This window comes from Chelonia mydas, chromosome 17 (assembly GCF_015237465.2).
Source record: "Chelonia mydas isolate rCheMyd1 chromosome 17, rCheMyd1.pri.v2, whole genome shotgun sequence".
NCBI classification, from domain to species: Eukaryota; Metazoa; Chordata; order Testudines; family Cheloniidae; genus Chelonia; species Chelonia mydas.
The window spans coordinates 21,455,931-21,524,479 of NC_051257.2; the positions used below are offsets into that span (position 1 = coordinate 21,455,931).

The 68,549-nt window shown below is 56.3% G+C and overlaps 5 protein-coding genes across 5 annotated transcripts in view; 1 reads left to right on the forward strand and 4 right to left on the reverse strand.

Annotated features, from left to right (window-relative positions):
- Positions 1–692, forward strand: part of LOC119563914 (protein FAM170B-like) — a 1,709-nt gene extending 1,017 nt beyond the window's left edge. Inside the window, exon 2 of the mRNA XM_037880833.1 lies at positions 1–692. This exon is cut by the window's left edge and continues 186 nt beyond it. Within this exon, the coding sequence (XP_037736761.1) occupies positions 1–692 (692 nt within the window).
- Positions 693–1,280: 588 nt separating this feature from the next.
- LOC119563913 (amelogenin, X isoform-like) lies at positions 1,281–4,238 on the reverse strand (the record flags this gene model as incomplete). Its single annotated transcript, XM_037880832.1, is given in 3 exon segments — positions 1,281–1,328; positions 1,668–1,787; positions 4,233–4,238. Coding segments are annotated over 3 exon segments (174 nt in total), but the record flags the coding sequence as incomplete, so codon positions are not given.
- A 12,592-nt stretch (positions 4,239–16,830) lies between these two features.
- LOC119563912 (PHD finger protein 7-like) lies at positions 16,831–28,652 on the reverse strand. The gene is made up of 10 exons (XM_043531435.1): positions 28,579–28,652; positions 26,797–26,840; positions 25,805–25,896; positions 23,703–23,804; positions 22,057–22,181; positions 20,672–20,837; positions 19,704–19,853; positions 18,191–18,258; positions 17,479–17,592; positions 16,831–17,056 (listed from the first exon to the last, which is right to left on the reverse strand). Exons 1-10 carry the CDS (start codon positions 28,650–28,652, stop codon positions 16,831–16,833), a joined length of 1,161 nt encoding a protein of 386 aa, XP_043387370.1.
- A 3,004-nt stretch (positions 28,653–31,656) lies between these two features.
- LOC119563885 (C-C motif chemokine 3-like) lies at positions 31,657–33,715 on the reverse strand. The gene is made up of 3 exons (XM_037880510.2): positions 33,567–33,715; positions 33,092–33,206; positions 31,657–32,028 (listed from the first exon to the last, which is right to left on the reverse strand). The coding sequence occupies exons 1-3, from the start codon at positions 33,637–33,639 to the stop codon at positions 31,941–31,943; spliced, it is 276 nt and encodes a 91-aa protein (XP_037736438.1). The 5' UTR covers positions 33,640–33,715; the 3' UTR covers positions 31,657–31,940.
- Positions 33,716–43,105: 9,390 nt separating this feature from the next.
- LOC119563911 (PHD finger protein 7-like) lies at positions 43,106–54,794 on the reverse strand. Its single transcript, XM_037880830.1, has 8 exons — positions 54,721–54,794; positions 52,940–52,983; positions 51,942–52,033; positions 50,022–50,123; positions 48,376–48,500; positions 46,889–47,054; positions 45,964–46,070; positions 43,106–43,223 (listed from the first exon to the last, which is right to left on the reverse strand). The coding sequence occupies exons 1-8, from the start codon at positions 54,792–54,794 to the stop codon at positions 43,106–43,108; spliced, it is 828 nt and encodes a 275-aa protein (XP_037736758.1).
- Between the last annotated feature and the right edge of the window lie 13,755 nt (positions 54,795–68,549).

Genomic DNA, 68,549 nt, shown 5'->3' on the forward strand with positions numbered 1-68,549 from the left:
GCCTGTGTGCGCAGCCCCCGCGTGAGCCACCCGGCGCAGGCGTGACGAGAAAGCGCTCGGCCCGGGCCAGGGAGGCCGAGGGGGAGGGAGAAGAACAGTCCCTTTTCTACATGAGGGTCAGGGCCGTGAACGGCGTCTCGGTGGCCTGGGAGACCGGAGCCGGCTTTGGGGCCATTAGGAAGCGCCCCCGCATCTTTAAGGCCAATTACACCGGAGGAGAAAGCTTTGCCGGGTCGGACCTGAGCAGCTCCCACACCAAGTCCGAGCTGGGGGATGCGGACCCAGAGCCAGAGGGCGGCGCTGGGGGGCCAGCAGAGGAGGCTCCGCAGCCGCCGCGGGGCACGACCCCGGAGTGGCTCCTCACCACCGAGCAGGGCCTGCGGTGCCTGGCCTGCTGCCGAGTGTTCCCCAGCCTGGAGGCCCTGACCCAGCACGTGAAGCAGGGGCTGCGGGAAGGCTTCAGCTGCCGCGTCTACTACCGGGTGCTGGGGCGGCTCCGGGCGGGAGAGACGCCCCGGAGGAGCCGGCGCCACGGGGGCCGGGGACTCCAGCCACGCGGCCGCGAGTGCAGCGCGTGCGGGGGCGAGATACGGCGCCCACGCAAGGCTGCCAGACAGGCCTGGCCAGGACGCGCCGGGGAGGAGCCCAGCAGCCGCCTGAGACCAGCGACGACTCTGCCAGCACAGCCCTGAATACACAGGGTGGGGACTGCAGCCAGGCCGGGGGGTGGGGGGGGGCACGCCTGTCACGGCCCCCGGCTTGCCAGGCAGGCCCGATCTGCACGTGAGGCTGCCAGCAGAGCCCCAAGACAGCAACGCCGGGCCCCACCCCTCCACAGGGCCGTGGCCGAACCGGACCCAGCCACCGGGGACGAGGAAAGAACTGACGGCATCGGCCAGCCCTCTCCCTGCCGGGACCCAGCCGAAGGGCACTTTGGGGGTGGAGGGTCGGTAGCAGAGCCGCGTTCTTAGAGACGCACGCGGACGCCGGCCCATCGACGGGAGGAAGGTGATGAGAAGACGTCCAGAGACGGACCCACGGCTGCAGCGCACAGCTCCTGAAGGCTGAGCCGGGGCCTCTGCCGAGCTGGAGCGGGCCCCACCTGCACAGACATCGGCTAAGTGATTTACTTCGGGGGTTCTCGTCTGTGGGGGGGACGCCCTAGGTTCCCGGAGCGTCTACGGGGCTTGTGAGCTAGGGCAGGCAGCTAAATGGTCTGGGCAGGGGGCTGGAGGGCAGGAAGGCGGATGTGGGCAAGCGGGGGTGGGGGTGCGGGGAAGGGGCTGGATAGGAGGAAGGGGGGTGGGGATGGGGGGCTGGATGGGAGGAAGGGGATGTGGGCAGGGGGCAAGGGCTGGATGGGAGGAAGCAGGTGTGGGCGGGGGGCAGAGGACTGGATGGGAAGAAGGGGGTGGTGATGGGGGGGCTGGATGGGAGGAAGGGGGGTGTGGGAAGGAGCCTGGATGGGAGGAAAGGGGGGGCAGGGGGCTGAATGGTAGGAAGGAGGTGTGGGGGGCAAGGGCTGGATAGGAGGAAGGGGGCATCTGTGGGGGCAGGGTGCTGGATGGGAGGAAATGTGGGGGGAGGGCAGGGTGCTAGATGGGAGGAAGGGGGGTGTGGGCAGGGGAAAGGGGCTGGGGTGGGAGGAAGGGGGTGTGGGCGGGGACCAGGGGGCTGAATGGGAGGAAGCAGGTGTGGGTGGGGAGCAAGAATTGGATAGGAGGAAGAGGGTGTCAGGGAGCAGGGGGCTGGATGGGAGGAAGGGGGTGGGCACCCAGGGGAAGAGGCTGGATGGGAGGAAGAGGGGTGTGGTAAGGGGCCTAGATGGGAGGAAAGGGGTGGGGGGGCAGGGGACAAGGTGGGAAGAAGGGGTGTGTGGGCAGGGGCAAGGGCTGGATGGGAGGAAGTAGGTGTGGGCGGGGGGCAGGGGACTGGGTGGGAGGAAGGGGGTGGGGGCAGGGGGCTGAATGGGAGGAAGGAGATGTGCGGGGGGCAAGGGCTGGATAGGAGGAAGGGGGGCGTCGGTAGGGGCAGAGTGCTAGATGGGAGGAAGGGGGGTGTGGGCAGGGGCAGGGGGCTGGGTGGGAGGAAGGGCGTGTGGGCAGGGGCCAGGGGGATGAATAGGAGGAAGAGGGTGGGGGGGGGCAGGAGGGTGGATGGGAGGAAGGGAGTGTAGGCGGGGGGCAGGGGCCTGGATGGGAGGAAGGGGGTGGGAACCAAGGGGAGGAGGCTAGATAGGAGGAAGGAAGTGGGGATGGGGGGCTCGATGGGAGGAAGGGGGGTGTGGATGGGAGGGAGGGGATGGAAGGAAGGTGAGATGGGAGGAAAGGGGTGGGGGGGCAGGGGACTGGGAAGGAGAAGGGGTGTGTGGACAGGGGCCAGGGCTGGATGGGAGGAAGTAGGTGTGGGCGGGGGGCAGGGGACTGGGTGGGAGGAAGGGGTGTGTGGGCAGGGGCCTGGGCTGATTGGAAGAAGAGGGAGTGGGAGGGGAGCAGGGGGATGGGACCTGGATGGGAGGGAGGAGGGTGTAGGTGGGGGAAGGGAGCTGAATGGGAGGAAGGGGGTGGGGGGTAGGGGACTGGGTGGGAGGAAGGAGGGTGTGGGCGGTGGGCAGGAGCTTGGATGGGAGGAAGGCGGGTGTGGGCGGAGGCAGGGGGCTGGATGGGAGGAAGGAGGGTGTAGGTTAGGGCAGGGGACTGGGTGGGAGGAAGGAGGGTGTGGGTGGGGGGCGAGGGCTGGATGGGAGGAAGGGGGTGTTGCTGGGTTCAGGGTGCTGGATAAGAGGAAGGGGGGTGTGGGCGGGGGCAGAGGCCTGGATGGAAGGAAGGAGTGTGTAGGTGGGGGCTTGGGGCTGGATGGGACGAAGGCGGTGTGGGTGTGGGGCAAAGGCTGGATAGGAGGAAGGGGGGCGTGGGCGGGGGGAAGGGCTGGATAGGAGGAAGGAGGGTGTAGGCGGGAGCGGGGGGCTGGATGGGAGAAAGGGAGTGTGGGCGAGGGCAAGGGCTGGAAGGGAGGAAGGGGGTGTGGGCAGGGGCAGAGGGCTGGATGGGACGAAGGCGGTGTGGGTGTGGGGCAAAGGCTGGATAGGAGGAAGGAGGGTGTAGGCGGGAGCAGGGGGCTGGATGGGAGGAAGGGGGTGTGGGCAGGGGCAAGGGCTGGATGGGAGGAAGGGGGTGGGGACCGAGGGGAGGAGGCTAGATGGGAGGAAGACAGCGGGGATGGGGGGGCTGGATGGGAGTAATGGGTTTTTGGTAAGGGGCCTGGATGGGATGAAAGCGGTGGGAGGGCAGTGGTCTAGGTGGGAGGAAGGGGATGTGGGCAGTGAGTAGGGACCTGGGTGGGTGGAAGGGGGTGTTGGCAGGGGGCTGGATGGGACGAAGGCGGTGTGGGTGTGGGGCAAGGGCTGGATAGGAGGAAGGTGGTGTGGGCGGGGGGCAAGGGCTGGATGGGAGGAAGGAGTGTGTAGGTGGGGGAAGGGGGCTGGATGGGAGAAAGGAGGGTGTGGGTGGGGGCAGGGGCCTGGATGGGAGGAAGGGGGTGCGGTTGGAGGGGAGGGGGATGGAAGAAAGAGGGTGTGAGCGGGGGCAGGGGCCTGGATGGGAGGAAGGAGGGTGTAGGTGGGGGAAGGGGGCTGGATGGGAGGAAGGGGGGTGTGGGCAGGGGGAAGGGGACAGGGGCCTGGATGGGGGGAAAGGGGGTGTGGGCGTGCAGGGGGCTGGGGATGGAGGGGAGGGGGAGGAAGGAGGTGTGGGTGGGGGGCAGGGGCATGGATGGGAAGAAATGGAGTGTGGGTGGGGACTGGATGCACCCAGCCTGTCCTCCCCCCACCCCACAAAATTCACCTCAGCCCATAACACTCCCTTCCTCCTCCTCCTCCCCACCACAAAATCAAACTCCTCGGCCTCCCTCCACGGCCAAATCCCTCCCTCCTCTAGGGCCCCATCCGGCCTCACTACTTCCCTCTCCCCCCAGCCCATCAAGCCTCCTCCCCAGTCCCCAAACCCACCTCTCCCACTTCTCTGTCCCACAGAGTCCAGCCCCCGTCCTGCTCTCACCCCAAAATGCTTCTGCCCTTCCCCCCCACCACAACGCCCTCCCCAGCCCCAAACCCAGCTCCTCCCCCCCATCCGTTCCCACCCCACCCCACGGGCTGGATTCAGCTGTCCCAGGTCTGGCCTTGGCTCCTGGCCACGCTACGACTGGACCAGCCACAATGGAGCTCAAGCTCTTACCTGCATCTTCACTCGGAGCAGGTTCAGCTGACCCAGATGAGACCCACTGACCTAAGCCCCAGCCCGTGTCTTAGTCCAGGCACGGGGCCGGTGTCCCCCTCAGCGCCGGGCCCAGCTCGCTCAGGGCTGTCTGGCCTCCGTGCTCCACTGAGCGAGGGGGACATAAAAATCTGGTAAGCAGCTTTGACACCCTTGTCTGGCACTCAGGTCCCAGCTGCGAACGCCGAAGTGCGCCAGACGCCACAGCCAAGACACCGCCTGCCCGTCCGCTGAGGGGGCAAAAGGCTTCCACCAACACTCATTAATGAAGCTTCACGCCCCTTGGCAGGAGTGGTAGCATCCAGACCGGGAAACTGAGGCACAAAGAGGCAAAATGACTCAACCGAGATCACACAGTCACTCTGGGAATTTTACAAGTGCCAGACAAAGGCAGAACCCCTTCCATGCCAAACAGCAACTAACCCGGGGAGGGGAGCGGCGTGTGTGACCATCAGAGCATCCCGTTTAGTTTCGCTACTAACGAACACAGCACCCAAGTCACCATATAACCCCCTTTTCATATGTTAAATTCCATGCAGCTATCCACTGTTATCAAGGGCACTAAGCCCTGTCAGGGGCAGTGTGACCTAGTGGATAGGGCCCTGGACTAAGCTGCAGGACAGCTGGGTTCTAATCCCATAACTAGCCAGCGGCGTGACTTTGGGCACGTCACTTCACTGCTGTGTGCCTTAGTTTCCCTGTTTGTAGAAAGGGGAGACTGGCCTCCACCGTAAAGCACCTGGCGCACTATGGATGAAAAGCGCTATATCACAGCTAGGTATTCGTATTAATTCCCTTTCTCTTCCTCCCAGTTGTGAGCCCCAAGTACTGCCATAAAGACGACTGTGTTCCAGAAATAACTTCACCAAAATGCTTCCGAAGTGACAGACTCAGGGTCCCACTTGCCCCCATCCGGCCAGGAGGTAAGTATCAGAGTGTGGCAGACATACAAGGTTGACCAGAACAATCCCTTGCCCTTTATCCACAAACTGATGATTCTCAGACCCGGTTTTTGGTCTCCACCAACCCTCCCTCTGGGTAGCAGAGTTTTACCAGCAGAGGCTGGAGTGAGGACTGGCAGGGCTAAGCTCATGCTACAAACACTGTGGAAGGTCCATATATCAGCCTAGAGGAACAGAGCGCATGGCGGGATATGGTGCTCTCGCCTGTCTTTATCATGTGTGAAACTTGCTGGGGGAGGGAGCGGGGGTTGTTTCCAAATTAGCAAGTAACCAAACAACAATAGTCACTGCCCCGAATTAACGAGGTTTGGCTAGACGGTTACTAAGGGGCAGCTGGCGCGAGGTGGCGCTGTTGGCGAATGGAGATATCTGGAGCAGCGGGACGTTACTGTACGTCCACAGCGCCGGGCTAGCAGATACTTGGCCCTGCAGGCAGCAGGCAGGTGCTTTGGTGGGAGCAGAATTGGACTGGCAGGGGATACTCCAGCCTAGGACAGCAGCGCATTGGCAGAGCGGGTGGGGGCTGTGCTGGAGTAGCTGGGAGCGCAGCTGGCCACCGTCATGGTGTATTGACCGGTCTGCGTGGGGGGGCTCAGATTGCAATAGCACAAGATGTTGCAGGTCCGACTGAGGTGTGTTGTCAAAGGTAGGGGAGGCAAGTGCTCACAGCAGCAGCCTCACAGCACCGGGCCTGGGCCCAGGCAGCTCTGTCAGCCTCCTGCGTCCAAGGGAACCGATTTCACGCCAAAGAGGAGGGCGTTTCCAGGATAAGTGCTTTCTTTCCCAGCACGCTCACCGTAACTGCCCTGGCTGCATGGCTGCCTGCCATGACCAGAGTCGGTGTGTGACTTTGCATTTCTTCAGGGAACCTGGCTCAGCGCTCTCTCTCTGTTCACAGTGTGACACTCACACAGGGGAAGGAAGTCCGCCTCGGTACGGTTTGCAATGTGCAGATGAAGGCAGGGGGTGCCCAGATTGCGGGGCAGACACAGGCCTAGCTGACCACATCCCCAGCTTAACGCTCCCCGTTCTTATAGCATCGCTGGGTCCTTGGTTCAGGTCAGACCTCAGCAGCTGAAAAGGAGCTTTACATCTTTTACCACAAGCATCTCATTCAAACAGGAAAACAGCAAAAGGCAAACTTTGAGCTCTCTTTGAATTCTTCCTGGTGGTCTGTAGCAAAGCAGTCACACTGAAGGCAACTATTCTCCGTTCTTCACTAGGGGCCCAATCCTGGGAAGTGCTGAGGGCCCTTAACGGCACTCAGGAACCTTGCAGGAACAGGCCCTATAATTCCATAAGCCAGGCTATTATTATCATGTAACATTTATACTGCATTGGTGCCTAGAGGCCAGCCAGGCCTGGGGCCAGTTGTGCTGGGGCCTCCAACAGACAGAGCTAGAGTCTTCCTGTATGCAAACCACACCTGCCCATGTGCTGAAATCAGAGCACCTGGAAGAAGCTAACGTTAGCATGGTATCAAAGCATCACGCCAACTGTTAGAGACATCGTCTACACCCAGTGGTCTCCGGTGCACATTTGTGATATGCTACATGCACAGAAGGGAAGAAGGGAGGTTGGGTCTAAGGGACTGTGAAGAACAGAGGAGATATGTGGATTTTTTTCATGAATTGGCTATCTGATTACAATCATGCCATCTGCCACATGGATGCAAATTGTTAACTCAGTCCTAGGTGGCTCTGTTCTGCAGGAACTGAAGTCAGCGGCTATAGACAGCCCCAAACCCCAATGCATAACAAACAGTACAGGGGTCAAGACCTGTGAAGTTTGGTCTCCGTCCAAATTGGACACAACACACTGTTGGCTTGTGGCAAGAAGAAGTCGGGCAGTGGGTGGATGCAGAACAAAGGACCTGGCTGGTTTTAAAGAGACACTCCCTGAAGTTCACAGAGAAGCAGGGTCTGCAGAGAAAAAGACTGTTAGAGGGTCCCCAGAAGAGCAGGTCCCAGGTCTAAGTCGGGCCAACCTAATTCTGGAGGGAAATTCTAAACTTCGATAAGACAGTGTGTGTGTTGGGAGGGGGAGGGTAAGACCTTTTGTTATTTGAACCCCTTTACTTTCTGTTTGCCATGTTCCTAGGGATAAATAAATAATACTTTGCTGTGAAGCAGCTGTTGGGTGTCGCTGTGTTTATCAACTGCTCGCAGCTTCCCAAGGGGAATCTACAGTAGGGGCCAAACCCTGCTGGACCTGCTGAGGGAAACAGCGGCGCTGTGGCCTGGAGACCCAGTGTAAAAGTGGGGTGAAAGGCGAGATTCCACTTCGACAGAAGTGCATGTGCCAGCTTATCGCTGGAAAGGGAGCCCCCGGAGAGACTGAAGTTTTGTCTACATGGTAAGTTAATGTGCAGCAAGTTAGCGTAATAAAGCTTCACACCCTGGCTTGCTGGACAAGCCCTGTGGACAAGCCCTGAGAGAGATGCAGCTCATCCCTGAACCACGACAGAAACATAAAAAGAACAGGAGGACTTGTGGCACCTTAGAGACTAACCAATTTATTTGAGCATAAGCTTTCGTGAGCTGCAGCTCACTTCATCGGATGGAGGTGCCACAAGTCCTCCTTTTCTTTTTGTGAATACAGACTAACATGGCTGTTACTCTGAAACCTGACAGGAACATAGTTTGGCTACACAAACTATCAACTTCCACCCTTTCATTTTACGAACAGCTGGTCCAAAATTTTCCATTGCAAGATTTTTCTGTTGAGAGAAAATGGCCTTTTTGTACAAAAAAATCCATTTGCACCTAAAAAATTTTTGGGGGGTTGCCAAAAACCAAATTTTGGGGTTTTCAGCAACTGATAACTCAACATTTTGCGGGTTCCAGTTTTTCAACAAAAGCCCCTGAAAACTTCAAAGAAAACAAACAAAAAGTATGTCTATATTGTTCCCATTTCCTGACCAGCTCTACAGATTAATCTTTACTCTGAATGTCCCGGGTTTCTTAACAGGAGGTTTCCTGTTTAACTTTAACGTTCCTGAAGGTAACATACCCATTGCTGCATGCCTGCAATCTAACACCACCTGTACGTACCCCACTGTCATTGGGTAATGGCCTAGTAACCCCCATTGGACACCCCAATGTCATCAGTGGGTTCTCTCAAGTGCGAATTTGGTGAATGATACACAAGACCCCAGCTCCTCTCCTCTGGCACGTGGGCTCTGCAGAGCTAACCAGAGTGAAAAGCAGAACAACACTGTTTTAGACAACTCGGCAGCTGTGGTGCGGATCCACGCAGGGCACTGAGCTGTGCAGCATTGACAGACACGTCTCAGAGCAAAACTATACTCGTATCTAATTTTCCGTGGGGGTTTCTCTGCTACTAGGGACTGCACAGACCTACAGCACTCCACAGCCATGAAATCCCTGGGGAACTGGTCTTCCGGCCATATAGCGATTTGTATCCACTCTCTGGGTTCTGGGGGAGAGCTCCTTGCTCCAGCAGGGCTGGGATGTTATGGAGATGAGCAGCGGCAGGGAAACCCCGGGGTCCACAGCTCTTCCCAGCACTGGTGCCCACTTGCTGTGAAAGAAAAAAGAGAGATTGCAGTGAATCCCACAGGGAGCATTCTCACCGAGCATTACTTCCTTTCACAGGGGATTCCATTTGCAGACAAGACTTGGGGGGTTGGTGGGAGAGTGAGAGCTAAAGGGTTGGAGAACAAAGGAATCAGGTGACCTTCTGGCCCGGGAAAGGGGAAAGCCTAGAGGAGGAGGGGCTGGAGGGAGTTTCACTTTGGGGCTGGCTGGGACATGGAGTGACGGGCAGACATGGTTGTCTGGCTCACTGCCCCCCAAAATGGACCCAGCTGAGGGGTCCTGTTCTCTGCACCTGCAAACTCTGTTTTAGAGCATGTTCCTGTCATCTAATAAACCTCTGTTTTACTGGCTGGCTGAGAGTCACATCTGACTGCAAAGTTGGGGTGCAGGAACCTCTGGCTTCCCCAGGAGCCCGCCTGGGCGGACTCGCTGTGGGAAGCGCACGGAGGGGCAGAGGATGCTGAATGCTCTGAGGTCAGACCCAGGAAGGTGGAAGCTGTGTGAGCTGTGTGTCCTGCAGACAGGCTGCTCACAGAGAGGAGACTTCCCCAGAGTCCTGCCTGGCTTCATGGGGAGCAGTTCCAGAGCATTGCCCAGGGACTCCGTGATAACTGGTGGCAGCCTGTCGTGGGATCCACTGCACCCCGAGGACGGCGCTTCCTGCAGTAAGTGACTGGGGAGCAGTAAAACGAAGGGGGATTGATGGGGACCAGGCGTGCTGAAGATTCAGAGAGAGATGGTTTCAGGGGGCTGTTAACCCCTGGGAGTGTGTGACCAGAGTGAAGGACTTTTGCAGTAACAGGGTCCCCCGGGGGATTGCAGCGAGCGCTCCCAGGGGTGGAGGAGTCTGCAGCTCGACCCTGGCAAAGAGGTGGTGACCTCGAGAAGGGCTGGCACACTAGGGGTTCTCCCTGGAAACCATGGGGAGCTGAGAGCACACAGGCCTGTGAGTCCACAACAACTTGGGAACAGCGGAGTGATGGCCTATCACCATCTCCTTAAGAAGGACATTGTAACCCTGTGCAGAAAGAGAGGGTTGAGCATTGGAAAGTTCACCAAGGCACAGTTAATCGTGCAGCTGGAGGAGGATGACCGCTCTAAGGGACAGATTCCCTACCCCAAATGGGGCTATAGCAGGATCTGGGAGCAGCTGGAGTGGTAGCCAGGCATCGCCAAGACTCCTGTCCCCTACCAGACGGGGGTCTTCATGACCGGGTTCCCCATCGGGGGGATCGGAGACGGACGGACGGGATTGGAGCTGAGTCCGAGAGAGCACGAGGACTGAGAGAGACAGCAGGAGCCCGAGAAAGAGCTGCAGAAGCAGCAGCAGCATGAACTGGTGGTGGTGGAGTGGAGAGGCCTAGGGGACCTCCCAGGGGTGAGTGGGGATAGACCCCGGGGTGCCAGTTCCGCAGGGAACCTCGAAACTAAATTGCTGCCCCTGGTTAAGTAGGGGGGGATGTGGATGCCCACCTCACTGCCTTTGAGCAGGCTGGCGATTTGAACCAGGGCGACCCTGCGGAAAAGCCCCGGTATCTAGCTCCCTTGCTGGGTCCCAAGGCCATAGACTCCGTCAGCCCGATGGGTGGGGAGGTGAACAGGCTCCCACTCCTGACCCCAACCTATATGTGTGTGTGGAGTTTCCTGGGGTCGGGCCCCTCGGCCCTCCAGTGGGAGCAGAAGGTGATGGTCAATGGGGAGACGTTCCTGGGGTGGCGAGATCCTGGGACAGAGAGAACTGTTGTCAGGCCCTGGGTGGTGCAGCCTCAGATGCTGAGGGGCTGTGTGAGCTGGGTGAGGGTCCCAGGGACGAAGCCCCTCGCCCTGCCTATGGCCCAGATCCCTGTGCAGACCCAGGAGGGGTCGGGCTGGCTGGTCGTTGGGGTGCTCCAGGACACCAGCTGCGAGACCCTGTCGTGGGGTGACTGTGTCTCTTTGGGACAGGATCCAGGCCTTGCTCCTGTAACTGCCGAGGGTTTGAATTTGAATCCAGGGAACCAATGGGTGGAGAGGGAAATGGTCACTGAAAATGCAGATGACCTGGCTGGCAGCAGGGAGAAGCTGCTAGGCTCAGGTTACCTACCTGCCTGTGACCAGACCACTGGGGCTGGGTGGGACAGAGAGATGCTCCCCGCCCCCTTGCATACCAGACAGGGGGGCTCAGGGGGCTCCCGCTGGCTCTGATGCAGTGAGGAAAGCAGTGAGCTCGCTGCCTACCCCCCCGGGACAGCAAGGGCAGCGCTGAGCACAGTGGGAGCTGAGATCCCAGCTGAGTGGGGGGAGACACAGGCAGGGCAGGGGATCTGTTGGGAGTGGCAAGGTGCTTGGTAAGGAAAGTTTGGATGAGCCTAGGCAGCCTTGTGAGCTGATGGCTTTGTCTAGTCAGCAGGGTGGGAAGGCGAGGAGAGTGGAAGATGACTGTCCCTGGACCTTACCTGTTAGCTGGGTGGAGAATTGTGACAGGGAAGGAAATGTGCCTGTGTCTGTCAGGGGTATTGACTTGCCTGTGGAGGGAGCTACCCTGATCTCCAAGCAGTTGTCTGTGACCAGCCTTGTGTGCTGGGACAAGGGGAAAGAGATCCCAAGCTGTGTGGCTGGGAAAAGAGAAAGTGTGTCCGGCTCTTCTTTGTCTGTGGAGCAGACAGAAGGGGCCTTTCAGCCTGTGATGGTTGAGGGTAGTGCAGTTGTCTCAGAGTTTGTTCTGGATTCAGCTAAAGCCCAGGAAGGGAATGGTCCTAAGTTTGTGTCTGCTCGGGAGAATGGCCCTGTAAATAGGTCACATCCAGTTAGTGTCTATGTAAAATCCCAGAGACCAGACAATTCTGGTGCTTGTATTTTGCCTGTTGCTAGTGTGTGGCTGGGAAAGGGTGAGCAACTCTGTCTAACCAGGGTGAGATCCTAGCCAGGGCACAAGGAGAGCATGAAGGTGATGTGATTGTGTTACCTACTGAGGGTGTGGAAACCTGTAGCAAGAAGGAAAAGATTCCTGAACTTGTATGTGGCAAAGGGAAGGAGAATGCTTCTGACCATTTATCCAGGAAGTCTGTAAGTTTGCCTGAAAGGGGATTGTGTAGGAATCTGCCGGATGGGCCAGAGGTGATTCTGGATGTAAGGGAGACCCAGAAAGAGTCTGTTGTTGCTCAGGAAAGTGTTCCTCTAGAGCAAGCCCTAGGTGAAGAGGGTAAGAGCAGAATTTCTGTGAGGGGTGAATTGTTGCATAGAAAAGCCCTAGGGAAAGGAATCCTCATGAAGTCTTTGCAAGCAGTTTACTGCAACTGAAGGGTGTGAAAGTGATTTAATCAAGAAAGTTTCAGGTCCAAACAGCCAGAATTTTCTCCTGTGAATGGATCCACTGACTTTCCTGTTGAAAGATCCAGTGTGGATAGCTTTGAGAAGGTCTCAGATGAAGTGAAAGCTGTTAAGAAAGTTAAACAGTCCTATAACCAAGTGGCTGTGTTTGGCCAGCTCGTTCGGGAGAAGACCCAATCCCAGTTTGATCACCTGGGGTTTTGGGGTGGCCAAAGGGCATGGACCGCATAAACCTTCCCACATGCGGCCTGCGAGTGCTATCGACCATCCCCGACCTAAGGGAGGGCGTGAAACTGGAATGGACTGGTGTAACTCCCATCAAGGAACGGGAGAGATGCTGGGGCATCCATGTGAACGCTGGTGGCTTCTAACTTCCCCAGGTCACTGGCTAAAGTGACCCCGCTCAGTTCGATCTCGAAGGGGGGAGAGATGTGACAAAGTGGGACTGTTCTTAATGTTTCCTCTGAATAGTGTGGGGGTGCCTCAGTTTCCCCTATGCAGTTCTTAAGTATCTAGGTGGTGGGGTAAGGGTGTATGATCATTGCAGAGCCCTAGAGGGCAGGTATGTACAGGGGTCTGGACACAGAGAATGGCCAACACCCTGTTTCCTGGCAACTGATGGCCTGGGCCCTTCCCCCCTGCAAGGTGAGAGCTAAAGGGTGGGAGAACAAAGGAATCAGGTGACCTCCTGGCCAGCGGGGGAGGGAGCGGGGGGAGGGTTGGGGGGGTGAGGGACAAAGCCCAGGGGAGGAGGGGCTGGAGGGAGTTTCAGTTTCGGGCTGGCTGGGACACGGAGTGAAGGGCAGATGTGGTTGTCTGGCTCACTGCCCCCCCAAAATGGACCCAGCTGAGGGGTCCTGTTCTCTGCACCTGCAAACTCTGTGTTAGACCATGTTCCTGTCGTCTAATAAACCTCTGTTTTACTGGCTGGCTGAGAGTCACGTCTGACTGCGGAGTTGGGGGGCAGGACCCTCTGACTTCCCCAGGAGCACGCCTGGGCGGACTCGCTGTGGGAAGCGCACGGAGGGGCAGAGGATGCTGAATGCTCCGAGGTCAGACCCAGGAAAGTGTAAGCTGTGTAAGCTGTGTGTCCTGAAGACAGGCTGCTCACAGAAAGGAGACTTCCTCAGAGTCCGGACTAGCATCATGGAGAGCAGTTCCCGAGCATCGCCCAGGGACTCCGTGACACAGCCCATCTACACTCAAGCTCCCCAGGCTGCTGTGACCCATGGGGCTGGCCCAGTGCTGGTGCTGGTGGGAAGTGTTTGCAAACGTTCACTGGCTCAGACAGAGTTAAGGACATTCAGAAACCAGGATCCAGACATGACCGTACATCCCGACCCGTAAACACACCCCTCACAAAAACGTACCGGTGCCTGGGGGAGTGGCAAAGCCCCTGACAGCTCGTGCCCTCGCAGCTAACGGCTGCTGCACAAGGACCACAAAGGCAGCCGGCCCGGAAAGAATTTGGACCGCCAGTGTCAGAGCTCATTGCACCTGGGAGGCAGCAGTGCCAGCAGACGGGCGCTGTATTTCCCCAGGCAGTCACTAGAGGGCACTGGCGCCATTGTGCTGTTGCCTTGAGCCTGTTGCCCAAAGCAAGTTGCACTTGGCCGGAGATTCATTTTTCCCCGTTGCGACAGGCTGGGTCCTGCACTGGGGCCCTGCGCTTCCTTGGGGCTGTGCAGGGCTGGGGTGACGGTGACTCCGGAACCAAAGCCCTCCCATACAGCCTGGCACGCAGCACGCTCCCTGCACCAGGCAGCTGCCCACTGTGCCCCTCTGCAGAGCAGCGGGTACAGCCGGGACCCTGTCCCTTCCCCACGCGAGCTGGGGGCTGCTAGGAGAACAATCTGCTGCCCTAAGCCATTGTTCCTGGCAGGCTCCTCCTCTCCCAACCCCCCAGGGGGCGGACCCCAATCCAGCCCCTGATTAGCAGCCATAAATCAGTCCCCTTTCTAGCAGACAATTCCACTGGTGCTCCCGGGGCGATCTGCGGCACGCTGAGGGGATCACCTGAGCGGGCGACACTGTTCTCACTCCTGCTGGCGTCGCTCACGCTGTGAGAGCTCACGGGGACATTTCTGTAACACACAACAGCGATCCAGGTGAGGCGAATGCGGCTAAGCCACTGGGCCACTCTTCCGCCTCAAAAGGGACGTCCCGAACCCTTGAAAACCACCACTGGGACTGTGTCGCGTCAACCAACGGCTGGCAAAAGGCCAGCGAGAGGAACCATGTGGAAGCTGTGATTACATATGAATCAGCATGTCTGGCCAGGGCATCCCGGCATGTTTCAAGATTAGCTAATGCCTTTATCAACCCACTGGCATGTGGCTTTGAAAAGCCATAGGGGAACTAAAGTCCTGGAGCTTGTCTGCAGGGGGAGAGTTACCGGCATTCTCCTACCAGTATACATATTCTGGATCAGGGTGTGAATTGAACTAAACTGAATTAAAGCCAATTTTATTCCAAATTAGAGTGTGAACATAGGGGGTTAATCCAGTTTAACTAATCCAGTTTTAATTCACACCTTTACTGGATCCAGATTAATTTTCCTGTGTAGACAAGGCCCAAGATAAAAGCAAATGAGCTGCCAGTCTTCAAATACAGTAATGAGAGAGCCTTAAAGTCCCTCCTGGAAAATCGAGGTTTGATTTCCAGTAAGATAGTGGCAGAAATCACGTGTGGAGGCCTGGAGGATGATGGGACCATGCGCAAACGGCAGCGCTGAGGGTTAGATGAGACAGGCTGCGCCCACAGCTGAGGAGGAGGAGGTCAAAATTTCCTACAGTGTCTAGCGATTTTGAGGGCCCATCTTCAGACACATGCAAGAGGCCTTCTTTTCAGTGCTGAGTCCGCACCCTCTGAAAATCAGGCCTCTTTAAACTGTGTCGCGGTGGGGCCCAGAAATCGAGGGACCCGAAATCACTGGGCACTTTTGAAAGTCTTGGCTGGGCTGTCTGAGCCAATCGTGCCCAGGAATTAAAAATGGCTCTGCGCCCTGCACTAAGAGGCGCCCCGGCAGGCCGAGGGGACTCGGAGCTGGCATCGAGGGAACCTCTGAACCGCGGGGAAGCGCCGCACTGTGACTTGCTCTCCCTCTCAGACACCAGGGGCAACACTGACCATCCCCAGCGAGTTGATAGTGTTCTGTAAGGGTGCGTATCGTACAGCGTCGGGTCCCATCTCTTTCACCTCCCCGAGTGAGGTGGAGCAGGGGGATAAAAGGCAGGACACCACAGCAGCAGCGGGGCCGCGCCGGGAGTGGTGGGTAACCCCAGGGAGGAGAGAGAGCGAGAGGAGAGCTGGAGCCATGGGCAGAGAACTGAGATCCCGCCTGAGACAGTGAGCTCTGGCCAGCAGGGAACGCAGGGCGCGTGTCTCTCGAGGGACATCCAGGCCTTGGCAGCCGTAGATGCACCTTCTGTCAAAGCAGGTGAGCCCGTGGGGGCCAGGGAGGGCCCAGACGGCAGTGGTGGGAGAGGAGAGCATTGTGGGGGGGGGATAAACAGTGGGACGACAGGCTCACTGACCTGTAGGTAGCAGAGCCAGGGACTGGGGCAGCGAAGGGTCTTCACTTGCGGGGACGGGAGAGCCTGGATCTCGAGGTGAGTGTGGTGGGTCCTGGCCTCCTGCCTCCGGCAGACGCACCGGAGCTGCCCCTGGCTCCACACGCAGCCTGACTGGTTGTTGGGCTCCCTGGAGCGGAGAGCTGGCGGGATGCTGGAATCAGAGGCAGACGGGTGACCATCACCGCCAGGCAGCCCCCTGCAGAGCCTAGCACGTGCCATCTCCACGCCCCACGCCCAAGGGGCCCGCATCTCCAATCCTGGGGGCGCCCCCTGCTGTTCTCCTCACCGATGCCCACCAAGGGAAACGGCCCCGGACGTCAGTCCTGCGTCCCCCCCGGCGGTGCTGCCGGCTGCGCTGCTGGGCGCGCTCTTCCAGCTCGGCCAGGGCTTCCACATGCCCGCCCGGCTGCCTTCCCTGCCGCGGTCCCACCCCGCGCGCCCAGGAGCCCTGCGGCCCGCCCGCACGATTTGATAGGGCCCGGGGCCATGGTCGGTGGGTATGAAAGGCAAGGGGAGGATGTGTCTCCCCAAACAGCATGGCCTGGCCACGCCCACACTCCACACCCAGGCCCGTTCCTGCTTCCCAGGCTGTGCTGTGGTGGGCTCTTCCCCCCGTGGCCGGGGTCCCAGGCTGGGGGGCTAATGGGGGCCGGCCTGTACTCCGGGGTGGGGTGGGCACGCTGCCCGCTCACCACCCTCCCTCCCGGCGTTCCGGGGCTGGCGTCACTCGGGCGGCCTGGGGGTGTGTAGGCCAGGAGGGGGCTCCAGCAGGACCTCAGGCAGAGGGGTGGTCGGGGCCAAGGGCTAGCCTCCCCGAGCCTGGGGTTCACCCGCCGCCCATGCCCAGGGCTCCCAGCTGCGGCCCCCTGGACCCTTTTAAATCGTCCGGGCCCTTGGGCAATTGCCCCCGTTGCCACCCCCCGTCGGGGAGCCGGGGCCAGTCACACACTCCCGGGGGTTGCCGAGCTCCCCACAGGTGAGGAAGCTCTGCCCAGCCCCCAGGGCCGGCCTGGGATTTAGCCCTTAGGATTGAGTGTCCAGCCGGGAACCTTGCCGGCCTCCATGCTCTTGGCCCCGATCCAAAGGCCAGTGACGGCCTCCCATCGACTGCAACAGGCGTTGGGCCAGGTCCTACCAGCCTGGATCCTTCTCCTCACCGACGCCCGCCGAGAGAAACGGCCACATCCTCAGCCCTGAGCTCCCCTCCAGACAAACTCCCCACCAGGGCCGGGCGCCTTCGTCCCAGAGGCTCCTTACCCGCCCCTGCTGGCCCCGCGCAGTCCTCACACTCCCACGTGCCCGCAGAGGCCCCCAGCGAGGCGCAGCGGCGGTGGGTCCCCTGGGAGCCACACGAGGTGCACAGCAGCAGCTGCCACGGGCTGGGAAGGCAAAGAGGTCGGTGTCGGCGCCTCCCAGCTGGAGAGCCGGGGACGGCCAGAGGGAAGGTGGGATGGAGGCCTAGATCCTTGGAGGCCCCCTAGGCTCCTAACTCCCTTGGGTTTCAGTGGATGTTAGGAGCCTAAATACATCTGTGGAGCTGGGCTAGAGCCCTGCAGCCCCGGCTCCTCTCTGCAATGAGATCATGGAGACCAGAACAAAGGCACCCGCCTGCATTCACGCCAACGGGCCGGCACACCCCATCCCCCAATAGCCAGCCATTGCCGTGTGGCACCTGCTGGGCAACAGCTGAGCTGCCAGTGGCCAGCAAGGGGCGGGACCTAGACTGAACCCAACCCCACCCCCGCCCCAGCGCAGCAGGGAGAATGCGCCTGGGGCCAAGCCCCGGGAGTTAACTGCCTACCCGTCCTCTGCGGATTGCTCTCTGCCGCCCACGTACAGGCAGGAGCCGGCGTCACACTGGCTGTGTCTGTGATACTGGTCGCCGAACGCGCCGTCTTCCTCCCAGGCGGCGTCCCTGAGGGAGCAATGAGGGGAATCAGCGTTCCTCGAACCGGAATCCACCCGGTGCTAACACTTCAAATGCTGGGGACCAGGCTGTAAGCTCCCTGGGGCAAGGACCGTTTCTTTGATCTGTGTTTGTACAGCACCTAGCGCAATGGAGTCCCAGTCCAGGGCTGGGGCTGGGACGCTGGCAGACCAGGTGCCAGCTCATGCCAGGTCCCCGTGTCCCAGCCGGGAGCTGACGGACACAGAATTGGAATCTGTCTGGCTCACTTGTGAGTTAATATTCATAAAATAGATATAAGAACATAAGAACGGCCACCCTGGGTCAGACCAAAGGTCCATCTAGCCCAGTGTCCTGTCTGCCGACAGTGGCCAGTGCCAGGTGCCCCAGAGAGAATGAACAGAACAGATCATCATCAAGCGACCCATCCCCTGTCACCCATTCCTACCTTCTGGCAAACAGAGGCTAGGGACACCTCCCTGCCCATCCTAGCTAATAGCCATTAATGGACCCACGCACCAGGAACTTATCTAGTTCGAATGATAAGAAAGTGGTTGGTGTTCGGAGTCTATCGATGCTTATGTGTTGCTGCCTGCTGGGATCTGACGTGTGAGAGCTGCGTTCCACATTGCGATGTAACATTTGAGCGGGTGTTGTGTGAACGTCTGTGAGTGTCTGAATCGCCAGACAGCCAGAGGGACACTAATTAGTGTGGAGATGTTCTTCTACAGAAATTGTTACATGTCTCCTGAAAGAGGAGACCCGTCCATACCAGATGGGCTCTGGGGGGTCTGACAACACCCCACAGCTGGGTTGAGAAACCTTCAACAAAAGGACTCTAAGGATATCCTTGAAATCTAAGCTGAGAACTCTCAGCCACTTCGGGGTTTGTGCCCTGGTGGGTTGCAGCCTGCCCTGATCTTGGGGCTCATGCCCTTACGTCACCAGTGGGAATGTCATGGGGCCCCTATTGACACCGAATAAATCATCAGCATAATAATAACAACACTAAGATCAGCGAATCCAGGCTCTTGTGGGGCACGTTCCCTTTGGCCAGTGTGAATCCCCCTCTTCCCATGGCAAACCTCATGCTGCAGATTCAGCCAGACAAAATGACGCTGACAACCATCCTGGAGTTTCCAAGGTCATCAGATGTGCTACCGAAATAGACGCAGAAATATAACACCGCCCGTCAGCTCTTCGAAAGCGCTCCCCAGCCGTAGACCTCAGCATGCTTTCCAACGGAGGTCAGTGCCGTTAGCCCCATTGTACCGTGACTTGTCTGGGATCGGCTAGTAGTTAAGCCAGGACTACAAGGCAAGTTTTGGAAGTGCCAGGCAGGGCCCCACCCGCTGGCCCGTGGCAGCCTTAGCCCCTTTCCAAGCCCTGGAGCAGCTGCACTCTTTCCCCGCGTCGCTCTCTGACGAGGCAGGAGGCTGTTGTGTCCCCATCTCTGCAGTCTAGGAGCTCTTGTCCTGTCCCAGTGCGCTGCAATTTACAAAGCTGAGGCTGGTGCAGCCTTTAAAAAACCTGTTCTGTGTTACTCAGAGGAGCCCGGCGCTGGACGGAGGAATCCCATGCACCGCCCTACAGACTAGGGACCGACTGGCTAAGCAGCCGTTCTGCAGAAAAGGACCTAGGGGTTACAGTGGACGAGAAGCTGGATATGAGTCAGCAGTGTGCCCTTGTTTCCAAGAAGGCTAACGGCATATAGGGCACATGACTTCTGAGGAGAGGCTGAGGGAACTGGGGTTATTTAGTCTGCAGAAGAGAAGAGTGAGGGGGGATTTGATAGCAGCCTTCAACTACCTGAAGGGGGGCTCCAAAGAGGATGGAGCTCAGCTGTTCTCAGTGGTGGCAGATGACAGAACAAGGAGCAATGGTCTCAAGTTGCAGTGGGGGAGGTTTAGGTTGGATATTAGGGAACACTATTTCACTCGGAGGGTGGTGAAGCACTGGAATGGGTTCCCTAGGGAGGTGGTGGAATCTCCATCCTTAGAGGTTTTTCAGGCCCGTCCTGACAAAGCCCTGGCTGGGATGATGTAGTTGGGGTTAGCCCTGCTTTGAGCAGGGGGTTGGACTTGATGACCTCCGGAGTTCTTCCAGCCCTAAACTTCTACGATTCTATGAGTTGCTCTTTGTGAAGGTAGAAAGGGAACCGACCTGTCAGGGATTTTGATGCCCATTCGAAACATCTCTCTTTGGAATGTCCCCATGTCCCGGCACCTGGGGCATCGGAAATGGTACAAGGCAGCACGGAGAGCGTGTCCCTGCGGGACAGACACAAGCAGGGGAGCAGAGATCACATTCCTGCAGGGGGAGAGAGGTAATGCCAGCTTGGGGAGGCAGGGCTGTGAATGAGCCATTGACTAGCAAAGAGCAAAAACAACACGCAACGAGCTCGCGGCGGCAAGTGCTGCTCGCGGAGGAAGTGAGACCGGGAATGAGAAAGCCCCCCGGAGGAGGAGGTGGGGGTGCGGGTGCCCAGCCCCAGGAGTCGTGCGTGAGGGCAGTAAATGGGCTGCAAGAAGGGTAGAAAATGGCCCTGGAAGTTACCTTCCAAGTAGGCGACCTGGCTCGGCCCCTCCTGTACCAGCGGTACACCCCATAGCCCACAGAGCAGTGGGGCCTGATTCACACAGCGTAGGCACTACCCAGTGCAGGGAGAGGAGCTGCCGCTCAGGGTGGATATGGGGTGACAGTAGGCTGCTGCCGGAAGGAAGGGGTCACTCTGGGTCCTAGGTGGCTTTCACCCCACCCTTGCTCTGGCCCTTTGCCAAAGTATTTCTCCAGATAGGGGTTCTAGACTCCCCTACTGCTGGACTTTGTGGGAGCCCAGGGACCCTGAATGGGGCTTGTGATCCTAGAACTGCTCCATAAATACTCGCTGAGCCCTCCCCTGCTGTGTCTGTCCCTGCAGCAGCCAGGCAGATACCTCAGGCTGCGCCCCCAGGGACTGTCCTCAAAGATTCCTATCAGTGCGGGAACATCTAACAGCTGCAGCCTGCGCGTGGGTTGGCTCGAAGGTTTTCGTGGCCAGGGGGTTCCGGCCCACCCCCAGGAACCAGCGCGGAAAGGGGATTCGCACCTGGATGCAGCCTCGGTGGAACCAGGCGTGCTTGCACGCCGGGCACACCAGGGCGCTGTAGGAGGGTTTCCCCGGCATGGACTCCAAGCAGACGACGCAGATGGTTTCCGCCTGCTGCTGCCACCGTCTCACTCGCTGCACCGGCCGGTGGGTCCAGCAGAAGGATCTGGGGGAGGGACAGCATGAGGGCAGAGCCGATAGGCACGACAGTCACTAGCTCATGCCTGGGGCTGCAGAGGCCACGGGCCATGTGGAAGCTCCAGTGCTCTGGGAGTAGGGTGCCCAACTTTCTATTGGCAGGAAACCGAACACCCCAGCCCCGCCTCCTTCCCCGCCCCTTTTCTGAGGCCCCCGCTGACTCCACCCCCCTCCCTCCATCGCTCGCTCTCCCCCACCCTCGCTCACTCGCTCATTTTCACCAGGGCGGGGCAGGAGGTTGGGGTGCGGCAGGGAGTGCCGGTGAGGACTCCAGCTGCGGGTACAGGTAGGGGCTCCGGGATGGGGCCGGAAATGAGGGGTTCAGGGTGCAGGAGAGGGATCCGGGCTGGGAAGGGGGTTGAGGTGCAGGAGGGGGTGCAGGGTGCAGGTTCCAGGCAGCGTTTACCTCAGGTGGCTCCCGGGAAGCTGCCGGCATCTCTCTCCGGCTCCCAAGCGGAGGCGCGACCATGTGGCTCTCCGCGCTGCCGTGGCTGCAGGCACCGCCCCCTCAGCTCCCATTGGCCACGGTTCCTGGCCAATGGGAGCAACTGATCTGGCGCTGGGGGCAGGGGCAGCGTGCAGAGCCCCAGTGACCATCCCTCTGCCTAGGAGCCGGAGGGAGATGCCAGCAGCTTTCCGGGAGTCGCGCGGAGCTGGGTTGGGAGCCTGCCTGCGCCGCCAACCGGATTTTTCACGGCCCAGTCAGCAGTGCTGACCGGAACTGCCAGGGTCCCTTTACGTCCGGGCGTTCTGCTTGAAAACCGGACACCTGGCAACTGGGAGGGGTTGCAGCATGCACTCCCCTCTGAGAGCTCTTATCTCCCCTGTGCCTCTGGGGCAGCGACAGGTGCCAAGAACCCACACACCCAGGGAGTTGGGCTGCAATTGTATTCTTTTGGAAAAGAGAAAAAAAAGAACCAAAGATTTTCCAACCCCTAAATTCGGAATCCGTGCCGGGCCTTTGAAGGCTGCTCCTGATATCAGAGTCTCTCAGCACTGGGGCCATCCCTTGGTTTGCCCCTGTAATGCCAGCTATGGGGCTCTGTCACCAGCATTTTCACAAGACACCCGCTACCCCAGGGGTGTTTTTGACCCGTGTATTGTGTCCCCTGCAAACGCTGACAGAGCCCTTTGCTCCAAGAGGTGCTAAGTAGGCTTCCCATCAGAGACTTTGCAGCCACGCTTACTTAAACTCCCCGAAGAACTGATAGATGCAGCCTCTCTCGGAGCCGCAGGGGAAGTGGAAGTTCTTGCTGCACTTGCTGCCCTGGCAGGCGATGGATGCCCCTTTGCAGCCGCACACACAGCAGGTCTGGAAACAACGGGACGATGAGCAGAACAGGCAGCAGCTCCCAAGGTCCCCGCCACAGCCCTTTGGAGGCGAAGGGAATCCTCCCACCAGCTTCATGTCCTACATCCGCCCCCGGTGGATCACTGTCCCTGCCGTGCTAGGGCTTCCGTGGAGATCACAACGAGTCTCGGGGTGGGAATGTCACACAGAGCTGATGGGAAGCCACTGACCCCTCCCACCGGGAATGCGGAGATTTCAAAACGGCATTTTCTCCCAGATTGGGAGGGGGGGTAGAAATCTCAGAATTGTTCGCAAAACAAAATCTCCCTTAAAGATTTCCTTGCCACTCGTAGATTATATTGTAGGCTCTCAGAAATATAGGACTGGAAGGGACCTCCCCAGCCCAGATTAGCCATTAATAAAAGTCAAACCAGGAGACTCGAAAGGGAACGTTTGGATAATTGCCCAGCCAACATCTGGGTGACATGGAGACGTTCCCACCAAACATTGTGGTTTTGTCAACTCAGCATTTTCCAACCAACAAACGTGTTGCAGGACAACGTTCGCTTGGCTCGCATCACACTAGCTCCCGTGCTGGCAGGAGGGGGGGGAGCCAGTGGCCCATGTCCTACCTCAGGCTCTCTGCACACCTGCCCCTCACAACTAGGGTTGCCAACTTTCTAATCACACAAAACCGAACACGCTAGCTCCGCCCCCTGCCCTGCCCCTTCTCCGAGGCCCCGCCCCTGCTCGCTCCGTCTCCCCTGCCTCTGGCGCTCGCTCTCCCCCACCCTCACTCACTCGCTCATTTTCACCGGGCTGAGGCAGGGGGTTGGGGCGCGGGAGGGGGTGAGGTCTCTGGGAGGCGCTCACCTCAGGCGGCTCCCAGAAGCGGCGACATGTCCCATGGCTCCTAGGCGGAGGCGTGGCCAGGCCCCCGTCCACAGGCACTGCCCCCACAGCTCCCATTGGCCGCGGTTCCCGGCCAATAGGAGATGTGGAGCCAGCAATCGGGGAAGGGGCAGCACATGGAGCCCCCCTGGCTGCCCCTGCACCTAGAGGCCGCAGGGACATGCCAGCTGCCTCCAGGAGCCATGTGGAGCCAGGTAGGGAGCCTACCAGCCCCACCAACCGGACTTTTAATGGCGCCGTCAGCGGTGCTGACTGGAGCCGCCAGAGTCCCTTTTCAACCGGGTGTTCTGGTCGAAAACCAGACACCTGGCAACCCTACTCACAACCTCCTCGTCTTCCCCTGCTCGGACCCCCCACCTCTCTCCCTTCCCTGTGTAGATAATCCCCTCCCAACTAACTCCAGCCCCCACCACATTTGCCACCATCACATTGTTCTCTCGGCTTGTGTGTGATCCCCCTTCCCCACACCCTGGGCCTGGCCTGTCTAGTTAGTCGGTACACTCCTGGGGACTGGCTACTCCCCTGGGTCTGTACAGCACCCAGACAACAGGGTCCTGCTCTTGGATGGTCTCTGGGCGCTACTGTAATCAACATATCAGATAATAATAATACAGCACGGCTCGGCCTCACCTTCTGAACTGCCCGCTTTAATTCCTGTCTGATGTCCGGATACAGGAACCCGTAAAATCCCTCCTCGTCCTGCCCCCTCTGGAGCAGCCCGCTGGCGTGGTACTGGAACACAGGAGCGTGGGCACACTGTAACCTCTCTCCCCACCAGAAATTCCATCCCGGACCTCAGAAACCTCCGTGACCAAATTTTCACCCCAAAAACTCGCCCCAAAAAGTTTCCATTTCAACAAATCAGCATTTTCTGATGAATTTTGGTTTTGGTCAGAATAAATCCCCACCAGCTCAAATTGATGATTCTAAATGAGCTGAGCTGCTTAATGGCTAGTAAGCCTGGGATTTGCAAGGGGTCTAAGGGGGTCACTCCAGCAACTTCTGTACACGTCAGAAGCTCAGCACCAACGAGCTGTGCTGGATGGGAGAACAGGGAGGAAAAGGAGCCGTGGCGAGGGGGCTTCTCCCAGGTGAGCCAGGACACCGAACAATCTGCTGCTGTTTAACTTCGTTATAATAAGGTCCAGGCTCTCTGGATCTCATTCTATATATTTTAATACAACGGTGTGTTCAACTGAAAATGCGACGTCCTTCATTTCGAGGGGTGCTGTCCCTCCTTCTGAGAATCTCTGCCCTTCGGGGCCCATTTCAGAGTCCCGGGATTGAGAGCTCTGGAGCTGCCACAGTCTGAAGCCTGGAGGAAAGCAAAGGTGGTGCTGGTTGGACTGGAAGGCTCACCTGTGAGAGACTGGGACATACCTTCTCGAGGGCTAACCTCAGGCAGACCTGCCTGAGCATGAAAGGGTCGTCCAGCGAGCACCGCTGGTGTCTCTCTGAGAAGGAAGCTCTGGCCCCAGGCTATATCTGGCGCAGGAGCCTGACATGTAGTAGCAGCCCTGCCATCTGCCATGTACAAGGGGAAAGGGTAGCCAGAGCAACCCTGACCGTTTCTCTGTGGTAAATCTCATTTAAATCCCCCATTGTCCAAGAGGGCAAATGTGAGGAAGTTGGTAAATGTCAAGAGGACAGATGCAACCACGAGCAATAAGCGGCTTTGGGTGCCCGTGAGGAATAAATCAGGAGGTTTCGTTGCTTTCAGTGTAATTCGCGAGGCAGTGAAGAGAAGGGGTTGCTGTCCTAGCTTGCATTCGACAAATCCTTTGATTCGGTGCCTCGCCATTACGGGTCTGTAATGCATGTTTCCAAGGACAGTACCAGCTGCACCTAGAAACTCACGGGACAGACACGTCTGAGCAATGCCGCTAATGAGGACAATGAAGGTTAGGAGTGACAGTGAGGTGCATGAGCTGAGCAGGAGAAGCCAGCCAGAATTACACAAAGGTCTGGGCTCACGGCACAAAGAGATGGTCGTTCCTTTCCCGACAGCCACAGTGAGATCACAACTGGAATGCAACAGCCAGGTGTGGGCAGCCCAGCATCAGGCAGAGAGAGGCAAACTGGGGGTGATGCAGAGAAAAGCAACCAACGGGCTGCATGAATTCGTGCGGAAAGGTGAACAGAGCTTGGCTGAATGATACCGACAGGGGACTTAAGATACTGGGCTCTTCAGTCTAGCAGAGAAAGGCCTGAGCCCACACAATGGCTGGTAGTTGAAGCGAGACAACTTCAGACTGGGAAAAAAAGATGCAAAATTTTAAGTGAGGGTGATTAGCCATTGGAGCAACTTCCCAGGCTCTGGGATGGACTCTCCTTTCCCGGGAATTTTAAAGCCAAGATTGGACATGTTTCTACAAGATCTGCTCTAGTTCAAAAAGGGATTCACTCCAGGACGTTCTCTGGCACACAGGAGGGCAGCCTGGAGACGATCACGAGGGTCCCGCAGAGAGGAGCAAGCATCTCTCTGTGCTGCGGGATCGAGGAAAGGGCTGAATGCACCCAAGCAGGAGCGTTGAGCGGTGGCCCAAGGAGCTGCACTATAATAATAGCAGGTGAAATCTTGGCTCATGGACTTGAGTGGGGCCAGGACTCCACCCAGGGACCCTGCAAAGGGGGTGGTGGGAGTCTCATTGAGTGGGTCACTGAGATGCAGGCGGGTCGGCCCCACCCCTCAGGAGAACCATCAGCCCCCGGGGAAAGGGAGAGTTACTCACCAGGCAGTTCTCGTGCACACACAGCTTACCCCGCTGGCATTTCTGCCCGTAGGTGTCAGGGTCAGAGTCAGCCCGGTGGCAGAGCCCGCACTCTGCAGGGGAGGGAGAGGAAACGTCACTGAATCAGACAGGCTGCTCCTGGCACAGCAGCCCTGGCACAGCCATCCTGGGGCGGGAGCAGCTACCAGGGACCAACAGCGACTCCCGCCGGCCAACGGGGGAATGACGCTGATGGGTTGCCAAGGGGAGGCCTGCCCGCTCCCCAGCTGGCTGTGACGCAGGGTCTCCGAAGGGCTGTCAGAGGGAGTCATACAGCAGCTTGGAAAGAGCGGCAGGCTGTGTTGATAGGAATGTGAAGAGGTAAACTCACCGGTAGCCAGGCGTGAGCTGTGTACAGGGTGCGATCCACGTCCCGTGCGGGATTGTTACTTATCCGTGCTAACACGGGCGCTGGGTGCAGTACATCATGGACTCACATCCAACCCAGAGCCCCCCAGATCCCGCCAATGGATCCAGAGCTCCCCCAACACCCATCCACACCAGATCTGGGTCCCCTCCTCACAGCCAACCCAGAGCCCCATGGCCACCCCCAACGGCTCTGGAGTTCCCCCAGCACCGCCACATACCAGATCTAGGTCCCCGCCTCCCACAGAGGGAATAATCTGGCCCGTTTGGGGGCTCCCGAAATCACTGTCTCTGGGCTCTGCAGCCACTGCTCTGCACTGGAACGTGCCTTCCCCTTGCTTCACCCTCTGCTCCCCCTGCCCCGTCCCTTTGTTCACTGTCACCCACGGACTGCACCCTTCCCTTCCCCTGCATGGGCTCTGTTACAACAGCGGTTCCCTCCCAGAGGGGGAGGCCGGCCCCACCCATGGACCCCTTCCTCTGGCTCCCCTGCATCGCTCGCAGCTAACAGCATTGGGACGGCCAGTGCCACTGCCCAGGGATGCGCTCGCGTTGCTACAGCCCACCGCAAGGTAGTTTATTCTCACCTTCCTCCTTCAGCTTCAGGGCCTGGCGCTTCATTTCAGGAGCGCTGCAAACAACAAGAGGGTTTCATAGAATCATGGAAGATTAGGGTTGGAAGAGACCTCAGGAGTTCATCTAGTCCAACCCCCTGCTCCAAGCAGGACCAACCCCAACTACATCATCCCAGCCAGGGCTTTGTCAAGCCGGGCCTTAAAAACCTCTAAGGATGGAGGTTCCACCACCTCCCTAGGGAACCCATTCCAGTGCTTCACCACCCTCCGAGTGAAAGAGTGTTTCCTAATATCCAACCTAGACCTTCCCCACTGCAACTGAGACCATTGCTCCTCGTTCTGCCATCTGCCACCACTGAGAACAGCCGAGCTCCAGCCTCTTTGCAACCCCCTTCAGGCAGTTGAAGGCTGCTTTCAGTCAGCTCCTGAGAAGCCATTGTGCTGTGACTACACTATTGGATTCTAGTTGGGTTCATAGCGGTAGCTTTCATGAGCCAGCTAGTCCTAGCTTAAAGAGCTAGGCTGGGAGGTGGGTTCAATTCCTGCCTCTGCAACAGACGGCCTCTGTGTCTTTGGGCAAATCCGTGAATCCCTTCTTTTCTCCCACCTGTAAAAGGGAGCTCATACTCCTTCCACCCTTTGCTTCTTCAGACTGTGCACTCTACAGGGCAGGGCCTGTCTCTCGCAGTTTGTTTGTACAGTGCCTAGCGCAATGGGACCCTGAGCTCTCAAGGTGCTGCTGCATGTGAGGAATGAACCCAGTCTGGACAATTGAAAACTCCCACCTTTCCCGTGGAGGTTCCTGCAACTCCAACTAGGCCCCGTTCTGAAATCACCCTCAAGCTGGTTATTGGAGGAAGAGGCTTCCTTGACCGGGACTGGCCACATTCCTCCACATTTACCCCAGACGTCGTTAGTCTCCACCCCACACAAAGACAGGAGGGGCCTTATCTGGTGTGATTTTGGTGATGTCTGGGGAAAGGTCTCTCCTCTGGGGCTGGAGAGCTCCTGATGGTCATTTCTGGTCCCTCCCGTACTCCGTGTGCCAGAATCCACGTGTCACTGGCAGGCCCTCCTGCGGGAGGAGTTATTGGGTGGTTTACTTGGACTGTGAGCTCCTCGGGGCAGGGACCATCCTGCAGTGCCTAGCAAAAGGCTCTACGGTAATACAAATAATAGTCCTGTTCTGGCTGGTCAATAGAGTCGAATCTTTTTCCTTTTACTAGTGTAAGCCACGTCCACCTGGCGTGAGCTCTGTCCCCATCTAGCAGTGGCTAGGCCAGCCGGAGATCAATGAGCCTGCTACAGCCGGAGCTACGAGAGCCACATCCTTTAGCTCAGGCAGTAAAGGCTCATTCAGTTCTGATCCACAGGCCCCAGGTTTGATCCCCGTGGCTGACAACCCACCCAGCTGTGCTGGTGTTACACGAGTGAGAAAAGACCCTTAGGTACAGTCCCCCTTTCCTGCTCCCTACACATTCTCCCCACTCCCTTGCCCATAGGGAGAAGGTTCGTCCTGTGGTTAGGCCCCTCACTTGGCTCTCAGGAGACAGGTTCAAGTCCCTGCTTTCCCACAGACTTCTTATCTGACCTTGGCCAAGTCACTTAGTCTTTCTGAGCTTTGGTTCCCCGTCTGCACAGTGGGGATTTTAGCACTGCCCTGCCGTGCGAGGTTGTGAGGCTAAACGAAGGCATGTGAGGTGCTCAGACAGGGTGGTGAGAGGGGCCAGATAAATACCTCAGATAGGTAGATCTGACAGGGGCTGTGGCCTTATTAAGATATCACCTACTCACTTGAGACTGGTCTGTGATCTGCTCTCCCCCGGCTCCTGGTAGCTGACCAGCGCTGTCCGGCTGTGGCGTGTCATTTCATTGGTCACTGTGACACGGTAGCTGCATAGCTGGGGCTTTGCATTCGATGGTGGGAAGGGCAGAGGCAGGAGCCCAGACCCCCGTCTTACCGAGGGAAAAAACAATATTTACTTATGATTTCTCTAAATAAATTGTTAAAACATCACACCCCAATCCAGGGACGGCAAAACAAATCTGCCCTTTTTCTTTCTTAACAGAAAGAGCCAACCTTTCAGTCCCTGGGCAGACAAGGAACAAACGTTGTGCGATAGAAACCAATTGGCTTCTAACAGGTAATGAAACAAAGCAAGGAGCTCAAAGACCAGGCAGCTGCCAGAATAATAATTCTAAGACACAGCTGACAGGAGGCCAAACGCTGCAGACCCCAAGAATCTCCAATCAGTGAAAACAGACTCACAAATAGCCCGTTGTCTCTATGACCCACCAGTGACTACAGGGGACTCCATGAGGCTGTGACGTCCAGGGCTGGAGGGCAAGCACCTGCCGAGACTCATTTGGGATTATACCCAGCAAGAGCACAACTCCCAGAGCCCACACCACACAATGGGGATGCAACACCCACTGCGTGCATCCCGGGGCTCCGCAAATCCGCCTTCCCCAGCAACGGGGCTACCGCAGGTCCCTAGCAGTGGTGTCCCCATGGAGCGCTCCACCCAGCACTCCACTAAACCTGCACCCCCGGGTTCTGAACCCTTTGTTCTCTGTCTCCTGGAGGCGCCAGGCAGGCGCTAGCTGGATCCTTACGGGCAAGGGGGGAGACACGTTGGTGTCTATAACGGAAGTGTCTATTCCTGAGTCTCACGCTAGGTCTCCTCCGGGGAAAGATTCATGTCTATGCCCAATGGATCTGGATCCAAATTCATGGCGGACACTCAGCAGGACTCCAGTCCTTTGCATGTGTAACCCAATCAGCGGGGGGCTCTGTCCCCGTCTCACAGGGGCGTTGGAACAGGTTTTATAGTGGGGGTGCTAAAAGCCACTGAACAGAACTGTAAACCCTGTGTATGATGGAAACCACTTTAAGCCAGGGGGTACGGCCACACCCCCAGCACCCCTAGTTCCAGCTTCCCTGGTGCCAGCACCCCGGCCGTCTCACCGTGGTTGGGCCCCATATAGACTTTGATGAGCCTACTACAGCCTGGACTACCAGAGGTGGGTCTTTTAGCTCAGACAATAGAAGGCCACGTGTTTGGACTCACAGGTCTCAAGTTCAATGCCTGCCACAGGGGTGTAGAATTACACATCCCTGAACACTCACCTGCTGCCCTCTGGGAGCCTGCTCTTGCAAGGGTTAAGTGTTGTCATGCACAACTCCTGTGGACTGCAATCGCCACAGCAACCAGGTAAATACACAGCCCATTGACATGTCACCAGTGACCTAGGCAGGAATCCAGGTTCAAACTGCCCCCTACTGGATGGGACCAGAGCTACTCAGCTGCATGTCACACTGCTGGCCTCATGACAGGCAGTGAAGATTTGCCTTTCACTCCAGCGGTGAGGGCCTATGCTTTTGGAGCAGGGCAATCCGGTTCCTGTCCCCGGGAAGTTACAAGCCGTGCAGCATGGGGACAGCTGCGTAGTTCCTAGGTAGCCACAGATTATATTTATACCAGGCAAATTCATCCCCAGGATAATGCCAGTAACTTCAGTGGAATTACTCTGTGACTGATCCGGCCCACTGTGTCTTAGACATGGTGGATTTCTGGATGCTGTGTGCCGGGGCCACACAGAACTTCACAGCAACAGAGGAGCGAAAACTCAGAGCCTCCTGCTGCAAAAGCACCAGCCCCTACCACTGGCGCCAAAGGAAAATATTCCAGAGCTACGAGCAGTGAGGAGTCGAGGACACACAGTCAAGCAGCTGTGATTCAGCCCTGTAGAGAGCAATGAACCGTTATAAACTAGCCAGCGTCACCCAGGGAGTCAGTGATAGACTGGCAATAAAACCCACCCCACTGCCAGGACTAGAACCAGGAGTCCGGGCTGCCAGCCCATAGGTCTAGCCGACAAGTTACAGAAGAAGGTAAGGTACAAGGTCAGTCCAGAGGGCTAAGGCCAGAAGCAGCCATCCAGGCTAGCGTCACATCACAGGAACCATTCAGAGCTGATGAACCGCACCAGGTTCGAGCCAAGTAGGTCAGCCAAGGCAGGGCAAGGTGTCAGGAGCAGAGAGGGGCCAAGAATCAGGAAGGAGGAGCAAGGCCAGGTGTCAGAAGGAGAGCTGAGGCCAGGACCCAGGACCAGGGCTGGGGCCAGGAACAAGGCAAGGTGGCAGGAGCACACAGAAGGGTCCGTTGCAGCACCAAGCCAGAGATCCCCCTAGTCGCACAGCAGCCTCCAGGTGTTTTCCCTATGCCTTAAATAGCATGCCTGGGCCAATCGGGAAACACCATGGGCACTGCCACTCAGGGCCTCTGTGGGCGGGACATCCAGTGGGGCTTGAGCCAATAGGACTCACAGGTTGCAGTTCTCCCATTTGCCAGAGGTGGCAGTATGAACTCAGCAGCTGCCGAGCAGCCACCAACCTGGCTTCCAGACCTGTGGATCCCCCCCCTGCTGGTTCTCAACTGGGGGGTCCTGAGTCTTGGGGCGGGGGGGGGGGGTCATGAACAGGAATCAGGGGTCACAACCGCCCTCTCCTTCCACGTTGCTAAGTCAGGGAGGGGCCCAGTATTGGAAAGGTTGAGCCCCAGGGTTCTAACCCCCAGGCCATACTCCCTCCCCCATCCTTGACTAGAGCGGTTCACGCGTGACTCCAAGCCCTGCCCCACTCTGCTCCACTGCCCACGCATCTCACCCTTGCTTTACAAACATAACGTGGTTTTTCAGCCTTCTCCCTTTTACTTCCAGCTGCAAAGGGCTGGGGTTGGATTATTTTCATTGGGAACTGATATCGCCAGAGGCATGCTGCTGAGACCCTCAGCCCCCAGATCAGGGATCACTCCTGCAAAAGCTTCAGAGAGACAGCCCAGAGCATTCAAAGGTGTGTAGGCCCAGACATCGTTCTTAACACGTCACATTTTATGATTTTGAATCCTAAATCCTCATTAACAGGCACAGCCGAATATTTCAATTGCATTTTGTATTTTGTTCGATCAAAAGGAATTGACATTGATTTAACTTAAGCACAAATCATTTAAATATAATAAATTGTTGTTCCAGTTCAGAAATAAACATTACAAATAATATATTAAAATAAATTCTTTGTGGGAGGAGCAATTGCCTCCCATGACCCCCGAGGACTTTCGGGACGGTCGCCAGCAGCTATTGCCGTCAGGGGCTGGTCAGTTTTGTTTCACGTGCTTGACATGCTCCTGGACCCATCGTGCGTTGGGATCAGAGCAGACTTCCCGGCCTTTTTTCGTGGTAAAGCTGCAGAGATAAAAACTCGATTCAGAATCTTCACAGGGAGAAGAAGGAAAGTGGATCCCCTGAGACACAAGCTACGGCCGAGAAGGTCGTGGAGACCAGATGGGTTCTGTGTTAGCCAAAAAGACTGAGCATTGTTAAGAATAGTCAGCCAGTGAGGACTCCGCTTTTATAAAGGTGAAACCTTCGCGGCACCTTACTGCAGAGAAGCTGAGCTGTGCCTGGCTGCACCACTGTCATTGGATCAGCGTCTCCAGCTTTGACGTTACCACCTGGGCTCACCCCAGCAGGTGACCTTACCCCGGTGCAATGTCCAGCTCTTGACATAAGGGACATCCTCCTCAATTCTGGTCCCACTGAGCCACTACCCTGGCTCCATGCATATCCCTTCTGCTGACTCATTTCTTCCTCCATGCCCATGCAATGAGTATCAGTGATCATCTAAAATAGTGCATATCCCGAATCTGAGTGACCCGGGGGATCACTGCTGCAACCCTTCTTCTTCCTCAGTCTGTCCCCTGCCCACCCTTTGTTACTCTCACTAGTGGTGTGCTTGCAGGTTAGAGCCGCAGCAGGTGTGGCTATGCCCATTTACCCCAGCTGTGTCTCTGGCCCCATCTGCCCCGACTGGAATGCTCAAGATACCCCAGCTTTCTTGCTGCCCTCTGAGGCCCTGCTTTCTGCTCAAAGAGAGCTGCAGGAGAATGCTTTCCCAAACTCCTGCTGCTGAGTTACTCGGGGAACTGAAAGCTGTGTCAGTCCCTGAGACAAGAACCCAGAGCAAGGGCTCAAGCATGAACCTTCTCCGTGGGTCTGCAGAACATCAATCCCGCCTTGCTCTCTATACATACCTATTGTAGGTATTTTGAAGGCCTCTAGAATTGTGGCATCCAAGGGTCACAGGGGAATGTGGAGAACTTTTGCATAATTGTCTTTCACCCCAGGATTAAAAATGCCTTTGACATTTGTTTCACGAGAACCCTGCAGATTCCCTCCCCCATCCGTTCATCCTATGGGGTTGTTTCTCTGCATGAACATAGAACGTCTGGCCGGAAATCATACTCACATTACAGCCGGCAAGGAGCACTTGCTGCTGGTGTGCCGGTACTTCACCACAAGGCTCCGTGGGATTGGCTTGGCAACATGGCTGAAGCAGCAGGAAGTTGGGGTGTTGACGCCATCTGGAAGGATAGAAGAGACTTGCCTGACGATTCTCTCTAACCCCTCGCTGAAGGTGTCTGAGGATCTGAAGGCTTCTCCTGCAGTCCCAATCGGGTTAACTGACCCTCAGCTCCACCCCTCGCTGTCACTGTTCCCGGGCATCTCAGAGCAGGAAGACCCCTGAGATCGTTCATCTCGACCAACTGAAGTTTATGGCTGTTTCATGGGCTCCCTCCCAACCAGGCTGGGTCACTACAAGCCGCAGTGTCAGAATGGGGGACGCACCTTCCTACACCTGAACCCACCTTGACGTAGTCTGAACCCCAGTGAAAGTGAGAGCTCCGAGCGCTGCAGAAAGGCAGAAAAGAAACAGGACTTACCAAGCTGAGAATGGACCTGGGAGCAGAGGACAGCGATGAGGAGAACCGCGAAGGCAGCCACACAGACCTTCATGCTTCTGCTGGGCGAGGAGGAGCGGCAGCAGCAGAACCAGAGCTGGGATTCTTTCCAGTTCTCCTCCTGTCTCTGATGCTGAACCACAGGCCCTTGTGCCGGCTTTATACAGCGGCATTTTAGGGAAACGCACACATCATGCCAAGTCAATGATGACACACAGAGCCAAATTTTGCTGAGTTGAGAAATCAAAGAGGAAGTTGAAATCTAGAGTAACTCTCAAATTCCATTTCAGAGTTTAGGTCATCAAAAGTCCTGGAAAAAGGACAGAGGAAGCGAGGACATGAGTCCATTGGTGATGGAAGGTCATGACCATAAGCTTCTGGGAACAGGAACCTGCTCTCTGTGTGAAGCCTTCCTCTGTGGCATGGGGCACGGGTCACTTGCTGGAGGATTCTCTGCTCCTTGAAGTCTTGAAACCACGATTTGAGGACTTCAATGGCTCAGACATAGGTGAGAGGTTTTTCGCAGGAGTGGGTGGGTGGGATTCTGTGGCCTGCGTTGTGCTGGAGGTCGGACTAGACGATCATAATGGTCCCTTCTGACCTTACTGTATATGAATCTGTGAAGCTCTTTGGGGTAGGGGGCGTCTTTTTCTTCTCCACTGATGGGGATTCCACAACCTCCCTTGGAAACCTGTTCCAGAGCTTAACTACCCTGATAGTTAGAAAATCTTTCCTGATATCGAACGTAAATCTCCCTTGCTGCAGATTAAGCCTGTTGCTTCTTGTCCTACCTCCAGCAGACCTGAAGAACAACTGGTCACTGTCCTCTTTGTAACAACCCTTCACATATTTCACGACTGTTATCGCATCCACCCTCAGATTTCTTTTCTCAAGGCTAAACGTACCCAGTTTTTAAAACCTTTCCTCATCCATCACATTTTCTAAGCCATCTTTCTTAAAGTGCAGTGCCCAACAATGGACACAGGACTCCAGCTGAGGTCTCACGAGTCCCGAGCAGAGCGGGACAATTACCTCCTCTGTCTTACATACAACACTCCTCTTAATACAGCTCAGAATGATATTAGCCTTTTTTGCAACTGCTTCACATTGCTGACTCTTATTCAATTTGTGATCTACTGTCACCCCCAGATCCTTTTCAGCAGTCCTGACACCTAAGAGTTAGTCCCTATTTTGTAGTTGTGCATTTGATTTTCCTCCCTCGGTGGCACTCCACAACTTGGCACTTATCTTTACTACATTTCACCTTGTTGATATCACACCACTTTTCCAACTTATCAGATCATTTTGAATTCTACTCCTGTCCTCCAAAGTGCTTGCAATCCTTCCCGGCTTGGTGTCATTGCAAATTTTAGAACGCATACTGTCCCTCCATTGTCCGAGTTGCGGATGACAATGTTGAACGGCAGTCCATCAGTAGAACTGAAAATATTCTGTTTTCACTGAAAATTGTCAAGTTTTCATCCAAAAACCAAAACTCGGCATTTGTTTGCAAGGGGGGAGGGAAGAAAAGCCGTTTCCCAGCCAGCTCTACCAATCACGCTTCAATATGGAACAGTGATATTCCGATGGCTGTCTGGTGACCCCTGTGTGAAATGAGTTGGGGCGGGCCCAGCCCCATCCCTGCTGGACAGGAGCCTGCATCACAGGAAATACCAAAGCCAGCCAGGGCCCCAGAGCCGAGCCCCACGCCAGGATCATCAAAGGTTGGGCGACTCTCCGACACTGAGAGCCCAAGTGCTGCGTCTCTCCCATTCAAGACCCATCCCTGCCTAGGGAGGCCCCTGGAGCAGAAAAGATGGGCCTGTGGTTCCCAGACCTGTTCCGTGGGTGGGGAGGGATAGCTCAATGGTTTGAGCATTGGCCTGCTAAACCCCGGGTTGTGAGTTCAATCCTTGAGGGGGCCATTTAGGAATGTGGGGCAAAAATTGGGGATTGGTCCTTCTTTGAGCAGGGGGTTGGACTAGATGATCTCCTGAGGTCCCTTCGAACCCGGATATTCTATGATCCTATGGATGGAGGAGGATGGTCTCATGCGAGGGCTCATTCAGCAGTGGGGGGGAATGTCAGGTGGCTGGTGAGGGGCCATTGTCCCAAGGGATCTCCTGGCTCATTGCTATTGCAGACAGCCCTGTCCTATCACCCACTCAGGGCTGGTAGCCAGTGCTCCCACTGGGACCGGGGACCTGCTGGTGCTTTTGGTGTTCCTAGAGCGCAGAAGAGCACGTGGAGCAAACGCTTGCACTTAGAGGGCAGGGAGCATCTCTTGGGAGAGGCGTGTCCCCATTTCACGTTGCGGAGGGGCAGCTGCGTTCATTGGGGTGGAAGGAGACCCTGCCTTTCTTCCACCCCATGTGTACTGGCTGGAGGCAGCTGGTTGTGAAGTTGGTCCAGGGGAAAGCGTAGAGACATGGCCACCAGGGGCCTAACCCCCTAACCACTAGGCAGCACGCCCAGCGAGCACCATCCATCACAAAGGCCTCTGCCCCTCTGGCATGGCTGCAGGAAAGTTTGTCTATATTGTTCCCATTTCCTGACCAGCTCTACAGATTAATCTTTGCTCTGAATGTCCCAGGTTTCTTAACAGGAGGTTCCCTGTTTAACTTTAACGTTCCTGAAGGTAACATACCCATTGCGGCATGCCTGCAATCTAACATCACCTGACGTACCCCACTGTCATTGGGTAATGGCCTAGTAACCCCCATTGGACACCCCACTGTCATCAGTGGGTTCTCTCAAGTGCGAATTTGGTGAATGATACACAAGACCCCAGCTCCTCTCCTCTGGCACGTGGGCTCTGCAGAGCTAACCAGAGTGAAAAGCAGAACAACACTGTTTTAGACAACTCAGCAGCTGTGGTGCGGATCCACGCAGGGCACTGAGCTGTGCAGCATTGACAGACACGTCTCAGAGCAAAACTATACTCGGATCTAATTTTCCGTGGGGGTTTCTCTGCTGCTAGGGACTGCACAGACCTACAACACTCCACAGCCATGAAATCCCTGGGAACTGGTCTTCCGGCAAAATAGCGATTTGTATCCACTCTCTGGGTTCTGGGGGACAGCACCTTGCTCCAGCAGGGCTGGGATGTTATGGAGATGAGCAGCGGCAGGGAAACCCCGGGGGTCCACAGCTCTTCCCAGCACTGGTGCCCACTTTCTGTAAAAGAAAAAAGAGAGATTGCAGTGAATCCCACAGGGAGCATTCTCACCGAGCATTACTTCCTTTCACAGGGGATTCCACTTGCAGACAAGACCTGGGGGGTTGGGGGGAGAGCAGGGCAGGCTATCTCTGCTACTGTCCTGCATATGTTTTCTCATCTGAGCTCTGGCTTCTCTTGAGAGCCTGCTGCTCTCGACAGGTGTTGCGTGAGATTGGGACGCTGGCAGACCAGGTGCCAGCTCATGCCAAGGTCCCCCTGTCTCCGCTGAACACTGCCAAACACAGAGCTGGAAACAGTCTTGCTCCCCTGGGTATTCGTGTTGTTAAAACAGGTATTAGAATGATAAGAATGTGTTTAGTGTTTACACTGTATTAAATGCATGTGAGTTGCTGCAGCTTTAATCTCATTTATCACATCTGTATCCTATATGGCAAGGTAATAGTTGAGCGGTTATATTGTAAGCCTCTCTAATTATATAGATCACCTGACTGGAGAGAGAGATTCACTAGGGTGACATACGGATCTGGAACCGAAGGTGTTACTCCCCAGGAAGATGAGTCATGCAAGTGGATTTCTCACATCAGCTGAGTTTGCAGCTCAGAGCACATGAGAGGAGGGGGATAAAACCCCTAACAAGGAGGCACTGGTTATCTTTATGCCGCTTGGAGTCTGGGGGGCAAGTTTTGTTAGGCATAAGCAAGAGATCCCCAGTTGCTTAGCCTTAAAGGACATATAGAGCTTGCTTCTTATAGAAGCTTTTGAAATATAAGATTGTAACTCATTTGTGTGTGTATGTTTACCTGCTTTAACCTTGTAAATAACGCTCTAGTTTCTTTTTCCTCATAATAAATCTGTATAAAGATTATTATAGGATTGGCCACAAATGTTGTCTTTGGTATGAGATTTAAGGTGCAATTGACCTGGGGTAAGTGACTGGTCCTTTGGGACTGGGAGTAACCTGAATATTGCTAGGTTTCAGAGTAGCAGCCTTGTTAGTCTGTATTCGCAAAATGAAAAGGAGGACTTGTGGCACCTTAGAGACTAACCAATTTATTTGAGCACAAGCTTTCCTGAGCTACAGCTCACTTCATCGGATGCAGTGAGCTGTAGCTCACAAAAGCTTATGCTCAGATAAATTGGTTAGTCTCTAAGGTGCCACAAGTCCTCCTGAATATTGCTGTGATTCTTGGTGTAAGGCACCCTCTATCACAGGGGTAGCTCACCTGGGTGGCGAGACAGATTGGAGGACCCACGGGGACTGGCTGTGACTCCATGGTTAGGCTCCTTTAGTGCCTGAGGAGGTTACACTTGATGATTGGTTGGTGAAATCTAAGTGTCGAACTCACAGGCAGTTTGGGGTTTGTGCCTGGTTCCCACCGTGTGCCCTGGGGTTGGTACGCACGCTCTTGGGTCCCGGCAGGCAGCATGACAGAGATTAGCTGTCGGGGTGACAGTTTACAGAGGTGCTGAGCATCGGTTTTCTAATCTGAACAGTAGATGGGGCTGTGACCGCAGCACTGTTAAGCCCAGGCATTTGAGAACCAATAGTCAGCTGGGCTGCAAACCCATGAGAGTTTTTTCTTGAAGTCTCCCATCCCCGTAGTGTTTGAGCACCCCCCAGTCTCTACAGAATGTACCCTCGCAGCAGCCCTGAGGCAGGGCTGCTATCCCCATTGGAGAGCCGGGGAGCTGAGGCTGAGAGAGACTAAGGCCCAGAAGCTCAAAGGTGTTTCGACTCAATGGAAATTAGGTCACACGGGGAGTCTGCAGCAGTGCAGGGGCCCGAAGGCAGTCTCTGGGCCCTAGGCTGGAGCCGCTGTGGGGTCGAGGGGTCACATTTCAAAGAAAAACAAACGCCAAGAGTCCCCTGGGATCACAGGAGTCTGGGAGCTGGGGCTTTAAGCAAAAACACCAAAACCCTGAGCTGCCCGTGCTGTGACACTTGTTTTGTAAATGAATAGACCCTCTGATGATGTCTCCAGTTGGATTCTCACCGAAGCTTTGCCCCATTACGATCCCGCCTGCCCCAGCGATGTTCTTACACTACGTCATTGCTCGGCTGCCCCAGGGATCTTCTTTAAAGGGCTAAAAAAACCATTACCACTTTGAGCTGAACGGCTGCGTTCGTTTCTAGGCTGCAGCCCGTCTACACTCAAGCTCCCCAGGCTGCTGTGACCCAGGGGGCTGGCCCAGTGCTGGTGCTGGTGGGAAGTGTTTGCAAACGTTCCCTGGCTCAGACAGAGTTAAGGACGTTCAGAAACCAGGATCCAGACATGACCGTACATCCCGACCCGTAAACACACCCCTCACAAAAACGTACCGGTGCCTGGGGGAGTGGCAAAGCCCCTGACAGCTCGTGCCCTCGCAGCTAACGGCTGCTGCACAAGGACCACAAAGGCAGTCGGCCTCGAAAGATTTTGGACCACCAGTGTCAGAGCTCATTGCACCTGGGAGGCAGCAGTGCCAGCAGACGGGCGCTGTATTTCCCCAGACAGTCACTAGAGGGCGCTGGCGCCATCGTGCTGTTGCCTTGAGCCTGTTGCCCAAAGCAAGTTGCACTTGGCCTGAGATTCATTTTTCCCCGTTGCGACAGGCTGGGTCCTGCACTGGGGCCCTGCGCTGCCTTGGGGCTGTGCAGGGCCGGGGTGACGGTGACTCCGGAACCAAAGCCCTCCCATACAGCCTGGCACGCAGCACGCTCCCTGCACCGGGCAGCTGCCCACTGTGCCCCTCTGCAGAGCAGCGGGTACAGCCGGGACCCTGTCCCTTCCCCACACGGGCTGGGGGCTGGCCACTTCGTCCATGTGCTGCTAGGGGAACAATCTGCTGCCCTAAGCCATTGTTCCTGGCAGCCTCCTCCTCTCCCAACCCCCCGGGGGGCGAACCCCAATCCAGCCCCTGATTAGCAGCCATAAACCAGTCCCCTTTCTAGCAGACAATTCCACTGGTGCTCCCGGGGCGATCTGCGGCACGCTGAGGGGATCACCTGAGCGGGCGACACTGTTCTCACTCCTGCTGGCGTCGCTCACGCTGTGAGAGCTCGCGGGGACATTTCTGTAACACACAACAGGGATTCAGGTGAGGCGAATGCGGCTAAGCCCCTGGGCCACTCTTCCGCCTCAAAAGGGACGTCCCGAACCCTTGAAAACCGCCACTGGGACTGTGTCGCGTCAACCAACGGCTGGCAAAAGGCCAGGGAGAGGAACCATGTGGAAGCTGTGATTACATATGAATCAGCATGTCTGGCCGGGGCATCCCGGCATGTTTCAAGATTAGCTAATGACTTTATGAACCCACTGGCATGTGGCTTTGAAAAGCCATAGGGGAACTAAGTCCTGGAGCTTGTCTGCAGGGGGAGAGTTACCGGCATTCTCCTACTAGTATACATATTCTGGATCAGGGTGTGAATTGAACTAAACTGAATTAAAGCCAATTTTATTCCAAATTAGAGTGTGAACATAGGGGGTTAATCCAGTTTAACTAATCCAGTTTTAATTCACACCTTTACTGGATCCAGATTAATTTTCCTGTGTAGACAAGGCCCAAGATAAAAGCAAATGAGCTGCCAGTCTTCAAATACAGTAACGAGAGATCCTTAAAGTCCCTCCTGGAAAATCGAGGTTGGATTTCCAGTAAGATAGTGGCAGAAATCACGTGTGGAGGCCTGGAGGATGATGGGACCATGAGCAAACGGCGGCACTGAGGGTTAGATGAGACAGGCTGCGCCCACAGCTGAGGAGGAGGAGGTCAAAATTTCCTACAGTGACTAGCGATTTTGAGGGCCCATCTTCAGACACATGCAAGAGGCCTTCTTTTCAGTGCTGAGCCCGCACCCTCTGAAAATCAGGCCTCTTTAAACTGTGTCGAGGTGGGGCCCAGAACTCGAGGGACCCGAATCCCTGGGCACTTTTGAAAGTCTTGGCTGGGCTGTCTGAGCCAATCGTGCCCAGGAATTAAAAATGGCTCTGCGCCCTGCACTAAGAGGGGCCACGGCAGGCCGAGGGGACTCGGAGCTGGCATCGAGGGAACCTCTGAACCGCGGGGAAGCGCCGCACTGTGACTTGCTCTCCCTCTCAGACACCAGGGGCAACACTGACCATCCCCAGCGAGTTGATAGTGTTCTGTAAGGGTGTGTATCGTACAGCGTCGGGTCCCATCTCTTTCACCTCCCCGAGTGAGGTGGAGCAGGGGGATAAAAGGCAGGACACCACAGCAGCAGCGGGGCCGTGCCGGGAGTGGTGGGTAACCCCAGGGAGGAGAGAGAGCGAGAGGAGAGCTGGAGCCATGGGCAGAAAACTGAGATCCCGCCTGAGACAGTGAGCTCTGGCCAGCAGGGAACGCAGGGCGCGTGTCTCTCGAGGGACATCCAGGCCTTGGCAGCCGTAGATGCACCTTCTGTCAAAGCAGGTGAGCCCGTGGGGGCCAGGGAGGGCCCAGACGGCAGTGGTGGGAGAGGAGAGCATTGGGGGGGGGGATAAACAGTGGGACGACAGGCTCACTGACCTGTAGGTAGCAGAGCCAGGGACTGGGGCAGCGAAGGGTCTTCACTTGCGGGGACGGGAGAGCCTGGATCTCGAGGTGAGTGTGGTGGGTCCTGGCCTCCTGCCTCCGGCAGACGCACCGGAGCTGCCCCTGGCTCCACACGCAGCCTGGCTGGTTGTTGGGCTCCCAGGGGCGGAGAGCTGGCGGGATGCTGGAATCAGAGGCAGACGGGTGACCATCACCGCCAGGCAGCCCCCTGCAGAGCCTAGCACGTGCCATCTCCACGCCCCACGCCCAAGGGGCCCGCGTCTCCAATCCTGGGGGCGCCCCGTGCCGTTCTCCTCACCGATGCCCACCAAGGGAAACGGCCCCGGACGTCAGTCCTGCGTCCCCCCCGGGGGTGCTGCCGGCTGCGCTGCTGGGCGCGCTCTTCCAGCTCGGCCAGGGCTTCCACATGCCCGCCCGGCTGCCTTCCCTGCCGCGGTCCCACCCCGCGCGCCCAGGAGCCCTGCGGCCCGCCCGCGCGATTTGATAGGGCCCGGGGCCATGGTCGGTGGGTATCAAAGGCAAGGGGAGGATGTGTCTCCCCAAACAGCATGGCCTGGCCACACTCACACTCCACACCCAGGCCCGTTCCTGCTTCCCAGGCTGTGCTGTGGTGGGCTCTTCCCCCCGTGGCCGGGGTCCCAGGCTGGTGGGCTAATGGGGGCCGGCCTGTACTCCGGGGCGGGGGGGGCACGCTGCCCGCTCACCACCCTCCCTCCCGGCGTTCCGGGGCTGGCGTCACTCGGGCAGCCTGGGGGTGTGTAGGCCAGGAGGGGGGCTCCAGCGGGACCTCAGGCAGAGGGGTGGTCGGGGCCAAGGGCTAGCCTCCCCGAGCCTGAGGTTCACCTGCCGCCCATGCCCAGGGCTCCCGGCTGCGGCCCCCCGGGCCCTTTTAAATCATCCGGGCCCTTGGGCAATTGCCCCCGTTGCCACCCCCTGTCGGGGAGCCGGGGGCAGTCACACGCTCCCGGGGGTTGCCGAGCTCCCCACAGGTGAGGAAGCTCTGCCCAGCCCCCAGGGCCGGCCAGGGATTTAGCCCTTAGGATCGAGTGTCCAGCCGGGAACCTTGCCGGCCTCCATGCTCTTGGTCCCGATCCAAAGGCCAGTGACGGCCTCCCATCGACTGCAACAGGCGCTGGGCCAGGTCCAACCAGCCTGGAGCCTTCTCCTCACCGACGCCCGCCGAGGGAAACGGCCACATCCTCAGCCCTGAGCTCCCCTCCAGACAAACTCCCCACCAGGGCCGGGCGCCTTCGTCCCAGAGGCTCCTTACCCGCCCCTGCTGGCCCCGCGCAGTCCTCACACTCCCACGTGCCCGCGGAGGCCCCCAGCGAGGAGCAGCGGCGGTGGGTCCCCTGGGAGCCACACGAGGTGCACAGCAGCAGCTGCCACGGGCTGGGAAGGCAAAGAGGTCGGTGTCGGCGCCTCCCAGCTGGAGAGCCGGGTCCGGCCAGAGGGAAGGTGGGATGGAGGCCTAGATCCTTGGAGGCCCCCTAGGCTCCTAACTCCCTTGGGTTTCAGTGGATGTTAGGAGCCTAAATACATCTGTGGAGCTGGGCTAGAGCCCTGCAGCCCCGGCTCCTCTCTGCAATGAGATCGTGGAGACCAGAACAAAGGCACCCGCCTGCATTCACGCCAACGGGCCGGCACACCCCATCCCCCAATAGCCAGCCATTGCGTGTGGCACCTGCTGGGCAACAGCTGAGCTGCCAGTGGCCAGCAAGGGGCGGGACCTAGACTGAATCCAACCCCACCCCCGCCCCAACGCAGCAGGGAGAATGCGCCTGGGGCCAAGCCCCGGGAAGTTAACTGCCTACCCGTCCTCTGCGGATTGCTCTCTGCCGCCCACGTACAGGCAGGAGCCGGCGTCACAGCGGCTGTGTCTGTGATACTGGTCGCCGAACGCGCCGTCTTCCTCCCAGGCGGCGTCCCTGAGGGAGCAATGAGGGGAATCAGCGTTCCTCGAGCCGGAATCCACCCGGTGCTAACACTTCAAATGCTGGGGACCAGGCTGTAAGCTCCCTGGGGCAAGGACCGTTTCTTTGATCTGTGTTTGTACAGCACCTAGCGCAATGGAGTCCCAGTCCAGGGCTGGGGCTGTGACGCTGGCAGACCAGGTGCCAGCTCATGCCAGGTCCCCGTATCCCAGCCGGGAGCTGACGGACACAGCATTGGAATCTGTCTGGCTCACTTGTGGGTTAATATTCCTAAAATAGGTATAAGAACATAAGAACGGCCACCCTGGGTCAGACCAAAGGTCCATCTAGCCCAGTGTCCTGTCTGCCGACAGTGGCCAAGGCCAGGTGCCCCAGAGAGAATGAACAGAACAGATCATCATCAAGCGACCCATCCCCTGTCACCCATTCCTACCTTCTGGCAATCAGAGGCTAGGGACACCTCCCTGCCCATCCTAGCTAATAGCCATTAATGGACCTACGCACCAGGAACTTATCTAGTTAGAATGATAAGAAAGTGGTTGGTGTTCGGAGTCTATCGGATGCTTGTGTGTTGCTGCCTGCTGGGATCTGACGTGTGAGAGCTGCGTTCCACATTGCGATGTAACAGTTGAGCGGGTGTTGTGTGAACGTCTGTGAGTGTCTGAATCGCCAGACAGCCAGAGGGACACTAATTAGTGTGGAGATGTTCCTCAGGATATCCTGAGAGGTATTTAAGGCCCGGCTTGACAAAGCCCTGGCTGGGATGATTTAGTTGGGATTGGTCCTGCTATGAGCAGGGGTTGGACTAGATGACCTCCTGAGGTCTCTTCCAACCCTAATCTTCTATGATTCTGTGACTGAAGACTCTTATTTGTTCTGCTCTCCTCCCCATACAGGTGAGCCATGGAGGTGGACTCCTATCAGCTGACTTTGCAGCTCAGAGCACATGGCAGGAGGGGGACAAAACCCCAAACCAAAGGAAGTAGGATCTCTGTGTTGTTGGGACTCTGGGGGGTGGGGTCAGGGACTTCTAAGCAGTAGCAAGAGATCCCAGATGCTTGGCCTGGGCTAGCCCTAAAGGACAAATAGAGCTTGCTCATTGTAAAAGCCTATGTTACCTTTTAAAACCTAGGACTGTAACTCGTTAGTGTGTCTATATTCACTTGCTTTAATCTTGTAAATGGCTCTCTAATTTCCTTTTCCTATTTAATACATCTCTGTATAGTTTGTTATAGGATTGCTTGCAAGTGTTGTCTTTGGTGTGAGATCTAAGGTGCAACTGACCTGGGGTAAGTGACTGGTTCTTTGGGACTCCAAATAACCTGAATGTTGCTGTGATCTTTGGTGCAAGGGGCCATCTATCACGGAGATATGCTCACCCGGGGGCAAGGCAGGCTGGAGTGCCCAGGGGGACTGGGTGGGACTCTGTGACTGAGGGGTTGGCACTTGGCTGGTGACATCTAAGCTGAGAACTCACAACCACTTCGGGCTGTGTGCCCTGGTGGGTTGCAGCCTGCCCTGATGTTGGGGCTCATGCTCTTACGTCACCAGTGGGAATGTCATGGGGCCCCTAATTACACTGAATAAATCATAATAATAACAACACTAAGATCAGCGAATCCAGGCTCTTGTGGGGCACGTTCCCTTTGGCCAGTGTGAATCCCCCTCTTCCCATGGCAAACCTCATGCTGCGGATTCAGCCAGACAAAATGACTCTGACAACCATCCTGGAGTTTCCAAGATGAAATATAACACCGCCCGTCAGCTCTTCGAAAGCGCTCCCCAGCCGTAGACCTCAGCATGCTTTCCAACGGAGGTCAGTGCCGTTAGCCCCATTGTACAGTGACTTGTCTGGGATCGGCTAATAGTAAAGCCAGGACTACAAGGCAAGTTTTGGAAGTGCCAGGCAGGGCCCCACCCGCTGGCCCATGGCAGCCTTAGCCCCTTTCCAAGCCCTGGAGCAGTTGCACTCTTTCCCACGTCGCTCTCTGACGAGGCAGGAGGCTGTTGTGTCCCCATCTCTGCAGTCTAGGAGCTCTTGACCTGTCCCAGTGCGCTGCAATTTACAAAGCTGAGGCTGGTGCAGCCTTTAAAAAGCCTGTTCTGTGTTACTCATAGGAGCCCGGCGCTGGACGGAGGAATCCCATGCACCGCACTACAGACTAGGGACCGACTGGCTAAGCAGCCGTTCTGCAGAAAAGGACCTAGGGGTTACAGTGGACGAGAAGCTGGATATGAGTCAGCAGTGTGCCCTTGTTTCCAAGAAGGCTAACGGCATATAGGGCACATGACTTCTGAGGAGAGGCTAAGGGAACTGGGGTTATTTAGTCTGCAGAAGAGAAGAGTGAGGGGGGATTTGATAGCAGCCTTCAACTACCTGAAGGGGGGCTCCAAAGAGGATGGAGCTCAGCTGTTCTCAGTGGTGGCAGATGACAGAACAAGGAGCAATGGTCTCAAGTTGCAGTGGGGGAGGTTTAGGTTGGATATTAGGAAACACTATTTCACTCGGAGGGTGGTGAAGCACTGGGGGAATGGGTTCCCTAGGGAGGTGGTGGAATCTCCATCCTTAGAGGTTTTTCAGGCCCGTCCTGACAAAGCCCTGGCTGGGATGATTTAGTTGGGGTTGGTCCTGCTTTGAGCAGGGGGTTGGACTTGATGACCTCCTGAGTTCTTCCAACCCTAAACTTCTATGATTCTATGAGTTGCTCTTTGTGAAGGTAGAAAGGGAACCGACCTGTCAGGGATTTTGATGCCCATTCGAAACATCTCTCTTTGGAATGTCCCCATGTCCCGGCACCTGGGGCATCGGAAATGGTACAAGGCAGCACGGAGAGTGTGTCCCTGCGGGATAGACACAAGCAGGGGAGCAGAGATCACATTCCTGCAGGGGGAGAGAGGTAATGCCAGCTTGGGGAGGCAGGGCTGTGAATGAGCCATTGACTAGCAAAGAGCAAAAACAACACGCAACGAGCTCGCGGCGGCAAGTGCTGCTCGCGGAGGAAGTGAGACCGGGAATGAGAAAGCCCCCCGGAGGAGGAGGTGGGGGTGCGGGTGCCCAGCCCCAGGAGTCGTGCGCGAGGGCAGTAAATGGGCTGCGAGAAGGGTAGAAAATGGCCCTGGAAGTTACCTTCCAAGTAGGGGACCTGGCTCTGCCCCTCCTGTACCAGCGATTCACCCCATAGCCCGCAGAGCAGTGGGGCCTGATTCACACAGCGTAGGCACCACCCAGCGCAGGGAGAGGAGCTGCCGCTCAGGGTGGATATGGGGTGACAGTAGGCTGCTGCCGGAAGGAAGGGGTCACTCTGGGTCCTAGGTGGCTTTCACCCGACCCTTGCTCTGGCTGTTTGCCAAAGTGTTTCTCCAGATAGGGGTTCTAGACTCCCCTACTGCTGGACTTTGTGGGGGCCCAGGGACCCTGAATGGGGCTTGTGATCCTAGAACTGCTCCATAAATACTCGCTGAGCCCTTCCCTGCTGTGTCTGTCCCCGCAGCAGCCAGGCAGATACCTCAGGCTGCGCCCCCAGGGACTGTCCTCAAACATTCATATCAGTGCGGGAACATCTAACAGCTGCAGCCTGCGCGTGGGTTGGCTCGAAGGTTTTCGTGGCCAGGGGGTTCCGGCCCACCCCCAGGAACCAGCGCGGAAAGGGGATTCGCACCTGGATGCAGCCTCGGTGGAACCAGGCGTGCTTGCACGCCGGGCACACCAGGGCGCTGTAGGAGGGTTTCCCCGGCATGGACTCCAAGCAGACGACGCAGATGGTTTCGGCCTGCTGCTGCCACCGTCTCACTCGCTGCACAGGCCGGTGGGTCCAGCAGAAGGATCTGGGGGAGGGACAGCATGAGGGCAGAGCCGATAGGCACGACAGTCACTAGCTCATGCCTGGGGCTGCAGAGGCCACGGGCCACGTGGAAACTCCAATGCTCTGGGAGTAGGGTGCCCAACTTTCTATTGGCAGGAAACCGAACACCCTTACCCCGCCCCCTGCCCCCCCCTTTTCTGAGGCCCCCGCTCACTCCACCCCCCTCCCTCCATCGCTCGCTCTCCCCCACCCTCGCTCATTTTCACCAGGGTGGGGCTGGAGGTTGGGGTGCGGCAGGGAGTGCCGGTGAGGACTCCGGCTGCGGGTACAGGTAGGGGCTCCGGGGTGGGGCTGGAGATGAGGGGGTTGGGGTGCAGGAGAGGGATCCGTGCTGAGGCAGGGGGTTGGGGTGTGGGAGGGGGTACAGGCTCTGGCTGGGGGGTGCAGGCTCCGGGGTGGGGCTAGAAATCAGGGGTTCCGGGTGCAGGAGAGGAATCTGGGCTGGCGCAGGGGGTTGAGGTGCAGGAGGGGGTGCAGGGTACAGGTTCCAGGCAGCGTTTACCTCAGGTGGCTCCCGGGAAGCTGCCGGCATCTCTCTCCGGCTCCCAAGTGGAGGCGCGACCATGTGGCTCTCCGCGCTGCCGTGGCTGCAGGCACCGCCCCCTCAGCTCCCATTGGCCAGAGTTCCTGGCCAATGGGAGCAACTGATCTGGCGCTGGGGGTAGGGGCAGCGTGCAGAGCCCCAGTGACCATCCCTCTGCCTAGGAGCCGGAGGGAGATGCCAGCAGCTTTCCGGGAGTCACGCGGAGCTGGGTAGGGAGCCTGCCTGCGCCGCCAACCGGATTTTTCGCGGCCCAGTCAGCAATGCTGACCGGAACTGCCAGGGTCCCTTTACGTCCGGGCGTTCTGCTTGAAAACCGGACACCTGGCAACTGGGAGGGGTTGCAGCATGCACTCCCCTCTGAGAGCTCTTATCTCCCCTGTGCCTCTGGGGCAGCGACAGGTGCCAAGAACCCACACACCCAGGGAGTTGGGCTGCAATTGTATTCTTTTGGAAAAGAGGAAAAAAAGAACCAAAGATTTTCCAACCCCTAAACTCGGAATCCGTGCCGGGCCTTTGAAGGCTGCTCCTGATATCAGAGTCTCTCAGCACTGGGGCCATCCCTTGGTTTGCCCCTGTAATGCCAGCTATGGGGCTCTGTCACCAGCATTTTCACAAGACACCCGCTACCCCAGGGGTGCTTTTGACCGGTGTATTGTGTCCCCTGCAAACGCTGACAGAGCCCTTTGCTCCAAGAGGTGCTAAGTAGGCTTCCCATCAGAGACTTTGCAGCCACGCTTACTTAAACTCCCCGAAGAACTGATAGACGCAGCCTCTCTCCGAGCCGCAGGGGAAGTGGAAGTTCTTGCTGCACTTGCTGCCCTGGCAGGCGATGGATGCCCCTTTGCAGCCGCACACACAGCAGGTCTGGAGACAACGGGACGATGAGCAGAACAGGCAGCAGCTCCCAAGGTCCCCGCCACAGCCCTTTGGAGGAGAAGGGAATCCTCCCACCAGCTTCATGTCCTACATCCGCCCCCGGTGGATCACTGTCCCTGCCGTGCTAGGCCTTCCGTGGAGATCACAACGAGTCTCGGGGTGGGAATGTCACACAGAGCTGATGGGAAGCCACTGACCCCTCCCACCGGGAATGCGGAGATTTCAAAACGGCTTTTTCTCCCAGAATGTGGGTGGGGGTAGAAATCTCAGAATTGTTCGCAAAACAAAATCTCCCTTAAAGATTTCCTTGCCACTCGTAGATTAGATTGTAGGCTCTCAGAAATATAGGACTGGAAGGGACTTCCCCAGCCCAGATTAGCCATTAACAAAAGTCAAACCAGGAGACTCGAAAGGGAACGTTTGGATAATTGCCCATCCAACATCTGGGTGACATGGAGACGTTCCCACCAAACATTGTGGTTTTGTCAACTCAGCATTTTCCAACCAACAAACGTGTTGCAGGACAACGTTCGCTTGGCTCGCATCACACTAGCTCCTGTGCTGGCAGGAGGGGGGGGAGCCAGTGGCCCATGTCCTACCTCAGTCTCTCTGCACACCTGCCCCTCACAACTAGGCTTGCCAACTTTCTAATCACACAAAACCGAACACACTTGCTCCGCCCCCTGCCCTGCCCCTTCTCCGAGGCCCCGCCCCTGCTCGCTCCATCTCCCCTGCCTCTGGCGCTCGCTCTCCCCCACCCTCACTCACTCGCTCATTTTCACCGGGCTGAGGCAGGGGGTTGGGGCGCGGGAGGGGGTGAGGTCTCTGGGAGGTGCTCACCTCAGGCGGCTCCCAGAAGCGGCGACATGTCCCATGGCTCCTAGGCGGAGGTGTGGCCAGGCCCCCGTCCATAGGCGCTGCCCCCACAGCTTCCATTGGCCGCGGTTCCCGGCCAATAGGAGATGTGGAGCCAGCAATCGGGGAAGGGGCAGCACATGGAGCCCCCCTGGCTGCCCCTGCACCTAGGGGCCGCAGGGACATGCCAGCTGCCTCCAGGAGCCATGTGGAGCCAGGTAGGGAGCCTACCAGCCCCACCAACCGGACTTTTAATGGCGCGGTCAGCGGTGCTGACTGGAGCCGCCAGAGTCCCTTTTCAACCGGGTGTTCTGGTCGAAAACCAGACACCTGGCAACCCTACTCACAACCTCCTCGTCTTCCCCTGCTCGGACCCCACACCTCTCTCCCTTCCCTGTGTAGATAATCCCCTCCCAACTAACTCCAGCCCCCACCACATTTGCCACCATCACATTGTTCTCTCGGCTTGTGTGTGATCCCCCTTCCCCACACCCTGGGCCTGGCCTGTCTAGTTAGTCGGTACACTCCTGGGGACTGGCTACTCCCCTGGGTCTGTACAGCACCCAGACAACAGGGTCCTGCTCTTGGATGGTCTCTGGGCACTACTGTAATCAACATATCAGATAATAATAATACAGCACGGCTCGGCCTCACCTTCTGAACTGCCCGCTTTAATTCCTGCCTGATGTCCGGATACAGGAACCCGTAAAATCCCTCCTCGTCCTGCCCCCTCTGGAGCAGCCCGCTGGCGTGGTACTGGAACACAGGAGCGTGGGCACACTGTAACCTCTCTCCCCACCAGAAATTCCATCCCGGACCTCAGAAACCTCAGTGACCAAATTTTCACCCCAAAAAGTCGCCCCAAAAAGTTTCCATTTCAACAAATCAGCATTTTCTGATGAATTTTGGTTTTGGTCAGAATAAATCCCCACCAGCTCAAATTGACGATTCTAAATGAGCTGAGCTGCTTAATGGCTAGTTACCTGGGATTTGCAAGGGGTCTAAGGGCGTCACTCCAGCAACTTCTGTACACGTCAGAAGCTCAGCACCAACGAGCTGTGCTGGATGGGAGAACAGGGAGGAAAAGGAGCCGTGGCGAGGGGGCTTCTCCCAGGTGAGCCAGGACACCGAACAATCTGCTGCTGTTTAACTTCGTTATAATAAGGTCCAGGCTCTCTGGATCTCATTCTATATATTTTAATACAACGGTGTGTTCAACTGAAAATGCGACGTCCTTCCTGCCAGACCTGCCTGAGCATGAAAGGGTCGTCCAGCGAGCACCGCTGGTGTCTCTCTGAGAAGGAAGCTCTGGCCTCAGGCTATATCTGGCGCAGGAGCCTGACATGTAGTAGCAGCCCTGCCATCTGCCATGTACAAGGGGAAAGGGTAGCCAGAGCAACCCTGACCGTTTCTCTGTGGTAAATCTCATTTAAATCCCCCGTTTTCCAAGAGGGCAAATGTGAGGAAGTTGGTAAATGTCAAGAGGACAGATGCAACCACGAGCAATAAGCAGCTTTGGGTGCCCGTGAGGAACAAATCAGGAGGTTTTGTTGCTTTCAGTGTAATTCGCGAGGCAGTGAAGAGAAGGGGTTGCTGTCCTAGCTTGCATTCGACAAATCCTTTGATTCGGTGCCTCGCCATTATGGGTCTGTAATGCATGTCTCCAAGGACAGTACCAGCTGCACCTAGAAACTCACGGGATAGACACGTCTGAGCAATGCCGCTAAGGAGGACAATGAAGGTCTAGGAGGGACAGTGAGGTGCATGAGCTCAGCAGGAGAAGCCAGCCAGAATTACACAAAGGTCTGGGCTCACGGCACAAAGAGATGGTCGTTCCTTTCCCGACAGCCACAGTGAGATCACAACTGGAATGCAACAGCCAGGTCTGGGCAGCCCAGCATCAGGCAGAGAGAGGCAAACTGGGGGTGATGCAGAGAAAAGCAACCAACGGGCTGCATGAATTCGTGCGGAAAGGTGAACAGAGCTTGGCTGAATGATACCGACAGGGGACTTAAGATACTGGGCTCTTTAGTCTAGCAGAGAAAGGCCTGAGCCCACACAATGGCTGGTAGTTGAAGCTAGACAACTTCAGACTGGAAAAAAAAGATGCAAAAATTTTAAGTGAGGGTAATTAGCCATTGGAGCGACTTCCCAGGCTCTGGGATGGACTCTCCTTCCCCGGGAATTTTAAAGCCAAGATTGGACATGTTTCTACAAGATCTGCTCTAGTTCAAAAAGGGATTCACTCCAGGACGTTCTCTGGCACACAGGAGGGCAGCCTGGAGACGACCACGAGGGTCCCGCAGAGAGGAGCAAGCATCTCTCTGTGCTGCGGGATCGAGGAAAGGGCTGAATGCACCCAAGCAGGAGCGTTGAGCGGTGGCCCAAGGAGCTGCACTATAATAATAGCAGGTGAAATCTTGGCTCATGGACTTGAGTGGGGCCAGGACTCCACCCAGGGACCCTGCAAAGGGGGTGGTGGGAGTCTCATTGAGTGGGTCACTGAGATGCAGGCGGGTCGGCCCGACCCCTCAGGAGAACCATCAGCCCCCGGGGAAAGGGAGAGTTACTCACCAGGCAGTTCTCGTGCACACACAGCTTACCCCGCTGGCATTTCTGCCCGTAGGTGTCGGGGTCAGAGTCAGCCCGGTGGCAGAGCCCGCACTCTGCAGGGGAGGGAGAGGAGACGTCACTGAATCAGACAGGCTGCTCCTGGCACAGCAGCCCTGGCACAGCCATCCTGGGGCGGGAGCAGCTACCAGGGACCAACAGCGACTCCCGCCGGCCAACGGGGGAATGACGCTGACGGGTTGCCAAGGGGAGGCCTGCCCGCTCCCCAGCTGGCTGTGACGCAGGGTCTCCGAGGGGCTGTCAGAGGGAGTCATACAGCAGCTTGGAAAGAGCGGCAGGCTGTGTTGATAGGAATGTGAAGAGGTAAACTCACCGGTAGCCAGGCGTGTGCTGTGTACAGGGTGAGATCCACGTCCCGTGCGGGATTGTTACTTATCCGTGTTAACACGGGCGCTGGGTGCAGTACATCATGGACTCACATCCAACCCAGAGCCCCCCAGATCCCGCCAGTGGATCCAGAGCTCCCCCAACACCCATCCACACCAGATCTGGGTCCCCTCCTCACAGCCAACCCAGAGCCCCATGGCCACCCCCAACGGCTCTGGAGTTCCCCCAGCACCGCCACATACCAGATCTAGGTCCCCGCCTCTCACAGAGGGAATAATCTGGCCCGTTTGGGGGCTCCCGAAATCACTGTCTCTGGGCTCTGCAGCCACTGCTCTGCACTGGAACGTGCCTTCCCCTTGCTTCACCCTCTGCTCCCCCTGCCCCGTCCCTTTGTTCACTGTCACCCACGGACTGCACCCTTCCCTTCCCCTGCATGGGCTCTGTTACAACAGCGGTTCCCTCCCAGAGGGGGAGGCCGGCCCCACCCATGGACCCCTTCCCCTGGCTCCCCTGCATCGCTCGCAGCTAACAGCATTGGGACGGCGAGTGCCACTGCCCAGGGATGCGCTCGCGTTGCCCCTGCTACAGCCCACCGCAAGGTAGTTTATTCTCACCTTCCTCCTTCAGCTTCAGGGCCTGGCGCTTCATTTCAGGAGCGCTGCAAACAACAAGAGGGTTTCATAGAATCATGAAGATTAGGGTTGGAAGAGACCTCAGGAGGTCATCTAGTCCAACCCCCTGCTCCAAGCAGGACCAACCCCAACTACATCATCCCAGCCAGGGCTTTGTCAAGCCTGACCTTAAAAACCTCTAAGGATGGAGGTTCCACCACCTCCCTAGGGAACCCATTCCAGTGCTTCACCACCCTCCTCGTAAAATAGTGTTTCCTAATATCCAACCTAGACCTCCCCCACTGCAACTGAGACCATTGCTCCTCGTTCTGTCATCTGCCACCACTGAGAACAGCTGAGCTCCAGCCTCTTTGCAACCCCCTTCAGGCAGTTGAAGGCTGCTTTCAATCAGCTCCTGAGAAGCCATTGTGCTGTGACTACACTATTGGATTCTAGTTGGGTTCATAGCGGTAGCTTTCATGAGCCAGCTAGTCCTAGCTTAAAGAGCTAGGCTGGAAGGTGGGTTCAATTCCTGCCTCTGCAACAGATGGCGTCTGTGTCTTTGGGCAAATCCGTGAATCCCTTCGTTTCTCCCACCTGTAAAAGGGAGCTCATACTCCTTCCACCCTTTGCTTCTTCAGACTGTGCACTCTACAGGGCAGGGCCTGTCTCTCGCAGTTTGTTTGTACAGTGCCTAGCGCAATGGGACCCTGAGCTCTCAAGGTGCTGCTGCATGTGAGGAATGAGCCCAGTCTGGACAATTGAAAACTCTTACCTTTCCCGTGGGCGTTCCTGCAACTCCAACTAGGCCCCGTTCTGAAATCACCCTCAAGCTGCTTATTGGAGGAAGAGGCTTCCTTGACCGGGACTGGCCACATTCCTCCACATTTACCCCAGACGTCGTTAGTCTCCACCCCACACAAAGACAGGAGGGGCCTTATCTGGTGTGATTTTGGTGATGTCTGGGGAAAGGTCTCTCCTCTGGGGCTGGAGGGCTCCTGATGGTCATTTCTGGTCCCTCCCGTACCCCGTGTGCCACAATCCACGCGTCACTGGCAGGCCCTCCTGCGGGAGGAGTTATTGGGTGGTTTACTTGGACTGTGAGCTCCTCGGGGCAGGGACCATCCTGCAGCGCCTAGCAAAAGGCTCTACGGTAATACAAATAATAGTCCTGTTCTGGCTGGTCAATAGAGTCGAATCTTTTTCCTTTTACTAGCATAAGCCACGTCCACCTGGCGTGAGATCTGTCCCCATCTAGCAGTGGCGAGGCCAGCCGGAGATCAATGAGCCTGCTACAGCCGGAGCTACGAGAGCCACATCCTTTAGCTCAGGCGGTAGAGGCTCATTCAGTTCTGATCCAGAGGCCCCAGGTTTGATCCCCGTGGCTGACAACCCATCCAGCTGTGCTGGTGTTACACAAGTGAGAAAAGACCCTTAGGTACAGTCCCCCTTTCCTGCTCCCTACACATTCTCCCCACTCCCTTGCCCATAGGGAGAAGGTTCGTCCTGTGGTTAGGCCCCTCACTTGGCTCTCAGGAGACAGGTTCAAGTCCCTGCTTTCCCACAGACTTCTTATCTGACCTTGGCCAAGTCACTTAGTCTTTCTGAGCTTTGGTTCCCCGTCTGCACAGTGGGGATTTTAGCACTGCCCTGCCGTGCGAGGTTGTGAGGCTAAACGAAGGCATGTGAGGTGCTCAGACAGGGTGGTGAGAGGGGCCAGATAAATACCTCAGATAGGTAGATCTGACAGGGGCTGTGGCCTTATTAAGATATCACCTACTCACTTGAGACTGGTCTGTGATCTGCTCTCCCCCTGCTCCTGGTAGCTGACCAGCGCTGTCCGGCTGTGGCGTGTCATTTCATTGGTCACTGTGACACGGTAGCTGCATAGCTGGGGCTTTGCATTCGATGGTGGGAAGGGCAGAGGCAGGGGCCCAGACCCCCGTCTTACCAAAGGAAAAAACAATATTTACTTATGATTTCTCTAAATAAATTTTTAAAACATCACACCCCAATCCAGGGACGGCAAAACAAATCTGCCCTTTTTCTTTCTTAACAGAAAGAGCCCACCTTTCAGTCCCTGGGCAGACAAGGAACAAACGTTGTGCGATAGAAACCAATTGGCTTCTAACAGGTAATGAAACACAGCAAGGAGCTCAAAGACCAGGCAGCTGCCAGAATAATAATTCTAAGACACAGCTGACAGGAGGCCAAACGCTGCGGACCCCAAGAGTCTCCAATCAGTGAAAACAGACTCACAAATAGCCCGTTGTCTCTATGACCCACCAGAGACTACAGGGGACTCCATGAGGCTGTGACGTCCAGGGCTGGAGGGCAAGCACCTGCCGAGACTCATTAGGGATTATACCCAGCAAGAGCACAACTCCCAGAGCCCACACCACACAATGGGGATGCAACACCACTGCGTGCATCCCGGGGCTCAGCAAATCCGCCTTCCCCAGCAACGGGGCTACCGCAGGTCCCTGGCAGTGGTGTCCCCATGGAGCGCTCCACCCAGCACTCCACTAAACCTGCACCCCCGGGTTCTGAGCGCTTTGTTCTCTGTCTCCTGGAGGCACCAGGCAGGCGGTAGCTGGATCCTTACGGGCAAGGGGGGAGACACGTTGGTGTCTATAAGGGAAGTGTCTATTTCTGAGTCTCACGCTAGGTCTCCTCCGGGGAAAGATTCATGTCTGTGCCCAATGGATCTGGATCCAAATTCATGGCGGACACTCAGCAGGACTCCAGCCCTTTGCATGTGTAACCCAATCAGCGGGGGGCTCTGTCCCTGTCTCACAGGGGCGTTGGAACAGGTTTTATAGTGGGGGTGCTAAAAGCCACTGAACAGAACTGTAAACCCTGTGTATGATGGAAACCACTTTAAGCCAGGGGGTACGGCCACACCCCCAGCACCCCTAGTTCCAGCTTCCCTGATGCCAGCACCCCGGCCGTCTCACCGTGGTTGGGCCCCATATAGAGCTTGATGAGCCTACTACAGCCTGGACTACCAGAGGTGGGTCTTTTAGCTCACACAATAGAAGGTCACGTGTTTGGACTCACAGGTCTCAAGTTCAATGCCTGCCACAGGGGTGTAGAATTACACATCCCTGAACACTCACCTGCTGCCCTCTGGGAGCCTGGTCTTGCAAGGGTTAAGTGTTGTCATGCACAACTCCTGTGGACTGCAATCGCCACAGCAACCAGGTAAATACACAGCCCATTGACATGTCACCAGTGACCTAGGCAGGAATCCAGGTTCAAACTGCCCCCTACTGGATGGGGCCAGAGCTACTCAGCTGCATGTCACAGCGCTGGCCTCATGACAGGCAGTGAAGATTTGCCTTTCACTTCAGCAGCGAGGGCCTATGCTTTTGGAGCAGGGCAATCCGGTTTCTGTCCCCAGGAAGTTACAAGCCGTGCAGCATGGGGACAGCTGCGTAGTTCCTAGGTAGCCACAGATTATATTTATACCAGGGCAAATTCATCCCCAGGATAATGCCAGTAACTTCAGTGGAATTCCTCTGTGACTGATCCGGCCCACTGTGTCTTAGACATGGTGGATTTCTGGATGCTGTGTGCCGGGGCCACACAGAAATTCACAGCAACAGAGGAGCGAAAACTCAGAGCCTCCTGCTGCAAAAGCACCAGCCCCTACCACTGGCGCCAAAGGAAAATATTCCAGAGCTACGAGCAGTGAGGAGTCGAGGACACACAGTCAAGCAGCTGTGATTCAGCCCTGTAGAGAGCAATGAACCGTTATAAACTAGCCAGGGTCACCCAGGGAGTCAGTGATAGACTGGCAATAAAACCCACCCCACTGCCAGGACTAGAACCAGGAGTCCGGGCTGCCAGCTCATAGGTCTAGCCTACAAGTTACAGAAGAAGGTAAGGTACAAGGTCAGTCCAGAGGGCTAAGGCCAGAATCATAGAATCATAGAATATCAGGGTTGGAAGGGACCTCAGGAGGTCATCTAGTCCAACCCCTGCTCAAAGCAGGACCGATCCCCAATTAAATCATCCCAGCCAGGGCTTTGTCAAGCCTGACCTTAAAAACTTCTAAGGAAGGAGATTCTACCACCTCCCTAGGTAACGCATTCCAGTGTTTCACCACCCTCCTAGTGAAAAAGCTTTTCCTAATATCCAACCTAAACCTCCCCCACTGCAACTTGAGACCATTACTCCTCGTTCTGTCATCTGCTACCATTGAGAACAGTCTAGAACCATCCTCTTTAGAACCACCTCTCAGGTAGTTGAAAGCAGCTATCAAATCCCCCCTCATTCTTCTCTTCTGCAGACTAAACAATCCCAGTTCCCTCAGCCTCTCCTCAGAAGTCATGTGTTCCAGACCCCTAATAATTTTTGTTGCCCTTCGCTGGACTCTCTCCAATTTTTCCACATCCTTCTTGTAGTGTGGGGCCCAAAACTGGACACAGTACTCCAGATGAGGCCTCACCAATGTCGAATAGAGGGGAACGATCACGTCCCTCGATCTGCTGGCTTTGCCCCTACTTATACATCCCAAAATGCCATTGGCCTGCTTGGCAACAAGGGCACACTGCTGACTCATATCCAGCTTGTCATCCACTGTCACCCCTCCGTCCTTTTCCGCAGAACTGCTGCCTAGCCATTCGGTCCCTCGTCTGTAGCGATGCATTGGATTCTTCGGTCCTAAGTGCAGGACCCTGCACTTATCCTTGTTGAACCTCATCAGATTTCTTTTAGCCCAATCCTCCAATTTGTCTAGGTCCCTCTGTATCCTAACCCTACCTGCAACCATATCTACCACTTCTCCCAGTTTAGTATCAGCCGCAGATTTGCTGAGAGTGCAATCCATACCATCCTCCAGATCATTTATGAAGATATTGAACAAAACTGGCCCCAGGACCGACCCTTGGGGCACTCCACTTGATGCCGGCTGCCAATCCAGGCTAGCGTCACATCACAGGAACCATTCAGAGCTGATGAACAGCACCAGGTCCGAGCCAAGTAGGTCAGCCAAGGCAGGGCAAGGTGGCCGGAGCAGAGAGGGGCCAAGAATCAGGAAGGAGGAGCAAGGCCAGGTGTCAGAAGGAGAGCTGAGGCCAGGACCCAGGAGCAGGGCTGGGGCCAGGAACAAGGCAAGGTAGCAGGAGCACACAGAAGGGTCCGTTGCAGCACCAAGCCAGAGATCCCCCTAGTCGCACAGCAGCCTCCAGGTGTTTTCCCTATGCCTTAAATAGCATGCCTGGGCCAATCAGGAAACACCGTGGGCACTGCCACTCAGGGCCTCTGTGGGCGGGACATCCAGTGGGGCATGAGCCAATAGGACTCACAGGTTGCAGTTCTCCCATTTGCCAGAGGTGGCAGTATGGACTCAGCAGCTGCCGAGCAGCCACCCAACCTGGCTTCCAGACCTGTGGATCCCCCCCCTGCTGGTTCTCAACTGGGGGGTCCTGAGTCTTGGGAGCGGGGGGTTCCTGAAGGATGACCCAACACCCTCACAAATCTTGGGAGACAGGCCAGTCCTTGCCTACAGACAGCCCCCCAACCTGAAGCAAATACTCACCAGCAACCACATACCACACACCAGAACCACTAACCCAGGAACCTATCCTTGCAACAAAGCCCGTTGCCAACTGTGCCCACATATCTATTCAGGGGACACCATCACAGGGCCTAATAACATCAGCCACACTATCAGAGGCTCGTTCACCTGCACATCCACCAATGTGATATATGCCATCATGTGCCAGCAATGCCCCTCTGCCATGTACATTGGCCAAACTGGACAGTCTCTACATAAAAGAATAAATGGACACAAATCAGATGTCAAGAATTATAACATTCATAAACCAGTCAGAGAACACGTCAATCTCTCTGGTCACGCGATTACAGACATGAAAGTTGTGATATTACAACAAAAAAACTTCAAATCCAGACTCCAGCGAGAAACTGTTGAATTGGAATTCATTTGCAAATTTGAATCAATTAACTTAGGCTTGAATAGAGACTGGGAATGGCTAAGTCATTATGCAAGGTAACCTATTTCCCCTTGTTTTTTCCTACCCCTGCCCCCCCGCCCCCCAGACGTTCTTGTTAAACCCTGGATTTGTGCTGGAAATGGCCCACCTTGATTATCATACACATTGTAAGGAGAGTGGTCACTTTAGATAAGCTATTACCAGCAGGAGAGTGGGGTGGGAGGAGGTATTTTTTCATGCTTTGTGTGTATATAAAAAGATCTTCTACACTTTCCACAGGATGCATCCGATGAAGTGAGCTGTAGCTCACGAAAGCTTATGCTCAAATAAATTGGTTAGTCTCTAAGGTGCCACAAGTCCTCCTTTTGTATTTCCCCAGGCAGTCACTAGAGGGCGCTGGCGCCATTGTGCTGTTGCCTTGAGCCTGTTGCCCAAAGCAAGTTGCACTTGGCCAGAGATTCATTTTTACCCCTTGCGACAGGCTGGGTCCTGCACTGGGGCCCTGCGCTTCCTTGGGGCTGTGCAGGGCCGGGGTGACGGTGACTCCGGAACCAAAGCCCTCCCATACAGCCTGGCACGCAGCACGCTCCCTGCACCGGGCAGCTGCCCACTGTGCCCCTCTGCAGAGCAGCGGGTACAGCCGGGACCCTGTCCCTTCCCCACGCGAGCTGGGGGCTGGCCACTTCGTCCATGTGCTGCTAGGAGAACAATCTGCTGCCCTAAGCCATTGTTCCTGGCAGCCTCCTCCTCTCCCAACCCCCCGGGGGGCGAACCCCAATCCAGCCCCTGATTAGCAGCCATAAATCAGTCCCCTTTCTAGCAGACAATTCCACTGGTGCTCCCGGGGCGATCTGCGGCACGCTGAGGGGATCACCTGAGCGGGCGACCCTGTTCTCACTCCTGCTGGCGTCGCTCACGCTGTGAGAGCTCGCGGGGACATTTCTGTAACACGCAACAGGGATTCAGGTGAGGCGAATGCGGCTAAGCCACTGGGCCACTCTTCCGCCTCAAAAGGGACGTCCCAAACCCTTGAAAACCGCCACTGGGACTGTGTCGCGTCAACCAACGGCTGGCAAAAGGCCAGCGAGAGGAACCATGTGGAAGCTGTGATTACATATGAATCAGCATGTCTCGCCAGGGCATCCCGGCATGTTTCAAGATTAGCTAATGACTTTATCAACCCACTGGCATGTGGCTTTGAAAAGCCATAGGGGAACTAAAGTCCTGGAGCTTGTCTGCAGGGGGAGAGTTACCGGCATTCTCCTACCAGTATACATATTCTGGATCAGGGTGTGAATTGAACTAAACTGAATTAAAGCCAATTTTATTCCAAATTAGAGTGTGAACATAGGGGGTTAATCCAGTTTAACTAATCCAGTTTTAATTCACACCTTTACTGGATCCTGATTAATTTTCCTGTGTAGACAAGGCCCAAGATAAAAGCAAATGAGCTGCCAGTCTTCAAATACAGTAATGAGAGATCCTTAAAGTCCCTCCTGGAAAATCGAGGTTGGATTTCCAGTAAGATAGTGGCAGAAATCACGTGTGGAGGCCTGGAGGATGATGGGACCATGAGCAAACGGTGGCACTGAGGGTTAGATGAGACAGGCTGCGCCCACAGCTGAGGAGGAGGAGGTCAAAATTTCCTACAGTGACTAGCGATTTTGAGGGCCCATCTTCAGACACATGCAAGAGGCCTTCTTTTCAGTGCTGAGCCCGCACCCTCTGAAAATCAGGCCTCTTTAAACTGTGTCGAGGTGGGGCCCAGAACTCGAGGGACCCGAATCCCTGGGCACTTTTGAAAGTCTTGGCTGGGCTGTCTGAGCCAATCGTGCCCAGGAATTAAAAATGGCTCTGCTCCCTGCACTAAGAGGGGCCACGGCAGGCCGAGGGACTCGGAGCTGGCATCGAGGGAACCTCTGAACCGCGGGGAAGCGCCGCACTGTGACTTGCTCTCCCTCTCAGACACCAGGGGCAACACTGACCATCCCCAGCGAGTTGATAGTGTTCTGTAAGGGTGTGTATCGTACAGCGTCGGGTCCCATCCCTTTCACCTCCCCGAGTGAGGTAGAGCAGGGGGATGAAAGGCAGGACACCACAGCAGCAGCAGTGGATTGGGGACGTGGGGAACGCTTCCTGGCCAACACTGGGTCAGTCATGCCCCCCACTTCTCCACAGGGGCAGGCACCCCTGTGCATGGGGTTCGTCCCTCTCCCATGCAGCGCTAGCTTCCCACAAACCCCTTTAAAGGGGTGCTGAAGACAGGCTTCTGTGGAAGTGGGGGTGCTGGTGCCCCAGAGCCGGTGCCCGGGTGCAGGGCCCCAGTGCAGATGACCCCAGTGTCCCACAGGAACCCAGGAGCTGCTGGGACTGTCCCTTGGAGGGTGCTAACCGTGCCCCGACAGAGCAGGTCAGGAGTTGTGTTAGGATATAGATATTCAGGTCTGTCTGTAAAGGCCTATACTCTAAGAATTTAGGTGTATTCTTATCACTTGGCTAGTTATAGAGGTACAAAAGAGAATCAAAATCACTGTCTGTCGGTGTAAGGGCCTTTTCTTACTGTGACAGGCTGAGGCCCTGTGCTTAGGCTAAGGCTTTTGGCTAAGCAGCAGAGGCTGCCATAAGCTGGGAAGTGACCGGTCACCTCCTCACATCCCAAACTAGTCCCATTGAAAGAGGGTGCTATTGGGCTGTTAGGATACACTCCTGTCCTGATAGTGCCTATCACCTCCAGAGAAAGGGAAGTGCCTAGAAAATGTAAAAGGAAACAGCATCCTGTCTGGCAAGAACTCACTTATCAATACTGGGATGTGAAATCCTCACTTCTGTATTGTTTTGTCATTATAGTTCCCACTTTGTTATTGTTTGTCTGTATAATCTCTGTCTGGTTCTGTGATTGTTCCTGTCTGCTGTATAATTAATTTTGCTAGGTGTAAACTAATTAAGGTGGTGGGATATAATCGGTTACACAATCATGTTACAATATGTTAGGATTGGGTAGTTAAATTTCAGGAAAATGATTGGTTAAGGTATAGCTAAGCAGAACTCAAGTTTTACTATAAAAAGAAAAGGAGGACTTGTGGCACCTTAGAGACTAACCAGTTTATTTGAGCATGAGCTTTCGTGAGCTACAGCTCACTTCATCGGATGCATAGCATATCATGGAAACTGCAGAAGACATTATATACACACAGAGACCATGAAACAAAACTTCCTCCCACCCCACTTCCCCGCTGGCAACAGCTTATCTAAAGTGACCATCAAGTAGAGCCATTTCCAGCACAAATCCAGGTTTTCTCACCCTTCCCCCCCCCCACACACACACATACAAACTCACTCTCCTGCTGGCAACAGCCCATCCCCCTTTGAAACCCCTCTTTATAATGCGCATGATAATCAAGGTGGGGTCACCTCCAGCACTAATCCAGGTTTTCTCACCCCCCCCCACACACACAGCCCCCCCTTCAAAAACCACACACACAAACTCATTCTCCTGCTGGCAACAGCTCATCTTACAATGTGCACAGCAATTTAACCTGTGCACATTGTAAGATGAGCTGTTGCCAGCAGGAGAATGAGTTTGTGTGTGTGGTTTTTGAAGGGGGGGCTGTGTGTGGGGGGGGGGGTGAGAAAACCTGGATTAGTGCTGGAGGTGACCCCACCTTGATTATCATGCGCATTATAAAGAGGGGTTTCAAAGGGGGATGGGCTGTTGCCAGCAGGAGAGTGAGTTTGTATGTGTGTGTGTGGGGGGGGGGAAGGGTGAGAAAACCTGGATTTGTGCTGGAAATGGCTCTACTTGAGGGTCACTTTAGATAAGCTGTTGCCAGCGGGGGAGTGGGGTGGGAGGAAGTTTTGTTTCATGGTCTCTGTGTGTATATAATGTCTTCTGCAGTTTCCACGATATGCTATGCATCCGATGAAGTGAGCTGTAGCTCACGAAAGCTCATGCTCAAATAAACTGGTTAGTCTCTAAGGTGCCACAAGTACTCCTTTTCTTTTTACGAATACAGACTAACACGGCTGTTACTCTGAAACCAAGTTTTACTATATAATCTGTAGTCAATGAGGAAGTGAGTGGGTGTGGGTGGAAGGGGGTGGGTGCGTGTGGGGGAGATGGGAACAGGGAATGGGGTAAGGAAATTGGAACCATGTTTTGCTAAAGGGGGAAATGGGAACAGGGAATGGGAGTAAGGAAATTGGAATCATGTTTTGCTAACTGGGGAAATGGGAACAGGGAATAGGGGTAAGGAAATTGGAATCATGTTTTCCTAAGGGCAGGAATGGGAACAGGGACACAGGTGTAAGGCTCTGTGGTGTCAGAGCTGGGAAGGGGAATACTAAGGAAGGAAACTGGAATCATGCTTGCTGGAAGTTCACCCCAATAAACATCAAATTGTTTGCACCTTCGGACTTCGGGTATTGTTGCTCTCTGTTCATGCGAGAAGGACCAGGGAAGTGGGAGAGTGAAGGAATAAGCTCTCTAACAAGTTGTCTCTCATGGGCGTGGTGCTGGGGGGGTGATCTGGCCCAGCGCTGCCCACTCCCCAGGGCAGGTGGACACGCGTTTCTAACTGGACCCCTCAGGCGGGCGGCCAGGCACGTGTGTGACCAGCCATGCGCTGAGCACTAGCACGTGCCATCTCCACGCCCCACGCCCAAGGGGCCCGCGTCTCCAATCCTGGGGGCGCCCCGTGCCGTTCTCCTCACCGATGCCCACCAAGGGAAACGGCCCCGGACGTCAGTCCTGCGTCCCCCCCCGGCGATGCTGCCGGCTGCGCTGCTGGGCGCGCTCTTCCAGCTCGGCCAGGGCTTCCACATGCCCGCCCGGCTGCCTTCCCTGCCGCGGTCCCACCCCGCGCGCGCCCAGGAGCCCTGTGGCCCGCCCGCACGATTTGATAGGGCCCGGGGCCGTGGTCAGTGGGTATCAAAGGCAAGGGGAGGATGTGTCTCCCCAAACAGCATGGCCTGGCCACACTCAAACTCCACACCCAGGCCCGTTCCTGCTTCCCAGGCTGTGCTGTGGTGGGCTCTTCCCCCCGTGGCCGGGGTCCCTGGCTGGGAGGCTAATGGGGGCCCCACGATGTCCTCACACTCTATGAATTCTATGAAACCCTCTTGTTGTTTGCAGCGCTCCTGAAATGAAGCGCCAGGCCCTGAAGCTGAAGGAGGAAGGTGAGAATAAACTACCTTGCGGTGGGCTGTAGCAACACGAGCGCATCCCTGGGCAGTGGCACTCGCCGTCCCAATGCTGTTAGCTGCGAGCGATGCAGGGGAGCCAGAGGAAGGGGTCCATGGGTGGGGCCGGCCTCCCCCTCTGGGAGGGAACCGCTGTTGTAACAGAGCCCATGCAGGGGAAGGGAAGGGTGCAGTCCGTGGGTGACAGTGAACAAAGGGATGGGGCAGGGGGAGCAGAGGGTGAAGCAAGGGGAAGGCACGTTCCAGTGCAGAGCAGTGGCTGCAGAGCCCAGAGACAGTGATTTCGGGAGCCCCCAAACGGGCCAGATTATTCCCTCTGTGAGAGGCGGGGACCTAGATCTGGTATGTGGCGGTGCTGGGGGAACTCCAGAGCCGTTGGGGGTGGCCATGGGGCTCTGGGTTGCTTGTGAGGAGGGGACCCAGATCTGGTGTGGATGGGTGTTGGGGGAGCTCTGGATCCACTGGCGGGATCTGGGGGGCTCTGGGTTGGATGTGAGTCCATGATGTACTGCACCCAGCGCCCGTGTTAGCACGGATAAGTAACAATCCCGCACGGGACGTGGATCGCACCCTGTGCACAGCTCACGCCTGGCTACCGGTGAGTTTACCTCTTCACATTCCTATCAACACAGCCTGCCGCTCTTTCCAAGCTGCTGTATGACTCCCTCTGACAGCCCCTCGGAGACCCTGCGTCACAGCCAGCTGGGGAGCGGGCAGGCCTCCCCTTGGCAACCCATCAGCGTCATTCCCCCGTTGGCTGGCGGGAGTCGCTGTTGGTCCCTGGTAGCTGCTCCCCGCCCCAGGATGGCTGTGCTAGGGCTGCTGTGCCAGGAGCAGCCTGTCTGATTCAGTGACGTTTCCTCTCCCTCCCCTGCAGAGTGCGGGCTCTGCCACCGGGCTGACTCTGACCCCGACACCTACGGGCAGAAATGCCAGTGGGGTAAGCTGTGTGTGCACGAGAACTGCCTGGTGAGTGACTCTCCCTTTCCCCGGGGGCTGATGGTTCTCCTGAGGGGTCGGGCCGACCCGCCTGCATCTCAGTGACCCACTCAATGAGACTCCCACCACCCCCTTTGCAGGGTCCCTGGGTGGAGTCCTGGCCCCACTCAAGTCCATGAGCCAAGATTTCACCGGCTATTATTATAGTGCAGCTCCTTGGGCCACCGCTCAACGCTCCTGCTTGGGTGCATTCAGCCCTTTCCTCGATCCCGCAGCACAGAGAGATGCTTGCTCCTTTCTGCGGGACCCTCGTGGTCGTCTCCAGGCTGCCCTCCTGTGTGCCAGAGAACGTCCTGGAGTTAATCCCTTTTTGAACTAGAGCAGATCTTGTAGAAACATGTCCAATCTTGGCTTTAAAATTCCCGGGGAAGGAGAGTCCATCCCAGAGCCTGGGAAGTCGCTCCAATGGCTAATTACCCTCATTTAAAATTTTTGCATCTTTTTTTTCCAGTCTGAAGTTGTCTAGCTTCAACTACCAGCCATTGTGTGGGCTCAGGCCTTTCTCTGCTAGACTGAAGAGCCCAGTATCTTAAGTCCCCTGTCGGTATCATTCAGCCAAGCTCTGTTCACCTTTCCGCACGAATTCATCCAGCCCATTGGTTGCTTTTCTCTGCATCACCCCCAGTTTGCCTCTGTCTTCCTGATGCTGGGCTGCCCAGACCTGGCTGTTGCATTCCAGTTGTGATCTCACTGTGGCTGTCGGGAAAGGAACGACCATCTCTTTGTGCCGTGAGCCCAGACCTTTGTGTAATTCTGGCTGGCTTCTCCTGCTCAGCTCATGCACCTCACTGTCCCTCCTAGACCTTCCTTGTCCTCATTAGCGGCATTGCTCAGACGTGTCTATCCCGTGAGTTTCTAGGTGCAGCTGGTACTGTCCTTGGAAACATGCATTACAGACCCATAATGGCGAGGCACCGAATCAAAGGATTTGTCGAATGCAAGCTAGGACAGCAACCCCTTCTCTTCACTGCCTCGCGAATTACACTGAAAGCAACAAAACCTCCTGATTTGTTCCTCAGGGACACCCAAAGCTGCTTATTGCTCGTGGTTGCATCTGTCCTCTTGACATTTACCAACTTCCTCACATTTGCCCTCTTGGACAATGGGGGATTTAAATGAGATTTACCACAGAGAAACGGTAAGGGTTGCTCTGGCTACCCTTTCCCCTTGCACATGGCAGATGGCAGGGCTGCTACTACATGTCAGGCTCCTGCGCCAGATATAGCCTGAGGCCAGAGCTTCCTTCTCAGAGAGACACCAGCGGTGCTCGCTGGACAACCCTTTCATGCTCAGGCAGGTCTAGCTGAGGTTAGCCCTCGAGAAGGTATGTCCCAGTCTCTCACAGGTGAGCCTTCCAGTCCAACCAGCACCACCTTTGCTTTCCTCCAGGCTTCAGACTGTGGCAGCTCCAGAGCTCTCAATCCCGGGACTCTGAAATGGGCCCCGAAGGGCAGAGATTCTCAGAAGGAGGGACAGCACCCCTCGAAATGAAGGACGTCGCATTTTCAGTTGAATACACCGTTGTATTAAAATATATAGAATGAGATCCAGAGAGCCTGGACCTTATTATAACGAAGTTAAACAGCAGCAGATTGTTCGGTGTCCTGGCTCACCTGGGAGAAGCCCCCTCGCCACGGCTCCTTTTCCTCCCTGTTCTCCCATCCAGCACAGCTCGTTGGTGCTGAGCTTCTGACGTGTACAGAAGTTGCTGGAGTGACGCCCTTAGACCCCTTGCAAATCCCAGGCTTACTAGCCATTAAGCAGCTCAGCTCATTTAGAATCGTTAATTCGAGCTGGTGGGGATTGATTCTGACCAAAACCAAAATTCATCAGAAAACACTGATTTGTTGAAATGGAAACTTTTTGGGGCGACTTTTTGGGGTGAAAATTTGGTCACGGAGGTTTCTGAGGTCCGGGATGGAATTTCTGGTGGGGAGAGAGGTTACAGTGTGCCCACGCTCCTGTGTTCCAGTACCACCCCAGCGGGCTGCTCCAGAGGGGGCAGGACGAGGAGGGATTTTACGGGTTCCTGTATCCGGACATCAGGCAGGAATTAAAGCGGGCAGTTCAGAAGGTGAGGCCGAGCCGTGCTGTATTATTATTATCTGATATGTTGATTACAGTAGTGCCCAGAGACCATCCAAGAGCAGGACCCTGTTGTCTGGGTGCTGTACAGACCCAGGGGAGTAGCCAGTCCCCAGGAGTGTACCGACTAACTAGACAGGCCAGGCCCAGGGTGTGGGGAAAGGGGATCACACACAAGCCGAGAGAACAATGTGATGGTGGCAAATGTGGTGGGGGCTGGAGTTAGTTGGGAGGGGATTATCTACACAGGGAAGGGAGAGAGGTGGGGGGTCCGAGCAGGGGAAGACGAGGAGGTTGTGAGTAGGGTTGCCAGGTGTCTGGTTTTCGACCAGAACACCCGGTTGAAAAGGGACTCTGGCGGCTCCAGTCAGCACCGCTGACGGCACCATTAAAAGTCCGGTTGGTGGGGCTGGTAGGCTCCCTACCTGGCTCCACATGGCTCCTGGAGGCAGCTGGCATGTCCCTGCGGCCCCTAGGTGCAGGGGCAGCCAGGGGGGCTCCATGTGCTGCCCCTTCCCCGAGTGCTGGCTCCACATCTCCTATTGGCCGGGAACCGCGGCCAATGGGAGCTGTGGGGGCAGTGCCTATGGACGGGGGCCTGGCCACGCCTCCGCCTAGGAGCCGTGGGACCTGTCGCCGCTTCTGGGAGTCGCCTGAGGTGAGCGCCTCCCAGAGACCTCACCCCCTCCCGCGCCCCAACCCCCTGCCTCAGCCCGGTGAAAATGAGCGAGTGAGTGAGGGTGGGGGAGAGCGAGCGCCAGAGGCAGGGGAGATGGAGCGAGCAGGGGCGAGGCCTCGGAGAAGGGGCAGGGCAGGGGGCGGAGCTAGCGTGTTCGGTTTTGTGTGATTAGAAAGTTGGCAACCCTAGTTGTGAGGGGCAGGTGTGCAGAGAGCCTGAGGTAGGACATGGGCCACTGGCTCCCACCCCTCCTGCCAGCACGGGAGCTAGTGTGATGCGAGCCAAGCGAACGTTGTCCTACAACACGTTTGTTGGTTGAAAAATGCTGAGTTGACAAAACCACAATGTTTGGTGGGAACGTCTCCATGTCACCCAGATGTTGGATGGGCAATTATCCAAACGTTCCCTTTCGAGTCTCCTGGTTTGACTTTTGTTAATGGCTAATCTGGGCTGGGGAGCTCCCTTCCAGTCCTATATTTCTGAGAGCCTACAATATAATCTACGAGTGGCAAGGAAATCTTTAAGGGAGATTTTGTTTTGCGAACAATTCTGAGATTTCTACCCCCCCTCCCAATCTGGGAGAAAATGCCGTTTTGAAATCTCCGCATTCCCGGTGGGAGGGGTCAGTGGCTTCCCATCAGCTCTGTGTGACATTCCCACCCCGAGACTTGTTGTGATCTCCACGGAAGCC

Bases quoted from the DNA above. Each gene is read 5' to 3' on its own strand.
- LOC119563912 (XM_043531435.1), bottom strand. From the start codon at position 28,652: ATGACACGCCACAGCCGGACAGCGCTGGTCAGCTACCAGGAGCCGGGG. The intron at 20,838-22,056 runs GTAAGCGTGGCT...TCCCTCCCCCAG, and splicing joins CAGTTCTTCGGGGAGTTTAA to ATCCTTCTGCTGGACCCACC. The intron at 17,057-17,478 runs GTAGGCAGTTAA...TTGCCTTCCCAG, and splicing joins GAGCAATCCGCAGAGGACGG to CCCGTGGCAGCTGCTGCTGT.
- LOC119563885 (XM_037880510.2), bottom strand. From the start codon at position 33,639: ATGAAGGTCTGTGTGGCTGCCTTCGCGGTTCTCCTCATCGCTGTCCTC. The intron at 33,207-33,566 runs GTAAGTCCTGTT...CTATCCTTCCAG, and splicing joins CCAGGTCCATTCTCAGCTTG to ATGGCGTCAACACCCCAACT. The intron at 32,029-33,091 runs GTGAGTATGATT...TTATCTCTGCAG, and splicing joins TGCTCCTTGCCGGCTGTAAT to CTTTACCACGAAAAAAGGCC.
- LOC119563911 (XM_037880830.1), bottom strand. From the start codon at position 54,794: ATGACACGCCACAGCCGGACAGCGCTGGTCAGCTACCAGGAGCAGGGG. The intron at 52,034-52,939 runs GTGAGAATAAAC...CCTCCCCTGCAG, and splicing joins CCTGAAGCTGAAGGAGGAAG to AGTGCGGGCTCTGCCACCGG. The intron at 50,124-51,941 runs GTGAGTAACTCT...CCTGTGTTCCAG, and splicing joins GTGTGCACGAGAACTGCCTG to TACCACGCCAGCGGGCTGCT.